Source organism: Charadrius vociferus, unplaced genomic scaffold (genome assembly GCF_000708025.1).
Source record: "Charadrius vociferus isolate BGI_N301 unplaced genomic scaffold, ASM70802v2 scaffold436, whole genome shotgun sequence".
NCBI classification, from domain to species: Eukaryota; Metazoa; Chordata; class Aves; order Charadriiformes; family Charadriidae; genus Charadrius; species Charadrius vociferus.
Window position 1 is genome coordinate 5,626,912 of NW_009649187.1, and position 58,843 is coordinate 5,685,754.

The 58,843-nt window shown below is 39.0% G+C and overlaps 1 protein-coding gene across 1 annotated transcript; it reads left to right on the top strand.

Moving 5' to 3' along the window:
* The first annotated feature begins 8,783 nt into the window (after positions 1 to 8,783).
* TM9SF3 (transmembrane 9 superfamily member 3) lies at positions 8,784 to 48,281 on the top strand. Its single transcript, XM_009888750.1, has 14 exons — positions 8,784 to 8,973; positions 16,616 to 16,738; positions 21,182 to 21,342; positions 24,173 to 24,250; positions 25,189 to 25,320; positions 25,852 to 26,018; positions 28,744 to 28,838; positions 30,853 to 30,983; positions 39,695 to 39,834; positions 41,425 to 41,493; positions 41,588 to 41,734; positions 42,168 to 42,251; positions 42,375 to 42,451; positions 46,933 to 48,281. Exons 1-14 carry the CDS (start codon positions 8,808 to 8,810, stop codon positions 46,998 to 47,000), a joined length of 1,638 nt encoding a protein of 545 aa, XP_009887052.1. The 5' UTR covers positions 8,784 to 8,807; the 3' UTR covers positions 47,001 to 48,281.
* The last annotated feature ends 10,562 nt before the right edge of the window (positions 48,282 to 58,843 follow it).

Here is a 58,843-nt window from a genome sequence, read left to right on the forward strand (position 1 = left end):
GGTGTGTTAGCGGGACGCTGGGGTGCTTGGGGAAGGGCCACCGGAGTTTTCTGATCCGGTTTGCACATCCGTGTGGCAGCCGAGCGCTGCAGCGCTGAGGTGGCTGCCCTGGGTCCCACCTTTTCCTGGAGCAGATAAACGCCCGGGGAGGTGTGCGGGCCTTGTTTAACGAGGGCCGCCTTGCTGTTTGACTGCCCCTCTGCGGGAGCAGTCGTTTGTTCCGGGAGGATGTTTGCGTTTGCTTCAAGAACAAAAGTCCAAGCCGGAGCGCGGTTCTGCGCCGCCTGCGCGGTGACAGCCCCGTGGGGACAGGTCGCTTGTGGGAGGAGGGAGGGGTAGCGTGGGTCTAGGCTGAGGAGTAGGAGCGGGACTTGGAACGCTGACATGGACCCCTAAGGGAAACGGGTGCGTAAAATACCGCTGGCTTGAGCGTTCAACCTATTGGCGTGAGGATAGTTTTACTAAAGCGCTCACAATATCACCCGAAAGAATCTCTAGGACGTAAGTACCAGCGCTTCATCAGTTTCTGATTTTGGAGCGTGGAAGTCCGTGTGATGAGCTGAGATGTGATTTTGGAACGAGGCTTTGCCGAAGATCATCCCGTTCCCTCACAAGCAGAGTGGATTAGAGTGTGGCTGTGATTGAACGCTGTGTCTGTCGGTCAGAACTCTCGTGCTCTTGAGCAGCCTGGCTGGTGGACGCTTGCACAGTTTCTTAGCATAGCTTTCTCTGGGTGTGGTATGGTAAACTTAATAAGTGCTTTTTATAAAACAGATAAATAGCATTGATAGTTGTTGTATAACCAATACTTAATTAGTTGGCTAATTCCATGAGACTTGAAAACTGTTTAGGATTGTCTTTATTTTTTTAAAAGCTAATGGGATTTATCAGTGCTGCAATTAATGACAGAAAAGCTAATACCGAGTACTTTCAAGGAGTAGATATTCTTTGAACTAGCTTAGGTCCTAGTTTTGTTGCTGAACCTGTGTTTTAGGGTTAGGTTTCTGCTGAGGTGAGATGCTTTGCAGCATAGCGCTGTGTTTATTTTAAAGGGTATGTGCCTTGAGGGATTCCTCATTCATTTAGTATTGGTAGTCGGGGGAAAAAAGGATTTCATAAAACTGTCATCGAATTTTTTTTTTTTTTCACTTCAAAAGTGAATTCTGTTATTTTTTAGGTCTTCTGAATAATTACTTAATTACCAATGGAAATAAAAAATTCTTTTTGAAGGCTTGTCATTTTTTCATCTGAATTACTCAACTCTTCAAGATTGTAACTCTGTCTCTTGGTTTAGTATTCTTGTTCATGTGGTGTCTAGCTTAGTAACATCACGTGATGGGTTAGAAATAGTTGATGTAGGAAGACAGTTACCTTTTTTTGGAAGGCTGTCTCCTTGCTCAGATATTTTGATACTTTGATATTGTGCAGGAGATTGGAGTGAAAGCATTAATAGTATGAACGAAATATGAACAGGGTTTTGTAGCAGTACACTGATTTTGAGATTAAGAACCTGAAGGAAATGTTCTTTAAATACTGCATTTTAATGAACTTCAGTTTTGAATATGATTGCAGTTGGAAGATTAATCTTTCTATAACCAAAATACCTTATTACATTTTGGAGGCTCACCTCTCTTTTGGCAAAGTAGAGGGGAAATAGTGTTACAATGATTCAGGACTTTAACTTCAAAATATAAATTTTCACTAACTTGAAGACTTGACTCCTATGAGTAGGAATACACACCATTATGCACTGGCGTTTCCTTATTAATGCTTTAGTGTGCAGCCTCGTGGGCCCAAGCACTTGGTCATACCTGGGTGAAGGTGTGTCATTACATCTTGCCACAGTTTACTTTTAACTGCCGATGTACAGGGCCTTATCTGTATTGAGCATGCTGAACATTTAGAACTGCTGACTTAAGTGTTTAATGCTCTGTGTTAGCAGGTTAGTTTTTTAATTCCTGTACTGCTGCTATGATACATAAGAGTATACAATATTTATAAAATAATACACATGTGCAGTAAGCTATTTAATTTTATATATGCCCTTTATTTTATAACTGTAGGACTGCATAAGCTAATATAGACGGTAATTGTGAGAGGATTCTGAATGAAGTTCTAGGACTGTAAGTAGTAGTGTTTCTGGATATATTAGGTACGGATAGCTTCATTGGATCAACAGCTAAACCCTTTATCTTAAATTTGAATTAATCTTTAAAAACAGTGTCTGCATTTCTTTAGGGGAAGAATAGTATAAATACAATTATAAGATAAAGACTTGGGTATTTAAAAATGATAGTAAGTGAAGAGAAGGTGTGATTTGATGCAGCATTTAAAATCTCCATTATCAAAAGGCAGCGTAGCAGTGTAACTTCAGACAGCAACAGAAAAATTTATCAGAAACTAACTGAAAACTTGTCTCCTGTCTTTATTTTCATGCTTCAGAGTGTGTCATGTACCTGTTTCTTGCCTGTATTCTGATAATTGTAGCATTTTTTGACAGCCTTTTACTTGTGGAAGGGATAGTATAGATGAAATATTGGTGGCCTTATCACAATATATGCTGATCCTGCAGAAGCAGGGTTGGTGGGCTTCTGCCCACATGTTCACTTGCTAGACTTGTTGGAGTTGACAATAAAATAGACAAACCATAGAAATCTTCTGAAATATCCTTTTTTTTTTTTTTTCATTGGGGAGCGGTCTGGGGAGTAGGTAGCATTTTAATTTTAATGTTGTTTCAATTTAATTATCAGTGCTCCATAAGCATGGAAATACATGACAGATATTGAAAAGGAATAAAACCCAGCCTGTACTGCATAGCAAAATTCCTAAATTATAATGATTGAGAAAAGCATTTTTGTTTGACTTTTAGCCTGATGAAGTATGTTAAAAACCTGAGCCTGTAAAGCTTCCTTAAAATTAATACAGAAAATTATGAAGTTTGTATAGTATCTGTAAATTGTCAGTTAGAGAAACACCGTAGAAGTTATTTCAGTGCATGTACGAAGTTGTGTGCAGATGAGCAGCCTGATTCCTTTTTGAAGTTCTCGTGGTTCCATTTTGAAGAGGTGAAATAAATGTCACAGAAGCAGGACGTGGTGTGCTTCTGCAACCTCGTGCATCTCGGAAGTGTACCAGTGAAAGGACTGCTTGTACAGTAGTTCAGACTGTGCTGCCTGTACAGTTCTAGCTGCATTTGGGTACAGTTCTAGCCTACAGTTCAGAGAGAAATGAAAAGGTGTTACAAGAAATAACCTGCTTTATCTGAAGGAAAGCATGAGGCTGAAATTCACAGTTTAATAGACTATGGATGTGAGCTGCAAACATTGAGTATAATCACAGTGCTTGACAGATAGGATATCTGTAAGATCCTGGGGACTAGAAGCCTGGGAGTTACTCGCCGGTTGCATCTTACTTGCTGCTTCTCTTACTTCCTGTCCTGCTTCTGCAGCTTTGCTCTGCCAGTAATAGGTAATGTTGGTCCTTTTTCCCCTGAAAGATGTGCTGGTGTTCGAGGAACTGCACAGTGGAAAGCCTCACTCCAAGCATCAACTTCAGAAAAGCAGGAAAATTGCATACTTTCTGGAAGAAGCTATCTTGGGTTGAATTTATTTTGCTGAATCATCACATAAGATGTGGTAGTTGTAATCTTCTCTGTGCCTCCATCATTTTTTGCAAAGTGTTTCCATGGTTTAAAAAAGAATATCAGCAACTTGCCAGTCTCATAGCCTTTTCTACAGCCTTTCACATACTGACTTAATTGTGTTATAGAATAAATAGTCTATTTCTAGGGCTACCTTGATAATGTCTATGTTTACTCCAAGAGAACATTAAGTTGCTTTCCACGTCACTAGTGCTCTATTGAGTAACAGGAAAGAAAGATGCATGTACTGTGCTGAAGGTAGTCTCAGTATTGCTCTGAATAGTTTTTAAACAATACAGATGTATGGAAATTTTATTAAGCCTCAAAGTGTCTCACACACCCGAGTGTTCAGTAGTTGTATTGCCATGGAAGAAGTCCACACTTGGCCAGGTCAAACTGCGCAAGCTTCATGCCAGTTTAATATTCTGCAGGGGACTAGAATGGTAGTGTTGCCTTGTTACCAGTATAGATGGATTTAACGTGATGTTTAGCTTGCACATGCACATCTCTAGCCCGGTGCTCTGAACAGGCAGTGTGACCATATTGTGCTGCTTTGGAACAGATGTCCCCAGCTGTGATGCGGGTTGTAGCTGATACATGATTGCATTTGAGGTGCAGATTGGTCCTCCACCACCTGGGTGGCAATTATGGAAAAAAGTTTCTGAAGGTTTACCTCGCATTAATCAGATTGTACCAGCGTATGGTAGGTAACTTGTGTTGATGCTGAGACTTGTTCAGGCTGCCCCAGTGGTTTGGCACAGTTGAAATAGATCATTATATACCCCATATAGTTACTGAAATTACTGAGCTGATATTAAGTTTAGTGCAGAAAAAGATCCAAAGCCAAACTTGCTATGCTTACAGAGCAAGTACTACATTTTTTTGTAAATTACAGTAGGTAAAAGGTATTTAAAATTGTGTTTTGTAGTCTTCTCTCATATTTGGAAGTAGTGAACTCTATGAATTCTGGCAGTGTTACCAAGTTGTTAAATACTTGTGTCTGTGAATTAATTAGGATCTCTGAGCTATGTGCTGTATATTGTCCCTTCATATGAACCAAAACCGGAAGAGCTTGCTGAGATATACCAGGGATTTCAGCATCTTATTTGTTGACTTTTTTTTTGCCTTGTCAGTTACTATGTTCTTAATAGGACACTGGTGTCCATCTTCTGGCATGTGAAAAGCTGCCTTTCCACCATCTAATTCTGTGCTAACAAGTCAGGAAAGAGAATGAAGAACTGAAAAGCATTTCTGAAATGGGAATACTTCAGTATAGCAAAATAAGCCCTTCATGTTAGGAAGATGTTTGGCACTTGTTTTTGTAGTGGATGAAGATAAAATTGCATTGACGCATAAGTGTAACTCTAGATATTAGATTTATGTCACTCAAATTATCTGGAGTCTACTCTGCGGATCGTTAATTTTACTTCAAATTATTTTACCGCTTGACATTTTATTTCGTTACTACTTGCCCCTGTTGCAAGCCTCAGTAGTTTAGGTACAGCTGTAATAGGAGTATGTTTGTTTCTTTTCCAAAAGTCCAAAAGCAGTGATAGGTCAAATACTGACTCAGAACCCTTAACATATGTGGAAGAAGAGCAAGAATTTTTTATTTAGATCTCTTACGATGACAGCTATTCTTGATGAATTTAACTTGTTGAATGTGTGACGTGGATGTTCTTGCACATTGTAGCTGACTTCCTCTTTCAGTTGTTCTGTACATGTATTGATAGAGAGTTTTTCATGCTTTTTTCATGTTTTCTGGGATCTAGCAGAATCCCAATGAGTCAAAGTAGTTTGCTTGTTGATTGTGTAGCAGGAGATAAAGGAACTATCACTCTTATATTTATATTGCTGTATAACAATTTTTGAAAGAGACCATTGGACTCTTCATATCCTGTCTTACTCTGTGTTGGTTTTGACTGTGAGTTATTGCTGACATGCGGGCTAAGGTTAAAAAAGGCAATAGCATTTTGATTTGTTCTGTTGCATTCGGACCTCAGAGCGTACAGTTGAACGGTTGCTCATCAGCCAATATCAGAACAGTAAAAATAAGAATTCGGGGTTCTTCTGTTTTGTCATTTTGTCCAGTGTGTCTAAGGCTGATCAGTTCCTGATGAAACGGGATTAGTTTCTTCAGTGTGTTCTTTCTGCCTAGAATGAAAGGTGGTGCTATGGAGCTGAAATTTTCTTCCCATTTTCTATGACTCCAAGTTCTCCACAGTTTGCAGGAGACTCCACGTATACTGAAAGATTTAAGAGTATGACAGTAGTTGAAACTACTGCAAGACTAACAATGAATGTGCTGACCAAAATCTGACTGGTACTGCAGTGTGGTGTATTTGCTGGAAGGTATGTTGCACGTTAACCTTCTCTGAACCTAAAAGTCCTCATATAGAGGAGACAGTCCTACAAAATACTCTAGTTCTGTCTCTTACCTAAATAGGCATTGTTTTCCTCTAGATGTGTTGACACTGTTATTTGTTGTTGATGCTTTGATATTGTGAAGGCAGTAATGAAAAATAAAAAAATAAACACAAAAAAACCCCAAACCACCACAAACTTGAACTCTTTAATAGCACTGAGTTCCTGCCACCAAATTAAGATTATAAGGATGAGATATGTCATGACAGAGAAATGTATTTAAACGTGAAAGTTCATCTTTACAATTGAGAATGAGAAAATCTGTTTAAGTTTCTACTAAACGCCTCCACCACTACCCCAAATTCAGGCTGAAGTTACTTAAGCTGTGTTTCTCACTGCAGCCCTCTTAATTTTGGGAGGGCACTGCGAGCACCTGATACATTGCAAATTGTAGATATTGTAATTACAATGTAGCTACATTATTGGATCAGAAAATGTAACAAGATTTTGAATAATATGTTCTGAAGAGGTTGATTTCTGTCACGTGAAGGTGATTTGCTGTAGTTCCAAAAATGCAGAGGTCTCAACTCAGTATGAAGAAAGTCAGAACCAAGACGCTAAGTAAAGTGGTGGTCAATGCTTTCTTCATTCGGGCACTGTCAAAGATGATAAATTCACAGACCTCGGGATGTTGTCATATTCTATTACTGAAGGTTGAACGGAGGCATAGCTCGGTTCACGTGTAAGCTGTTGCATTACAAGGAGTAATGCTAAAGTGGGCTCTTGACGAGTTAAGACGGTTTTGAGAAAGGGCTGAAAATATGTTCTGCAGCTGTTAGAGGAAGAAACAGAAGACGTGCTAGGCATAACAGACTAGAAAGCGAGATGGACCGACTTGTCCCTTGCTACATTGGCAAGAGCTAGAGACGGTATCGTAGTGCAGATTCCACTATCTGCTTCTGCTGCTGAGGGGGCTGGAACTGTGATTTTTCTTTCTCCCTTCCTTCTTTCCCAACTTTCTTTGAAGTTGGCTAACTGTGTTGCACTGGTATAAACTTTTTGGTTGCTGGCAGAGAGGAGGAATGTCTGCTTTCTCTTGCTGTGTTGTTTACTCTTCTTTGCTCCTTCACTGACATTCTTTACCTGTCAAAAGTGTTCCAAAGTGTGTGCTCTGCAAACAGGCAGGTTTGTGAAACTGATAAGTGTTTGGTCTCTGCTGCAGCTCAGAATGAAATTAGTAAGATATTTAAAGTTTCCTCGTGGAGATCACTTGCATAGGAGGCTGGAATGACCTCTGTGCATCTTTGTAAACAAAAAAAGATGAGGCTTGTAATTGAGATGATGTGTTAGTATAAAGGGATTATATTATTTCCCAAAGCATGTTTGTTTAAATCCTTGAGTTTAACTTTTAAACACCTCATCTGAAGAATTTATTGCATTGCATGTGTAGCTAATTATTTCTGAGTTAGTCTGTCAGCGTGAGCGTGGTTATTCAGAATGAATGGAGTTCTAGAACCTTTGTTCATTTGTTAAAAAGGGAGATGCAGAACTGTATTCAGTATTTCAGCTGTGTGCTATGAAGTAGTTACAGCTAATTAACATTTGACTTCCTTTTCCTCTCCAGTGTGTTCTGTGTTTGCGTATTTGTCTTAAAATAGTACTTTATTCTTCTGTACTTAAAAAAAATCAGGATCTATTTGGTGATTGTGCTTGCAGGTGCGTACAGTTAGAAGTAGGGGGTTTTCTGCCTTAAAAGTTAGATCACTGTCCCTCCTAATCTGTTGAAATTACAGTAGGTGAAGAAGTTCTGTTGGGTGAGAGGCTTTGTAGTGAGCAGCAAACCTGGTACCTCATCCAGATGCATTCAGATATAGTGCAAGTAAGGGCTTCAGATTAATTCACTTAATTCTTCTGAGTTCATGCAGTATTTGAATACTGATAGGTGAATGACTTTAAGGACTTTTTGGTTGAAAAGTTATAAGGGCTTGAAAAAAATTACTGGCTTCCAGCCAAGGATTAAGTTTTCCTGGCTAACAGTAGCTGTGGAAAGCGAAGGGTGGATGTTCCCAGAAAGAATTTTATGGCAGTCACCAGACTCTGCTGTTCTGTTTTTTTCACTGTGAGAATGTTGGAAATGCATCAAAATACAGCCCTTCTGTCTGACTTTTTTGTCGCTCGACTACTGTAGGTATGCCACAGTTTAATTTTAGCGCTTCCTGTGAGGCGTTGTGCTCTTTTGGGAATTTTGAATGTAATTTATACCATTACAAAAATGAAAAGGAGCTGCATTTTAGGAAAATCCAGTATACCTGTCACCATGGGTAGATTGCTTGATTTATTTGTTAGGGTCTTATTTAACAAGATGTTAGTCTGATATTTCATTTCAGTCAGCAGAGATAAGTTGAGTTTTGCTTTTAACTGATGCGTGTTTCCACAAAATTTGTAAAAGCTTATTTATTTTTGAGGCTTCTGCTGTCTGTGCCTTCTGCTTCTCTATTAAATTTGTGTGAATCTACCTCTTCTGATACTTCAGTGATAGGCTCTAAGAAACTGTACGATCAACTAAGCTTTTTTTTCTTTGTAGGAAAGCAGGCTGAAAATCTTGTCCTAGAATCCCTGCCACCCAAAAGACAAAAATACTCTACTTTCTTTAAATGTAACTGTTGCCTGTGATTGAGCAATCCTGCCTTGCTAGTTAATATGAATGAGAGAGTTTCTTGAATATTTTTATTCTGCTGGGCTTCTCATCTAATTCAATAACTTTATCTTTCAGTACCAAGATAAAGAGGAAGTTGTTTTATGGATGAATACAGTAGGACCCTACCACAATCGCCAAGAAACATACAAGTACTTCTCTCTTCCTTTCTGTGTGGGATCAAAAAAAAGCATCAGCCATTACCATGAAACCCTAGGAGAAGCACTTCAAGGAGTTGAATTGGAATTTAGTGGTCTTGACATCAAATTTAAAGGTAAGCAATTGAAAGTGCATTTGGTCTCTTAAAAAAAACCACAGACCCATAAAACGTGATTTTTGAATTAGAAGAAGTGAAAGTTTGCTGTTGCTAGCAACTGAGTGTATTTTGTATCGTTGCTTGAAACACCCTGCAAGGTTGTCTGCTACCATTGGCTTTTCAGTTTACAGTAAAGTTTCCATCTGCGTGCCCTTTAAGGAAGATGCTTGCAGTTGCTTCTGAAGTAACGGATTACATTTTATAAAGTAAAATTAAGTCTTCTGCGTATGAATGATTAAAAGTATATTTATATTAATATTCTGGAATTATCAATTCTGAAGATGTAATTTTTTCCTATGATGTTGAATACTTGCAGACTCTCTGCTGTTGGAAAGGAGTAGCAAGAGCTCAACATCTCAAAGTTCTACCTTAACACAAAGTTAATTATTGTATCCTTCTGGTTACTGTCTAGTTTAAACTACCTTTGACAAATTCCTTTATGTTATCGGCTCTAACTCATCGTATGCCAGTCAGGATGGAGCTGGTCTGTTATTTTTGTGTTGTTTCCTGCCCTCCTCCTCTTTCCATACTGTTCCAGAGATGACATTCACTTCTTTTGCAAATGAATTTCTTGGTGTTAGGGGCTGAGTCTTCTATTGCATAATTTCTCTGTGTGTGTTCTTTGGTACCGAGTCCTTTCAGATATCTGTAGCTGGTAGTTGCAGAGCTTCAAGTAATAACTGATTATTTTTGTCTGTATTTAATTTTGACATTTATATATTTAATTCAATTTGGGTTTCTGTGTCTATGTATTTTTTTCCCTAGAGGGCTACACTTCATTGCATCACCAGTGCTTAACTGGATGGAGAACTTAAGCGTAGTGTCTCTTGTCTGAGCATTTGCAATCAGATGGGACTTAGTTTCTGTAAGTTATGAAAGTTTTATCCAAAACTGGACATCTGAAAAATAAGAGTCTTGATGATGTTTTTGTTATAAGTTAGATACGTGGAATATAAGATTAAATGTTTGTTAAAACCATAAATTCTTCATAAATTTTTAAGTTGCATAGGAGATAGCATCTCTGTATTAAGGGAATTCGGAGTTAAATCTTTCCTTTTAGGAAAGGAACTGTATATGCACAAGCACTGGAAAACAGTCCTATTACTGGTTTACCAGACATGTACCCTGCTGAAAATTTTATTCAGTATGGGAGAAATTGTTTTCCTTTCCAACCTCATAGAATATGCTCAGAAACGCAAAATGGAAAGAATAGAGAAGGAAACTGGCAGCAGTTCAGTGTGGTTGTGAACATTAAGTAAAGCTTCTACTGTCGGAATATGATAAATATTTATTTTTACAGCCAGTTATAGGGGTAATTTTTACTTCCTTTAATCGCCCCATCTTTACAAAGACATTGTGTTATTCCAGTGACAGTTGTACTCTGTAGATGCATCACCAAATTGAAAAGACTGGAGGGTTTGTGAGTTAATGTTTACTGTTTTGAAGTGTCCTATTCCTGGATTTATTTTCTGAAGATTATGTGTATTTAATTAATTCCCCTACCATATCAAATTTTTGCAAGATCAAGTCTTTCATTTTGTGACTGGGAGTACTGAGCAGATTGTGCTGTTCTGTAGTTCACTCTTCAGCACTTCCGTCCTGTACCTGCCCTTTTCCTTATTGCCCTGGAGGTAGTAATTTAGTAATCTGTTTTTATAGTGGAAGTGTTGAGATGATATCAAGGGAAGGAAATGGACTGGCTCAACATCAGGAACTGTCTGAAATGCTTGAAAAGTTTTCTTCTTCAGGTGTCCAAAAAAGCTAGAGCTTCTGTTGTACAAGTAGTACATGTAGTAATCAGGCTGATTTAGATTTGTAAAGGATGTTCGTCTTTTTCATATATCTCATCTGTTATTTTAGGAAACTTTCAGTTTATCTTTTGTCTCCTATTGTGACCACTGTATTGTCTGTGGTCAGATGTAGGTTACCTTTCCAGAGTATTTTCTGCCATTTCTGAGGGAAATATGCTGAAGGAGAGCACTCTGAATACACTCTTAAATTCTTCTGTAAAATACTGTAACAATGGAGAAATGAATGAGTTTCTGTTTCATTAATTCTTTAACACTTGGAAAAAAAATATTTAACATCTGTTTTCTTAAACAAAAATAAGTACAACTTGGGTAATAGTGAACCTGCAGCCCTCAATACATCGGAATCGATACCATTTCCATTTTGTTAAGAGGTCTTTTGGAATTCAGAAGTACAGGGAACCAAAATCATCCTGGACTGACATGAATCCAGAATGGTGGAAAAGTGCTGTGGTTTTTGTAATTTGTGCTTGTTTTGGTTTTGATTATGTCCCTGCCATATTAGTTTATCTATTGTCTTCTGTAGTTTTTTACAACAGGTAAACCTGTTTTCCTTAAGTCTTATTATGCTTTCAGGTTGGGAGTTTCAGATTCTGATTAACAGCTGCTTATGCTGATGTTTTGACACAGAAAGATTTAGATTTTCTCTTTTAAGTATTATATATTGTGAAAAACTGAGTGTAATTTCTTCAGGGTTTAAGGTCTGGTCTTCCACTCATACTATTTTTTTTTCTGGTGCCTTTTTGCACTTCTGATTGCTTTACCAGTACGTATCAGGTGTGTAGTTGCTATATTGGGGTATATTTTTCCAGTCACACTCAGCATGGTGTCGTTCAAAACAGGCTTTGAATGGGTATGGAAGAGCAGAGATTTCAAAAAGAACCAGGTGTTTATAGCTTGCAAGTTTAAGTGATTGATGTGCTCCTACATTTCCCAGCAGGTGGGGAATTCCTCTTCATCCATGTCCTTTGTTGCTTTTTAAAAATGTATTTATTATTATTACTATTAACACATTGGTGCTCTGTATAGAATGATAATCTGTATTGGACCTGCAGGGAACTTAAGTCCTAACCAAAGTAGCTGCAGGTCAGATGTTTTTTATAAAGCAGATGGTACATGGTAGCTGGTTGATGACTAAGTATGTGCACAAGATCTGGGAAGCTGTCCATGTGCACTTCTAGTTTTTTCCCATACAATCTATGTCCTCTGGATAAAAGATGAAGACACCAATCTCTTTGCTGTTAGCTGGAATCCAGCAGCTTCTTCATCAGGAGGTGCTTAAGTATTTCTAGCAGTGGGTCCATGAAGTGAAATCTGAATGGGAGTCAACTCTGTTTTACTATCTTTAATCTGCTATTAAAAGTTTTAAAATATCCTTTTTTCCAAATTTCAGAGTAACAAGTATAAATGAATTGTAGCAGTATTTATTTAGTACTTATTTAATATAAAATTATGTAAAATTTGTTGCAATCCAAATCTCCTTGATATTCAGGTTTGAAAGTAAAAACCAAACAAAGGATTGTTATCTGAGATTCATTTTTACAGGCTTAAAAGCTGTCATAAAGCCAGTACAATTTATATCCAATGCACGTAGGAAAATTTAAATTTCATAGAGCGGCCCTTAAAATTGAGCATTTGTATAAAGAATTCTTTTCCAATTTGGTTACTGAAATGTAATGGTAGCTCAGGTTTTTTTGGTGACTCTTTAATGGTAATCTTGTTCTTGGCTGAAGTGGTGTTCTCTTTTTAAAAAAAAAAAAAATGTAACTGGATTATATCAGTGAAATAGATTTTTTCTTTTTTTTTTTTTTTTTTTTTAATGCATAAATTTTACCTCATTGTGATTGATCCATACTCCCACCTCTGCACCAGTGGTCCGGTAGTTGCTGCAATGAAATTGAAACAGAGTTGTTGGGGATTTGTGGTTTGTTTGGTTTTTTTCTGTAACAAATAGAAGCTTATGTTTTGGCATGGATAGATTCATACCTTCTTAAGGAAAAGGTATGGCTTCAAGGAGCGTTGCATATCTAACATCTACAGCTGAAATAATTAAGAGCTGTTCAAATACCTTTTAATAATCATTTAGATGCTTGAATATGAGTTAAAATACCTAACAATAGGGACCTGCTTTTCAAAATGTTGGCATGACTGTCTGGAAGACTCATACAGATTTTCTTCATGAATATGTGAATCAGATCTATGTTTGGAGTTAACAGGTAATTGTGTTTTTCCTCATGTGTATTTGGGATTATGGCAAGACTGATAATTACAGGTATTTTTCATCTTTAAATGGATGTCATAAGAGTTTGAAAAATTAAATTAGATTTGGATTTTATACTTTTAGATTTTTATCCTCTGGAGTGAGTAAAGGGGAATTAGAATTGTTCTAATAAATTAGTTTCTGCAATAAAACCCAGTTCCCTTCTCAACATAGTTTGACTGGGCAGCAGTATCAGGTAAGTGTGAAACTGCGTGTTGTTCGTCATATTCGAAGAATTGTTTAAGCTGCAGCTGTCAGTAACTGAAGTACCATAGACTGCATCAGTACAAGTCAGTTGAATCAGTGGACCTTGCCTGTATTTTTGAAATAGAGTAAGAAAATTATGGCTCTGCAGAAGTGTATTCAGCTGAGAGTGGAGGTTTGCACTTGAATGCTCATAGTGGTGACTGGTGGGGCTGATCTACAGTGTATTTAAGAATCCATGAAGTAGTGTTTCTTTTTGCAATTAAAAATGCATCATGTGAAAGGATACCTGTGACCATACAGGATAACTGGATTTCCCTTCTGTTACAAATTTGAACAATGTTGTTCTTATGTCATAGAGCTCAAACCTGTATAAATATCTTTGTGAAGAAAGTAATAAATTATTAACGTGTACTTATATTACAGTGTAACTAAGTTTTCAGTTGGCTTGATTCTCTTGTCAAGCTAAATCTAGAGGAATAGTGCTTTTTATGTCATATGTCAAGTTCTTCATTCAAGCATTTGAATTGACATCCTCCTGAATTGATGTTACACTGAGACCTAGTGAATTATTAAATGTATTGAACATTGGGTTCACAGTGACTTCAATTAAAAAATTAATTTTTTACATTGCCATACAATACCAATTGGAGAAGGTGAATTAAAGGGTAAAAGGATTTTTTAACATACTTGAATTTTGCACTTATTTAGAGATGTTATTAAATGACCATAGTGAGAACTCCCTGCCCAAGACTTCCTTGTGCAACACATCTAGAAAATGACAGCCATTCAGGATGATATTCAGTTTTGTGCTAGGAGATGGACAGATATACTGAGGTTTGATATGGTTTATATGCTTGAATAAAACTCAATTGATCTGACTGTTCATAGGAAATTTGAAATCTGACCTAAGTGCACCAGCTTTTGTAATGAGTCTTGCTTTCATGCTCTTTTGAAATTTGCTTAATGTGCTACTGACGTTACTGAAGCTGTATTATATAGCAGATGTTACCTCTTTGACGTCCCTGATGTAGGCACAACACAGAACTTCACACTCCTCTTGGATACACACACAACCATAACTTGGATAAGAACTATCTAACATACGCGAAACTTCAGTTCTGGTAAAGCTGTAATGAAGTAAACTTCAGCGTCCCCAGCCACTGATGCCGTCCTAAGCTACTTTAATTTAATCATTTAACACAGTGGATTTAAGCTTAACCGTCTAATCACGTCCTGTAACTAAACAACAGCTTCAGCATTCTCGGTTCCTGGAGAAAGGAGCACTTGTCTTCATTCCTCTTGCCTTTATTCAGCTGTTTAAGGGCAGGTGAGAGGAACTGGACTGTGTAATATGGCTGAGGGTGGAATCATACACCATATGTAAAGTCATACCTATGTTTTGCAAGAACTGAACGAGGTTGTTTCTACTGATTCTGCTGGGTTTTTGTGTGTGTAACTCGTAATGTAGTTGATCTACAGTTGATTGCAATCTCTCTGTGATGTCTTTTGGTATTCTGAATACTGGGAGTAAAATCCATAAAAATGGATGGACACAGTTTGTTGGTGGCATGCTGCTATCTGCAGCCTGGTCAGGTGTCTGTGCAGTCGTTTCACTTCAAACGATATTTCCAAGTCTGTTTAACAGCAGCAAAAGCCACTGTTTACATCCTAGAACATTAGATGCAGAATGGCTTGTTTCAGTTAGTAAAAAAAAAAAAAAAAACAAAAACAAAAAAACCCCCCAAACCCCCCCAAAAAACCCACACCATACTGTGGCAAATTCCAGGGATGTGAAAGCCTATGGAGTAACTTGGTATTAGATTGCAATCTAATACTCAATTTGTCTTGGTTAATAACTGCAAACAAAGGCTTCTGTATTCAGGCTACAGAAAATGAAAGGTCTCTAAAAAGAGCACTTGTAGTTCACGTGATTTTTATTTCAGTAGTAGCGCTTGCTCCTATCCCCGTGTTGTCCTTCAGTTGTGCTGGTACCGCTGGGGGTGGGGGGGTGGTGGTGAACCGGTCAGGAGAGAGCCACCGAAAAGCAGCCTGGCCCCCGTAGCACTTCCCCAGATCAGGCTTCTGCGCTAGGTAATGCTTCATTTAACAGCCTCTACCAGTTTCTCCTTTTACCCTTGTTTTAATTCACAGTATATTTTCATTTGACTTCTCTGTGTTGGACAGTCCTTTGTGAGTTAAAAAAATTAACGTTAGAAAGATGATATCCTTTATTTGAGTATAGTATGAAACTGCTAGAGAGTGAGAATAAAGTGCCAAGTATTTTGGAAAGAATTAATCCCTACTTAGCAACAAATCCAGAAGACAGAGATTTTTAAGATTCTGATATTTTTTTTTCTTTTAATTAATGTCAAGATGACTCAAAAAATCTGTTAAAGTGAAAAAATGCCAAGCAGAGGCATTTTGGGGGGGAAACATAGTCCAAAAACTATAGGATCCAGCTCAGTAGAGACATAAATGCAAACTGAGGCCTAGATTTGTGTTTCAGCTGTGATACCAACTTTAATGGTTTTCCTCTCCTGAATTCACCCGTATGTGTCCTGAAAATGTAATCCATGGACTAAAAGTCGTCTTGGGATATTTGTTGACCTGAATGGTTTTGTTATTCTCTTTTTTTCCCCAACAAAAGTTTTACCGTCTAGTAAGTCAATCTGAAAAATGATAAATTTTTTAAAGTGAAAAAATTGAAGCTTAGCGTGCATTTGTTAGGTCTTGGAAGACACAAAACCAGAAAATACTAAAGTTTTCATAAGCAGTAGGAGAAAGAGATGCATCCAGCCCAGAATAGCTGGGTGCACTATTTTCTCCAGGGCTATAGGAAGTCACTGGGACTATGCAGATCAACTGTTAGCTGGTTTCTTACTGTCTTGTTTCACCAGGCTTTGCTTCCGTTTTGCTTGACTGTGTATATTTCATTTTGACAAATTGTCATTATCGGAGAAATAATGTTTTGTGTTGGAAATATTATACTTGCTGGTGCTTTTTCTGTGCAGGTGATTGGATTTTCTTTTCAAGCTTTGTATTGCATGCAGTTAGTGTACAGGAGAAAGTAAGCTGAATTTTGATACAGATTAGAGCTGTACTTGGGGCACAAATTAAGTCTGTCTACTAGAAATGGGTCCTCAGTTCCACTGATGGCAAAAAGAGGGGGGGGGCTGGGATTATTTATGTTCACTTTGTTTCCTACTTGAGGATAGCCAAGAGAGGTTAAAGACTCCAACAAAGTCCATTCCTCCATTTGCTTGGTTTGCCTTCGCTTTGAGCCAGCTCATTAATAAATCGTTAACTGTGCTGTGATTTTTTGCAGAGGATGTAATGCAGACCACTTACTGTGAAATTGACTTGGACAAAGGAAGAAGAGATGCATTTGTGTATGCTATCAAAAATCACTATTGGTACCAGATGTATATTGATGACTTGCCAATATGGGGTGAGTGATATTATGCATAAACAACGTGATTACAACTCCAGGAGTCGTGTGCTAGTGGGTTTCAGGGAGTCATTTAATTGCCAAACTTCAAGACTACAAGAATCTCACAAGTATGTAGAATTTATGTAACCAAATAATACAAATAAATTGAAGGATTATTGCAGTGAAGGAACAATAGGATGGCTTGTACTAGTGAGTTACAAAAACAGTGAAAAGCTGTTTCGTTTCTCAACCACTGATTTAGTAATACCAGGTTCTTAGGCTTAAATTCTTCTAAATGTTAAAGTGAGTTGATAATAAGATAGGTCAGATATAAGGTTCATGTTAATGTGTTCATAGATAACAACTTCCGTAAAACTCTTTCAATTTTTAAACTTTCTTTTGCTAGCTCCTGTGTTTATTACTAATGCAAGAGCTGTTTGATTTACTTATGGTAATTTTGTGGCTTTTAAGTTTGTGCAGTCTGTGGTATATGAAGGAATCTTATTTTACCTGTTCTTACACAGTTCTTAAAATTGCTCTTGCTGAGTATTATTAATCTGGGCCTAGAAGTGCTTGTGTCTTGAATAAAAATTTATGTGTCCTTATGCTATTGTCTCCTAAGTTCTCTGGTTTTTGTTACTGCCTTGTAACCTCTGATCACATACGTAGTAAAGAGTGCTCTGCAGATTGCAGTTTGCACTGATAGCAATCAACCAAACCTCCCAAACCCTAATCTCCCTGTTGTAGATACAAACTTGAAGGGAAATGAAAAGCACCACAAAACGCTTTGTTCAGGCAAGGTCTTTGCTGCCTGTCTTCCGTGAAAGAGGTAAAACTGCCGTAAATAAACAAAATCTCACACCACCTACAAAAATACAGTTCAAGCCACATGACAAAAGTCCTTTGATAGGTAGTATGCTGAATAATACTTCTGCTGAATAATACTTCCCATCATTCATTCATTCTGACAGAGGGTGGGTTTTTTAGCTCTTTCTTATAATTTTAGTTGGTTTTAGAAAGTAGCTATCTGATGAACAAGAGCCCCAGCCAGAAATGGTAGTGCTTTCTATTTATTGATTTATTTATTATATATCTGTTGGTCAGGAAGGTTCTTGCTCTTTTTTTTATATATGTCTGTTTTTAAGAGATAACATTATAATGCCTGACAGAAGTACTCATGTATTGTGTTTGTTCCTTTCAGCTGATTTGCTTAGTGTGTGTAACAGCTCTGTGGCAGGGCTTGGAGTAGACCCTAATTAATCTGTGTGACCTTCACTATAATTCCTGCACAATTGCTGGTGGGCTTTTTAAAAGCATGCATGAGTGACAGTTGTTGCTACAATATTTTTTATGCTTTTGGCCTTTCATCAAAAGATGAATGGACGATCTTCCCAGAGTAGTGGCAGCTCCATAGGCTTTAGACTGCCCAAGGATGATGGATGCTAAGCTGGCTTCTTTGGAATCCGGTGTGGCTAGTGAGTCTTGGAGGCTTTCTTTTTTAGGACTGATTTTTCTGATCTTATTTGGGAACATTTTTTTCTCACCTCGAATACCAAAGAAAAAATGTACTTACTGAATCTTCTACACACTGACTAAATTTTGTGCTCTCAGCTGAAAAATCTGTTTTGCTGCGATTCCAGTGTTTTGAATGTTCTTTGATAGTATGTTTTGTATGCACAAGATGTCATTCCTAATGCTACAGCTAATAAACATGTGGAATCTAGGTATCATCTTCATATGATAGTAAGAAGCTGGTTTTGATAGTTGTTTGGAACCAGGACCTCAAGTTGTGATACTTAATAAGTGACTCGGCATTGTAAATACTGGTAATATTATGCAAGGATATAATCTGGCATCAGCTGTGAAAGCAAGCGGTGCTGAAGGTTTTTGTCTATGTCTCTTGAGCGCTAGGTAAAACTAGCAGGACTGCAGCTTGGTCAGTCAATATTAGCCTGGTTTTTATTTAAAAAAAAAAATAAATGGTTCTTGATGGAGGGCTGAGAAAGTAGTAGATGCACCTGAACTCATCAGAAATGTTTATCTGCAAGTCTGAACAAGTGTCTCTGACCTTGTGTTCCAAGTACAGTTTAGAAAACTGCGAATATAGCTCACCTGCATTAATTCTGGTTTTGCTGGCTCTCTGTTCAACAGTAAGAATATTTCAGGCTCTGAGTGCTGCCTAAAACTTAAAGGTCTGAGGCTTGCTGCTCACTGAACAGTTTTTATTATAAATATTTCTTTTAGAAATATGGCATGAGTGATACCATACACACAGCTCCTCCAGCTTGTTAGTGCCTTCGACTGTGTTGTATAGACTTGTCTAGTACAGTGTAATGGGGTGGTAGAGATACTAAGGAAAACTAGTATCTTTTGCTTGATTGAGTGTCATCTCATAGCTGTTAATCTCAGTAACTGTAATGAAAAACATTAGGACTGCTTAAAATGGGAGTCAGAACTTTAGTAATTATGATGGCATCTCTGAAACACTCTGAATACTGAGAAGTCTTTTTTGTTTTATTAAGACAGTGTCCAGAACTGGTACCCTCAGCTTGCATTAAAAATGTTTTGTGCTGAAATGGCTTTTTTGTTACTATGTGAAGGCTGTCATGTTGGTCCACTTCATTTAGATTGTCTTTCCTGAGAACCCTACTAGCCAGCATGTGTTGTATGTACAGTATCGCCCAATCCACTATTTTTTTCATTGTTGATTTGTGTCTTGTAGCCAACCAAACCAAAATTTTGTTCCCTAATTGTAAATTGCTAAAGTCCTTTTTTTTTGTGCTACCAAAAGAAAATAAGTATTCTTTGAAGAGTTAAAAAAAAAAAAAATATGAAAAAATTCGCTCACTTCTCTGGGCTCAACCAGACGAATTTGTGGCACTCCTCCTGTCTCCTGGCAAGCTTTAGTTCATGCTTTATGTTCTTCATGGTTTCCACCTTGATAAGGCTTACTGATGTCAAATTCATATGCACAACCATTAATATTTGAAAGTCTCCTTAGGAAGTCCTCAAAATATCCAGTAAGGAGAACACTATTTTCAGTAAAGACTAGGCATAAAATAACTTTTCTTAACTGCTTACCTAAAGGTAATGACTTCAAACTGCTGTTTAAGGTCGTTGGAAGGTTTACGCTTTATTTTATGACCTGAAAAGGCAACCAGATCTTTTTAAGTGGATTCAGATAAAATTATTCCATTTTCTGTTTTACCCTGACTCTGTCCCACAGTGGGGTGGCTAGGCTTGACTGTCTTTGTTTCGGGACGTGTCCCTAAGTATATGGAGCACTGTGTTAGCTCACTCCTTCAGGTAACGATTGATCAGAATGTCCTTTAAGTAGTTTAGAGGTCTGTATTGTCATGGTTTTGGATACTACCATGGGAACAGATGGTATGCCAGGCGCTAGGTGGTATGGCATAGGCACAAACTGGCATGTGTTTCATGTGGATGGCATATAGAAGGCAATCCTGACAGATGAGCATGAGTAAAAAACATGACAGAAAAATACCACCTTGAAAATTAAAAAGCACAGGTAATGCACAAGTGCCATTCCCTTATATACCTGCTGCTTCGTGATAACCGGTTCCATATCCTTCACCTATTTGTTCTCCCACTTCGCCCACCTTTGCAGATTGTGGCTTTCCATCTTGTATGTGATCTTTGGTATGATGGTCTTGACGTTACAGGTGATGCTTGCAGCCTGTGAACTTGGTGACTGCTAGACTTGACTACTTTTTTTCCTCAGCGTAGTACATTCTCTGGAATTTTTCTGTAGTAGATTAGACATTTTGCAGTAATTTACTGAAAAGTAAGAACTTAAGCATGGCTAATAATGAGTTCGGTTGAGTTCTGATGTTCCAGGAGCATCTGAGCAGCTTTCCATGTTGGAGGTAATAAAAATCTTCATGTAAATGATAACTTTCTGAATTTTTCAACGAAAGTAACAGAGAGAGGGGTCAAAACCTATCATTCTCTGCAAGCATTGGAAGCTTGTGTGCACATGAGAGCACGAAGTATGTGTTGGGGATTCAACTAATGAGAAATACAGAATGAAAGTAAATTTGTTTAGGAGGAAAAATGAGTAAAGACATAGGCAGGAGTTGTGAAAATAAAGAGGTCTTGGCTAAATTCTGGAAATTAAATCTGTATTCAGCTAGTTGTTTATGTGGTAAGTATGAGAAACTGTAGTTGTGTCTTCTGTTTCTTCTGCAGCGTTTGTAGCTGCATGCTTTTTTCTTTTAATGCCATTACAAAATGCTTCTTGCCGGATACCTGTGGATGGAAGGTGTAATCCAGGTATATGAGTTGAAAAGAAGAGCTTAAGGTCTGCTGTGTTCCCTTTACTGTAGTGATCCTGCTTTTTTTTAGCTGGCAAAACTTTTGTAAGGCATATTTTAAAAAAATAATTACAGAATATTTGAAAAGCATACCTGTAATAGATGCGTACACTTGTTTCCTATGCAGGTATTGTTGGAGAAGCAGATGAAAATGGAGAAGATTATTACCTTTGGACTTACAAAAAACTTGAAATCGGTTACAATGGAAACAGAATTGTAGATGTCAATCTGACCAGTGAAGGAAAGGTGAAATTGGTACCAAACACAAAAATCCAGATGTCCTATTCAGTAAGTATTAGGTGATGCATCTGTAATAAGAAATTCTGTGTGGTGAAATAGCTCAACAATAGGTGGTTGTATACCTACAACTATGTATTGATAGGTCAGGCTTTATTTGAAGTAGCAAATATGCACCTTCCTCTAATATTTTTTTTCATTACTGAAAAACCTTGATAGGTTTATTAAGAATAAATGTGAAATGATGATTTTTGAAACATTACCAACAAACTAAAGCTTCTATAATCTGCAGAAAAGTGTTTTGGTGGGAAAGAAAGATGTTTCAAAAGGTATGGAGACTAGAAGTATAGAGGACCCTGCAGTAGGTACACATTTTCTTGATGTTTGGAGCTCTGATACTTGCATCGCAGATTTGGACTGGATTTTGAGCTAGGACCAAAACCCACTGTAAGCCTTCATACTTCGCAAGCAGTTAGTATCAAAGCTTATTTTGTTTTTGCAATTCCAGTAGAAATCGATCTTATTTATATAACTGTATTAGTAAGGTTTTCTCTGAAGCCCTCTGCTATTATATTGCATTGCTGTGATAAAAGGTAAGGAATAAACAATGTTTGCTGATCTGAGATAACGAATTGAATTTTTCACTTTTCTTCCATATTTATTTGATGTTACTTAAATGTGTAATGGTTTACTTCTCATGTTCACCACGTTTGTATACTGAAACTAGTTCTTAACACATTGCTTTTCTACAGTGTGTTAGCAGTAGGTGTCAGCATAAGATTTTATTTCAGAGGGTATTCTTGCCACTATTACATTTGTCGTGCGCTGGCTGAATAATTTGTACAGTTTGAAGTGGAGATAATTGTGTTTTATATGTGCTTTCTAGAATTTTGTTTACACTAATCTCCCTATTTCTACTGCAAAATTAGTAGAAATAGTAGAATTTTTGAAATTTTCTATTACAAATTCTACCAGCATTATGAAGTCCGTTTGCTCTTTGAATTTTGAGGTGGATAGCACTGAGTAGCTGCCAGTGATGAAAATAACATTAGATGTTCCCTTAAAATACTTTTCGTGTACAGAGCTCAAGACTTACCTGCCCAGTTCTCTTGGCACCGCTGGGCAATCGCTGGACTAGTGAGTCTGTGGTGTTTAATTCACAGATTGTCTCTGGTGGATTTGTTCTAAGCAGTGCTTTTTAGTGGCAAATTCTCTAATGAGAAATGTATCGGCTTAAAACAATGTTGAAAGTTATTAATGTTTTGAGCTACTAATCTTGAACAAGGTTGTAATTAGAACTGAAGAACAGTAACATACCTCAAGGTGAGTAATACTTGAGTTTGGGGTTTTTAATCTGTCTCAGGACTGTGGTGAGTGATAGGGCTATTCAATCTACATTTATATGCTTTCTTCTATACTGAATAAGAGAACATCTGTTGGAAAGGATAGTTCCTTGCCATGTATTTTAAAAACATATGCACAAGGGGGCTGCATTTGTTTCAAGATTACTGAAAATTCTGATGTTTCCTAATCTTGGCATACTTTTGAAAAAAGTTTAGTGTAGATTTTCTTAATTTCTGAAATTGCATTTAAAAATTAAAATGAAAAAATCTGGCAAAAATTCTGAAAAATACTTTGTGCTACTGTATTAGCACCATATAGTTCATTAGTACAATTAAATCTTCAAAACCCAGAGCAGTCCTCTGGGCAGTTAGTGAAGTAACTGATAGCAGCAATATGCCATTACGCTGTGACAGCATGGCCATAAACACATACCTTTCCAGCTGGTTTCAGAGTTATTTTTTGGCAATCAAAGTGTCTAGATTGCAGAATCTTGTGGTCTTACAGATTTTTAGGCTGCAGCTTTTAGCTTGTAGCTTTTAAAATTTTTAATGTGTATCTTTTAGGGTCCAGCTTAATCCCTTTTATCCAGTTCCCTTCCAGCCAGCTTGTATCTCAGTTGATGCCCTTTTCTTTCCTATTGGCGTCTGTTTTAAATCTGCTCTTATATCTTCTAATTTCCCTCATTTCTGCTAGATTGCATCTTTTTTCTTGGGCGCTGTACTCAAAGAGTTTAGGTACAGATGATTTCACTGAATACTGGTCTCAGTGCATGGCAGCAAAACATCTCAGCTGCTGTTGGGGGAGCAGAAGTAGATGGTGTTGTCATCACTCAATGAACACTGGTAATGTTCTCCACGAGCCTCTTTTCATGCAATGCAGCACGTGGAAATGTTGAGAAAAGGGAGCGTGCTGTCAGCAAAATAAAATCTTTGGAAAAATTCCACTGCTTTCTAGCATGTTCATTCTTGAATATATTTAAACATGCTTTCTTTCTCTAACATTTCTGAAATCTTGGGCAAATTTCGGCAAACTTTTGAAAGGTATTGCGTCATCGTTTTACAAGTATCTACTGTGGGGAAAAAAAACATAATCTTTGAAATATTAGTTTTACAAAACTGCAAAATAGGGTTCTTTGATGGATTTTTTTGTTTTGGCATCTTCAGTATGAGTATCTTTGTGAGCTCCTTCTATAATCATGAAAAGGGTTTGTTGTATTTGGCAAATAGAAGTTTGCATATTTGGTTAGCCTCGCAGAGGCAGTGAGAGCTCAGGCAGGGCAACTCTGATTCTTTCTTGTTCTTAACATAAGCATAGAAAAGATTAGATCCACAAGCCAAGGTGGATGATTTTCATTCTGGCTGACCTGTAGATATCAGTCTTCAGGAACATCAGTCCACTGTTTTTGCCAAAACCTAGATTTGTATTGAAGAAAACATCTGAAGTGGATGGTTTTTAAAATGTGTTTTGGGTTTCTGCATGTGAGTATAGCTGAACATGTGATAATGAGCTTTTCAAGTGCAAATTTTTCTCTTTTTAGGTGAAATGGAAGAAATCGGATGTGAAGTTTGAAGACCGATTTGACAAGTATCTTGACCCATCTTTCTTTCAGCACAGGGTATGTATTGTTCTAAGGCAACCATACAAAATATCCCTTCAAAATGGTTCCTTTAGTTCAGAAGATGTCATGGATTTTTTGGATGACATCTTTGAATTTTTGGATGTCCCAGATGTTCCAGGACAATGAAACAGGCAGGTCTAGGACTGTAGGTTGCTCAAATAGGATGGCTCCGGTTTTTCAGAGTGCTTCAGTAAATGTGCAGGCAAGCTTCAAGCCTGCAGCAAATACAAGGCAATTCCAGAAAATATATTCATGTGATTGGAAGCAGTGAAGTTTCAGGGACACTGAATGACTTACTAGCTGAATAACTGCAATTGGTCATAGGTATGCTTTTTACTGAAGTAAATGCAAAGCAAAAAGCATTAGCCTAAACCAATTGGTAATAACAGCTGTGATGGTTTAAACCTGTGATGGTAATCTCCTTAAGGGTAGTAGACTGAGCTATACTACTTTCTGAAATCAGACATTTTGGATTCTCTTTGGAGCTCGGTGAAAGCCAGATATGCTTGTCAGAGGCAAAATAACGCTCCTGTATGTTTTGATCCTGTGTAAATCAATGGTTCCTTGGGCTTTTTGTCTGTGAGCATCTCTTTCACTGCTTAAACCTTTTCTCTAGGAAGGCAGCAGTACATCGTGTTGCCTTTTCTTTACCGAGGGAGCATGTGCAGCCAGATTTTTGAACTTTGCGGATGCTTCACTAAGCTGTGATAACTTCGCCATGAGCAAGCTTGACTGTTGAAATGTTTTATGTATGGTCTTTCCCAGGCCAGTTTTAGTGGGACTTTCTACAAATGTAGTGTTACTTACAATACGGGTTTATTGTTACTTAGCTAGTGCTGACAAGTTGTCCTGCTAGGCAACGATTTATCCTTATTGGAACGAATTTGAAACACATTTACATTTCTAAACCTTAGGGATGTGTTTTCTTTTTGTAGATTCACTGGTTTTCAATTTTCAATTCTTTTATGATGGTGATCTTTCTGGTTGGCCTAGTGTCTATGATATTAATGCGAACTTTGCGAAAAGATTATGCAAGATACAGCAAGGAGGAAGAAATGGATGATATGGTAAGATCTGCATTCATGCTTTTTAAAACCTTTTTTTAAGGCTTATTGTTTTCTCTTCGTACATTCATTGTGTTAGCAGTTCTGAATGGCTTTCTTCAATTGGACAGAAAACTGCCATATGTGTATCTTCAAAGTGTTACTGGTTTTCCTTATAATATGGTCCTAGGTTGCAACCCAGAATTCTGTCTGTAGTCACTGTGGTAATGTTCATATCCACACTTAGGTTGAACAAGGTCCATTCTAAGTGTGTAATAGAAGCTTGTGTATAATCCTAAGCACTTCAGAGGATTTTAGGGACAGGGAGGGAATCTGATACGTTTTACTGCATCATACATTCAGACAGTAATTTTTGTTGTTTTTATAAGCATCTGAAAAGTAAACTTTCCTTCAAGATTTGATGCATTCAGGAGGGAAGACATACTTGCACTTGAAGTTGCTTTAATAAATCAAACCTTTAATTTATGCCTAGCATGTGTGTTTGTCATTAATTGTCATGCCTAGATTCAAAATCTTTTTTGTTGTTTTTCCTAGGACAGAGATCTAGGTGATGAATATGGGTGGAAGCAGGTCCATGGAGATGTTTTTAGACCATCCAGTCATCCTCTGATATTTTCATCACTTATTGGTTCTGGTTGTCAAATTTTTGCTGTGTCTCTTATAGTCATTGTTGTTGCAATGATAGAAGATTTATACACAGAGTAAGTATAATTGTGCCATGCCTTCTGCATATAAATGCTTAGCTAAACAAAATAATTACAAAAATGAGCATTCTAAGTGGCCTGGAAGAAAGCGCTTGAGAGCCTTTAGTCTTTATCCTCGAGATCAGATGTAGTATTCAGAAGGGCTCTTTTAAGTTGTAATGAAACTTTGTCCTACTCTTATCCTGTGAGTTGGTCTCGTTAATTTTACTCTTTTAATGCTTGCTTATTACGTGATTTGTTATGAACCTAGTTTGTTCTGCAGCATCGCGGATAGGTTATATGGGAAATAAATATTAAAAGGTAAGTATGTAACTCCTGGTTTCATCTGGACTGACAAGATACCACTATATTTCTTAATCTTTTCCCCGCCATGTCCTGTAAAGACTGAAGTAGGAGTGTGCTGTGTTGTGAATAGTCCTGTTTACTGTTGACAATGCATTAAGCTGGTCTTCTCCATGAGTCTTCTCAGGAATGGAGATTTAATTTCCCAAGTTCTTTCAAACAGATACGGCTCAGCCTGTGTTGCATGTAAAACTTCCAGCAATAGGTGGGCTGTAGTCCTGACTGGAGAGAACTCATTTAGAAGAAGCAAGCAGTACTCAAGTTTAAATTTAACACACCACTTGCGGTTTACCTAGTTCTCTACCTTTTATCTTATTGAGATTTTTGCTGTCCTGGATGGACTTTATCTGTTTCTGTAGTAATCGTACTTTGAATTCTGGGAGGATTTTTTTGTTTGTTTGTGGGCAAGTGCTTTGTTTTAAACAATGACTACAACTTCAAATCTCTGTTTTATTTTCCCTTTAGTATCACCTGTTGATTTTAACAAGTTGTAATACTTCTAATGTACCACTAGAGAGAACTCTTGTTTTTGAATTTAGCTGCCTTTTAACGGTGTGTCTAAAAAGCCACTCTGTAGTACCAGTGTCTTGGCATATTTTCATTTTTCATATGGTGCTATTCCCCCCTTGTGCCCCATGGTTACGTATCTGGCTAGACTTACATGCACATTTTTAATTGTACAGCATGTCAGCGCTTTAAGGGAGGGAATGAAACCATTTCAGAATGTTTGTGCACTGTAGGAAAGCTGTAAGTTCATAATGGCAATTGTAGAATGTGCCAGAACGGTAGTTTTTAAAAATATATGTGGACTTTCTCTTTTTTTGCAGTAGGCCTTTATATCACTTTCAAAGCGAGTTTAGTTCGGGTTGTGTAATGGAACAATTGACAAAATCTGGTGCAGACAGTTCTTACGTTTAGGAAAACAGTGATGTGAGTGAAAAAGGCTGTAAACCATAATTACGCGAATGATTGCCTGTCAGTGTTCTTCAGGTCTGTTAAAACTCTTAAGGATCATGCAGCTGATGCCAACTAAAAGTCTCTCAGTGAAATTTGGTTGTGGTAGCTCTTAATTTATTAATACTGGTTTGTGTTTTTGAGAAGCTTTTCCAGTAGAATATTTGAAACAAGCAATATTTGAAGCAAGTAAGCTTGAGAATAGGAAATTTTGAGATAATTTTATATGAATATCTGGTCATTTTACAGGTAGCCTGGGTTAACATGTGTCACTTCAGACTGTGCATGGTCTTCTGGGGTTTTTTGCATGTGTTTTTAAATTGTCTTAAGTTAGGATAAGGTAAAATTGGTTTCTGTCTAACTGGTAGCTTTCTAAAATGGAACTATTGCTTATTTTTTTTATGAAGCGTATGTTAGCATAACACTCCTTTAGGGTTTGTGGCCAGCAGGTATATTTGCTTAGTTCAATCCATGCAGTCATGGAAGCGGGTTGTACTAAAGATTACTTCTTTGCGTAGAGCAGGCATCCAGTAATGGTTCATCAAAAGTCAAAATGCCGATGGTCTGGAATCTCTCAGAACAACTAATTTGAGGAAAGTACAGGAAGCTGGCTGAAGACTTTCTACAGCTTTTTGCTATCGAAGAGTAGCAGAGGGACATGGGGAAGCAGCTCTGTTCATGAATAACATTTATATCTTGCTATTCTTAGACATGATTTTTAAAAATGTATTTGGAGATGGCTTTTGTGATTTAAAATTATTAGCTTTGTCTGTAAAATTTCAGAAAAATTATGCCAAAGTGAATACTCCACCATTTAATGAGATGATAATTTCAAAATGACTAAACTCTTCCGAGTGGACTACTCCATGCTGATTTGTGGCTTCATTATAGTATTTATAGTTTCTAAATCAAGTTTTCTAATTTTCTGTAAGATGAATACTTTCGATCTTAAAAGTTAATTTCTGAGGGATGGCAGAAACATCATTCACAATCACAGTATATTTTTGTTAATACTGGCCTTTATGTTAAGTAAAGAGGACCTTTTATCGGCAGGAGTTGAATCTTACACTTAATGTATGTCATATAAATAGTTCATTTCTTTATACACAGGGTACACACATCCAAATGTCAGAGTATTTTGATCAGAGGTGAGATTTTGTACTCCAGTGAAAAAAAAATTCATGTTAGAAAAGAATGTAGTATGTCAGAACTCTTTTCACAGATTGAATTTGACTTGGCCATAAGCTTTGGATACACACAGTTCTCATTCTTATGCAGACATTACAATTTAAGCACTTGTAAATTTTTGCATTACCTAAAAATATTAAATAACTTATTCTGCTAAATATACATATTTTATTGTAATCTTTTGTTCTAATACTGTTTGTTTTTCTATTTCATTTCCCAAAACAATCACTTCTTGTAGGAGAGGATCAATGCTTAGTACAGCTATATTTGTTTATGCTGCAACATCACCAGTGAATGGATATTTTGGAGGAAGCCTTTATGCTAGACAAGGAGGTAAATTGTTTTGGTGTTTCAGCATTTTCATTACATTGTTAAATGGAGAAGTTACTATTTTCTGGTTTGCAGCAACATAGAGGTGTCCTCATGGAGTCAGGTCATTCAGATGGAATCCATTAAATTCTTAATAAACAGAAAATATCTTGAGTATATTTAACTTTCATATTATTTCCTATTCAGTATCGGCTGCATTTTGTAACTAAAGATAGCTGAAGTCTTTGGTTAATTTAAAAGTAATAAGAGCTAAAGAACTGTTAATAGCTGTGTCTTGTGAATTGCTTGTTATACTCTTGTATGTAATTGTTTGGCTCATGACATCCAGAGGGTGTAATAGTCTCTCCCTCTGTAACGTGCTGTTAAACAGTTCATGTCATCTTCTCCAGATGACTCCTACATAGCCCTCCTCCATAGGTACTGGGGGGAGGTTATGTTTACTAATGTGGAAAGGATGAAGTATACAGTACTTGCGAAACGATTAAGTGTGGATGGGGAAAACTGTTTATAGCATCTTCAAAAGGTTATTCTACTTTCCAGTACGTGCTCTGCTTTATACTTAGCAACTTCAAAATATCAGTAGAGAGCAGAAGCCCGATAAAATTGACATAACAGATTTGGACAGGCTGTCTTCAAGTGCTCTCCACTATGCTTCTGAATTATGACCAATTAACATCCTTGCAGTCCGCTAGCTTCATCCATTCCCTATGCTGCAATAAAAGAGTAGTCAATATCTATAATCTTCTACAGTGCTTTAGAAAAAGTAATTCCGGTAAGTTTGCAAAAGAAAATTTGTATCTTTTTAGCATGACATACTTGTTAGTAGTCAGTCTCAGCTGCACTCTAATCCACTCTGAGTTTGGACGTTAGGTGTTTCTTTTCATGTGGCTTGTATAAACCTAGTGATTTGTAGAAAAACAGATCTAGGTAAAACAGGGTTGCTCTTCTAAAATGTACTATGCTGGAGAGTTCAGCCAGATTTGTATTTTTTTTTCTACAGATCAAACGTGTCAAACTGAAATGCTGATTATGTTGGCTCATCATGGTGAAAATACGTATTAGTGGTCTTGAAAAGCATATGCTAATTTTGTGCCTTTTTTATTTAGTACATATTACAGATGCATCTATTGTGTATAGAATTTAAATATAGACAATATTTAAGAGCATAGAAAGTAAAGGGAATACAGACAGAGAAAATTCTTATGGTATTGCCCAAGAGGGGTTTTTTGAGCTCCTCAGGGAGCTCTGAACTTAGTAATAACTGCTAACAAGTGTTGCTGTTCTCTTTATGCCTGGAGTTTAGAAATCCCTTTCCTTCCACCCTTTCTGCTGTTGAAGATGTCTGAGTTCAATTTTGCTGTATATTAAATTTGCTGTATATTAAATCGCTTTCCTTCCACCATTTCTGCTGTTGAAGAGGTCTGAGTTCAATTTTGCTGTATATTAAATGCTGTGGCATTTTGCTTTATAACAGGGATAGCCAGTTCCTTGAATGCATCCTGAATGTATGAAACCAGCTTAGCTGGGTCAAGACAACCCGGAGCAGGTGCTGCCTAAAAGCAGCCGTAGTGTTGAGCTGTGCCAGGAGCAGTGCTGAGCAGCTCTCATCTGCTCTCAGGGTGTGAGCAGGTTCTGCACAGGGCCAGCACTGCTATTGCTGTCTCTATTAATCTGCAGCTTACATATACACCTATTTTTCGTACCCTGGTTTCTTTGGCCAGCTTAGTCAGCATATGCTGTTCTTCAGCCGAAATGTTCTCACGCTGTATCCCTTTTCCTGTCTTTTCACCTGGCCTAATAAATTGATTAATGTGCTGCGTCTTGTGGGTTGCCAGGAGTCATATGAAACTATTAGTTACTCTTGGCTCTTGTATCGATGTAGTATGTTGTTACTTATTTCTTTCACCTTTTTGGGGGAGAAGTTGTCAAACCCCTAAATTCTGGAGAGCTTGTTGATAACTATTTAAACAAAATACACTGTATCTCACTAGTCCCACTGGAATGTCCCTTCTTACAGGAAGGCGATGGATAAAGCAGATGTTCATCGGAGCCTTCCTTATTCCAGCAATGGTGTGTGGAACTGCCTTCTTCATTAACTTCATTGCCATCTATTATCATGCTTCAAGAGCTATACCCTTTGGAACCATGGTGAGTCTTTTACTGGAGAATTTAAACACCACTGTAGACACAGGAAAGCTACATTTTAGTCTAAATACAATTGTGAGTCAATAGCTTCCTAGTTAGAAAGGTGCTTCAAGTATAACTCGTTTTAATCACAATAGCAACAGCTACTGGATGCCAACAAGTCTTCTCTCTGCTTAAATGGCACTTCTGCTTTATATTTAAGCTTAGTGTTAGAACAACATGGGACGTTAGCAACTCAGATTTTCTTCTGGATGGCCAATGCAAACTAATTATAAGCTAAAATGCAATACAGGATTCCAAGTAAAAGCTACTTCCAAATCATTGCAGTCAAGCAGAAAAAAAATAAAAATAAAAAATCAGCCAACAATATGAGATGAGAAGTCCTGACAAGGTCTGGCTTTACGAAAATGAGTCACTGTTTTCACTTTGTGAAGTGGTAGTTAGTATCCAGTTATGGTCTTGTGTCTGTGTATTAACCATGTCACTTGAAAACAATCCTGGTTGGATTACTTTCTCATTTAATCATGATGACTTCTCTTGCTTCACATGGCTTTTGTCGGGTTTTTGTTTGTTGTCATGGCCCTTCCAAGTAACCTCAAATAACCCTGTGAATACAATGCAGGAAATAATCACTTCGCACTTTGGCAGAATTTCTGTTTGCATTGTTTGAGAGCAGAATTTTTTTGAAATATGCATCATAAAATTGTTTTTTCTAATTTTATGCATTAGCACTGTTAACTCCAAAAATATCTTAGTTCAGGAAGACTTGTTTTCTTGACTTGAGATTTAACCTTTTTTTATAGCTACCTTCTTTGCATATCAGGGGTTTTTGATATGTTAAATTGTTCAGTCTATTCAGAGACATTTGAGTAGCCTTGGATTTCTTCCTAGTTTAAATCTACCACAAAATGAAGCTTAGTATCACAAGTTCTGACTTACAAGTTGTGTTACTTGAGGTATAATTAAATTCAGTATATGACTGAAAATACTTCTTAAGAACGCATTGTTAATGAATGAATGTGGTAGAAATCATAAATGGTAATAAAAAGAGAGGCAATTCTCAGTTTCAGGAAAAGGCTTTCAATAATTTTTCTGTTGATGGAGGAGTCTTTACATGTACATTGCTGGTTCTAGTTGCTTCCTTATTAGTAGTATTTTCAATGAATGCCTAAATACCAACATTTTACATTTAAGTCATTGTTATAAAACCACTAAATAAAATATCAAGCTAATCATGTTTATAAACTTTTATTTTTCTGGGTTTCTTCTTCAAGAAATTAGACTAAAATTCTATCTCTGGATATGTTTGTATTAGTCAGTCAGTGCCCCAAAGGAATATTGTATTGGTTTTTCTTTCCTAAGCCAGTAGCCATGTACAATACTGTCAGAAAAGTTTACAACATTGATCTTTGATATGTGTAAAGAGGCTCTGTTTTACTGCTGAGCAAGTATTTATGATATCACATTTCTCACTTGTATTGCCATTTGGAGGTCAGGAGTGCTGAGGGAAGGGAATTCTACCTGTGCTGAAGTTTGTCTTGTAAATCTGTTCAACTGATTTGTATTAAGATCATGGAAACATGTACATGCAAAAGCAAATGGGAATATAAATCTTCAGGGGTCACTTAATCAGGATGTTAGGACTCTTTATACACAGTGATTTTAATGATCTCAAGATTTTATGAACATGTTTGAATCGTTATGACTGTGGCAATAAAACTTCAGTGGAGTTAGCAGACTTTTAGTGGGAGCAGGTTATGAATTGGAAACTTCATCAGAATAAGCAACGCTCTAATGACTTCAAATCAGCTAATGAAGCTGGTTTGCAGAAGGAAATGAAAATTGTTTGAAATGACCGTGTATGCTTCAGGTTGAAGTCCCCGGGAAGCCCTCTGGCTTTATAGATAAGATACCTTTGTGTCTTTCCACCTTTGTTTTCAATGTAGAGAAACTTCCAGAATTCTCTAGTGCAAACGTGCTGCTGCTTTCCTGGGGAAATAAAACGTCTGCCATCTAAATGTACTAGAACGCAGAAACTACTTACTTTACTCTGGCATGTCTTGAAACCACCCTCCTTGATTTAAATTGCTGGCAAGAATTACCACCTCTTCTTGACTACTGTAAATCTGGAGAAAGCAGAAACTTGAGTTGCTGAAAAAAAGTCTGTGAGCGAAAAGGTTGCTAAGAGACTATGCTTAAATATGACATCCTGTGCTTTGCCCGTTTCGGGTTGCCACTTCCCAGTGAACTGCTAGGTAGTTTTCTCTCTGTGACTTAGTTCCTCCCTCCAGACAGATTTTTCTATGGAGTGCAGGTAAGGGCAGCTGATAGTGTGAAATCCAAGACATCCAACCTAATGCACAGTTGCTGCGTCTTTGATGTACCTGGTATCTGCTCTTCCATGCTTTGTCTTAAAATGCTCAAATTGATTGGGCTCTTCAGGACCTTCATACATCTCACTGTCATCGCAGTCTGTTTGGAACTTCAAAGCTTTGTTCACCTTGTATATCTCATTCCCGATGTCTGGGATCTTCTTGAAGATGAGGCAGGGACTGGGAAGATCCAAAGCTTGTTTCTGAAATCATTCTTCAGTCTTGGGACTCTGCCTTTAGCCCTTTTGGTTATACATGCAGGCTGTCTACCCACACTGTGACAAACCTTCTGTAGTGACATACACCATGACACTGACCAAAGGCTTAGTCTTTTCCCTGGGATATCTTTCAGCTGCCCTTCCCTTCAAAATGCAATAAAGAATGAGACAGATTTTATTCAATTATGAGAGCTTTTTAAAACTTAATGGTTTAAAGCTTTCAACTCCCTAAGCATATGAAGGGGATATGAAAGTCTGGATCTTTTCTCTCATCTCTTCACCTTTATAGAAATGCAGTGGGTACTGTTTAATTCTTTCTTCTTTTGGAGCCCAAATTTGATTTTTTTTTTTAAGGGTGTTTTATTTATTATATCCTGTTACTGGTGAACATAGAGCTCCTCTGAAAGTGGTGTACACCTTGACTTACCTTCTCTTGATTTTTTGTCAGTCTTTTCAGTGTATTTATCAATCGTCTTTCTATTTTGTTGTGTTTGAAGTATATGGAGCATGGAACAATTCAAACCAATTTAAAATAATGGCAAATGAAGTGACCTCTCCATACGCCTTTATGAGGAGTGTGGTGGTAGTTCTATGCAGAAATACTTGTAAGTAATGCAGAATTTCTAGAGGGTACAGCATGATTGAATTTGAAGGGACCATCTTAATTTTGGCATTTTGTAAGTTGTGACTGCTTACATTGTTCTGTGTGTGATACATAATTTAAAGATTTCCATTAAGGCTGCTATGACTAATGTAATATTCTGACTGCAGAATCTGTGCAGCTTCTATTAAACTGTTTAAAATGTACCATTTTTGTTTTGTTTGAGCAGTAGGTTCCTGTGTGGCTAATGTTTCCAGTATGCATTTTTAATGATTTAATTAAATAAGGTTACGCACACTGAATTTCTCTTGGGATCGAGATCCTAGTGTTTGCATCTTTTATACCTTGTTTAAACTAGAAAAAAAAAAGTGTTCTCTCCAACAGATAGCTTAATCCAGGCTGCAGCCATCCCTGACAGCTTTAAGTTGATATGAGTGTTGTCTGCTGCTGAAAAGGGAGGACCAGGTATCGCCAAAGATTTTCATGCCTTGAGCCAGATAAGGAAATACATCTGGCTAAAAATAGAAAAAAAAAAGTGTTCTCTCCAACAGATAGCTTAATCCAGGCTGCAGCCATCCCTGACAGCTTTAAGTTGATATGAGTGTTGTCTGCTGCTGAAAAGGGAGGACCAGGTATCGCCAAAGATTTTCATGCCTTGAGCCAGATAAGGAAATACATCTGGCTAAAAATAGAAAAAAAATGTAATCATATACATTCAACAGGGTGCTTCCTCAGATTGCTTGAAAGTGACTGTGGAACCTGTGGTCAGAAAACTCATTTTTTGCTGAAAGTAGATGCAGCTTAATGGTTCTGCCTAAATTTTCAACAGTTCAATTTATTACCTAAAGCAGCACCCTAGATTAACAACTTAGTTGTGATAAAATTAATAATGCTTTATTTTGAAGCCTTCTATTCTTATTCTGTATAATGTTTGGGCAGATGATGTGCAGAAAGCTGCTCCATTGCACAGATTCAGTAACCTCTATATGAGGGGAGAGTCTCATGACTGAGAGCGCAGTTTTGGTATCTGACAGGAAAGATCAAGCTGCTGCTTTGACAGTTAATTTTTATTGCTTTTCTCCCTTGTGCATTAAGCAGTCAAGGCACCATAGCTTGCCAGTAGCTGTTTAATATTAGATATGCTCATAAAAATTTTAATTATCACCTTTGAATGAAGTTTAATCTACAGTTGTCAGAAAATATGAAACACATGGCACTAGAACATAAATTATATCCCTCTTGACAATGTTTCCTTTCAAATAAGGAAAACCGAATCCTGCACGTTCAGTCAAGGGCAGTAGAATATTCTTTCCCCATCAAAACAAAACAAAAAGGGATTAGAAAGAATGCAGGTTTGGTGAGGTGTACGATCTTTTCTATGGCAACTAAAACCCACAAACTAAATCAGATGCTTGTGTATAAATGAGATAATTTGTGCAACAAAAATGCAACAGTTAAAATGAAATAGGTATGTTTTAATGTACTGGCTTGGTAGAAAAACTCATGTAATTTGTCTTCAGTAGTATGGATTATGGAGAACTTGTGCTTGTTTGCTTGATGGAAAACTGGGTTTGTAGATGTAGTAGATTTGCCTGTTCGCATAATTTGTGTTTCTGAATTGGTAGTTAAAACTGTTCTCTTAATTTGGCTGATGTTACAGCAATACTTGTCTTAAACGGCACGCTAAGACCTAACTTTCTCATCTCTGCCTGTCATGCAACAGCTGTTATTGGGGGTTTGGTTTTTTGAGTATGTTAGCTGTGACCTCTGTAGGGAGGTGGTTCTGCGGGAGTGCAGAGCACGTCTGTGTGTTGGTCCTGCCTTCATTTCCTCTTACCATTTGTGATGGTGAAATGGAGGCCAGTAAGTACCTGAGCTGCTTTTGCCTTTGTAATCTCATTCTCCAAAACTTTTTGAGGCAGAAATCTCATAACTTCCTCTCTTTTTTCAGTTAAGGCACTTGTGTGCCCTAGTGCCCTCTGTTTGCTTCAGTTTGTATTTAAACTCTCTAGGTTTTGGCATTGCCCAGGCCGTATCATCACTGCCCTTGCCATCAGTGGCAACAGGCAGTACCTGTTCAGTTTGGGAGGGAGCGGTGTCTTCACCTCAGATCTGAAATGAAGAGGAACATGCCTGAAAACTCAGAAGCTAGAAAAGCTAGTTGTCTCCAGTCATCTCTCGCATCCAGATAAGACTATTACTACCAAGAATGAAGAAAGCAATTTTCAGCATCAATCTGAGCAGGTCGACTATCTTGGAGTCAGACAGAGTTGAAAGCATAAAAAAAGATGTTAGTGAGGTCAGCGCAGATTGTGCCGGTTGTAACTAGCATTGGTTGCATTGGTCAACCTACTAAGACCAGCAGGTTGCTGACACCAAGGTGGAGTTATCTCAGAAGACAGAAGATTCACGTTTTGATCAGCTTGGACAGCTTAGCAGAATTCCTGAGCCTGCACTATGGTCTCTGCTTGCTTGCTTAGTTGGGCTTCCTTTACACTGCAAAATCATCTCAGATAATTTTTAGACTCCTGAATGGCGCCAGGAAAAAAAGGAAAAAATGCACTTCAGTTCCAGCTGTCCTCAGAACATAGCATAGCATTAAGACAGGCAGTTCATTGTTTAACAAAACACTGACTTTACCTAATGCTGTGTACTAGATTTCACTGAAGATGCTAGCTGTTCTGTCTGAAATCAGTTCATTTTTCAGCCAAATGGTTAATAGAATGTTACACCATTATCAGTCGTGCTTTGACTGATATGATAATGAAACCACAAGCACTCAGGTTTTCTGATGGATGCCAATTATAAGCATACTGGGGACAGATTGGCAGTACTTACTGAAGCCATTATTCAAGGAACCTTGGTCTGTCTCAGCTTGTTTTATGCAGATAAACACTTTAGATTTCAAAGCTGCTGCTGAGTCAGTCTCCCGGACCACACAACAGCCATGCCCTGCGGGAGCCAGTTGGGCCTACTCCTTGCCCACCTGATTTGAAGCCATTGAGCTCTGCAGTTGGTGTCACTAGAATGAGATGCTATCAACTGCCTTTCCTTATCTAGGAGTTTGCCAGCTTATCAGTAATTCGGCCTGGATGGTCCTTGCTTGGTTCCATCTCTGAGGTTATATTCTTTCAGTGGGGATTGCCTATGGGAGATGGGTTTTGCAAGATGGACAGTTACAAGCTACGAAGTTTTGTTCCAGGTGAGCTTGGAACCCAAGGCTGTTCCTGGACAGTTTCTTTCTGCAGTAAAGCAGTGGATTCACTTTCTACCGCTGTCTCCAATCAGGGGTAATTTCTGAAATCAAGAAACGAAGCTACAGACACCTTGATAACTGCACTGTTGTGCAGTTGTGGCTGGATGAGCAGTTCAGATGCCCTTTCATGGTGCCTGTGTCTGAGCTTCCTGCCACAGCCAGGTTTGAAACCTACCTGCTGGGGCACCAGGGAGCACCATGGACAGGAGCCACCCGCCGTGGCTGCAGGTCCTTGCCAGGCAGGAAGCTGAGCAAGCTCTTCTTGCCGATGGTTTCAGTATGGTCAGCTCGGAAATCCTTTGGATCCTGTCCAGGCCGTAATTCTTGAATGTCTCATTTACCCACTGCACTTCAAACGAGCTGGGACTTTTTAGTCAGGTTTTTAGTCAATGTAGGACTCAAGATGTTCTTCTTTGATGTTTCTGATACTTTTTGATGTTTTTCTCTGAAAATTCTCATCTGCTCATTCTTTTAGACTGAGCAATTTTCAAGTGCAGAACCTGCATCCATTAAGTGAGTGAGTTGTAATTACAGTCTCCTGTAATTTATTCTTAGGCAACCTCAGTGTCCTACGTAAGACACTATGCTTGATTACCTGTGCTTTTTTCCAGTAACAGAAGAAGATAAATGGGAGATACCAAAGATGTATCAATTGTGTAAAATCTGTTTTGTTATTGGCAAGTATAAATACTACTTAGCTTTTCCTTATTTACCACTGAAGCGTCATATTTTAGTGGCTCATGATGTAGTTCTTTAGTAGCCTCTCCTCAAAGATATACAGAGCAGTTTGGATAGTGCTTCCACTTGTTGACCACCCGTTTGGTGTACCCTTCTGTGAAGCGTGAAGGCTTGCTCCATCCAACCCCCGGCAATGTTCTCCATGCATATCTGGCCCAGGCTAGGAATGATAAGCCAGTAATAGAGGAATAACCCACAGACTTTTGTCAGGTGTTGTTTTAATCTGGTGTGATTGACTTAATGCTAAGTTTGTATTGAGCTAATGTAGCGCAGGTCCTCATCTCATGAAGCCTAGTGGTTCTTGCATTGAGCTGCTTGCGGTAGATTTCTGTAGGTATAACATAAGTGAACAGCCTTTATTTATCCTGGAGTAACTGCTTCTTAAACAAGTCAGTGTGTGGCTCTTGGACCTGGTCCTCCCTCCATTGTTTTGGATTAATCTGCTGCCATGGACTTTGTGTTCTGATGGAGTCAAAGAGGAATATAGCTTCTTCTCTCAGGAGGCACCAGGGTGTACACAGAGCCTCAGGCAATAGTGCTTTTAAAAGGCAGTATTTTCATATGTTTGCATAGAGAAGGTCGCAGGGTCAGTATTCAGAACTATGGTTATTGCATTACAGACAACTGTTCTGTCTTTAGTTATCAATATCAAGAAGTCAACAAACTGCCTAACGCGAATTCATTTTGTGCTGATGAGTTATGAGTAGAGAATGTCTTGCTGAACACTTCAAATTTTCCTGTTTTGGAAGATAAAAAATATGTTGCCTTCAAGGAATAGCAAAAGTAGAGCTACATATGTATACTGGAAAAAAGATGATTCATGGTAAAATTTTAGGGAGGCTGTTCTACTGGAAAGAGCTGGAACATTGGCTTGACTTTGCTGCATTGTGTGTAAACCTAACTACTATATGTAAGTAGGGCCATTGTGCTTCTAAATTGTGTACCCGTGTGTACCAGTGTCTTTGTGCATACTTGTGTCTTTGTGTTCTTAATTACCCAGTTGGTTGATAGTGGAGAAAATTGACTCCAAAATTTGGACTGGTAGCATTCTGACATGGCTTTGCAATTCTTGTTTGGGTTTCTTTTTTGGATTGGATTAAAAATTTTGCACCCAGCAGTTGTGGGTTTGTATGCAGCTGCCTAACTGCTAAATGTTAACTCCCAGGGAAAGCATACTCTGCAAAAGTTTGACAAAGTTTTCTGTGATGAAGTACCATGAAGACTTCCATGTCATTCCTTTGCAATGTATTGAGTATAATGATTAGATGAAAACAGTAAAAAAATCTGTTATGGTTCTGTTCTCTCAATTGATGCAAGAAAACATACTTAATAATGTTTATTAGGAAGTTTCTCAGGAAAAAATACTTCCATTTGATAAAACAGATGTATATTGACTAAAGCTTTGGAAGTAGGAGTATGATTCTACAGCAACAACTACTAAGGACTAATATATACAGAGTGGATTGGTTATCTTCTTTTGTCATCTTATACCTGGGTTTTTTTTGTTTATTTTTTTTGTTTGTTTACAGGTGGCAGTGTGCTGCATTTGTTTCTTTGTCATTCTTCCATTGAACCTCGTTGGTACGATTCTTGGCCGAAATCTGTCAGGACAGCCTAATTTTCCATGTCGTGTCAATGCAGTGCCTCGTCCCATACCAGAGAAAAAATGGTAAAGACAAGCATGCACGTTAACTAGATGTATTCACTTCATTAAATTCAAAATGACTTTTCAGATGTGATCATTAAAAGTTTTTCTAGAATAAATTCGTTACTTAAATTGAGTTGTGTCTAGAAGAACACCTCTACTGACGCTTCTTTAATACGATTTTTCTGTTGAATAAAAACACCAAGTGCAGTTAATGGTTAGTAGTTGTAGCAGATTTTACAGTCCCGAATCACTGATGCACATTTGGCCTGAAATGCTCTTCAGTCTCTTCTGTAAAAAGGATGGTCCCAACCCAGTTCTCGTATGGGTATCTTGAAACTAAACCTTTTTGCTTTAGTTAATGCCTCTAACAGATTTAGGATTGCATGTGCCTCGGAGGCAGAACTGTTCTGTTTAATGGTGTCCGTGTACAAGCTGAGTCATATTTGCAGGGTGATGGTGGGGAGAGGTTTGCAATGCTGTTCCCAATTCTGCACTTTTGTTGACGGCACAGAGCCTAAAATACTCCAGGTGTATGGTTTGAATTGTGAATAAGCCTTTATTATTTTTAAAGTGAATATAAAGGGGTGGGGGCCTAGTCTCAAAAAGTAGACTTGGGTTTTTGGAAAATCATGAATGCAGTCACTTTTTCCTATTAATTTAATTCTGAGATGGAAGCAGCAAGCTATGGAAAGGAGAATCTCCTTAGAGGATTTTTTAATAGATTTTTCTTGCTTTCCCTGTTCAGAGGAATGGAACAGACAAAGTTGAAGGAGGCACTGAAACGTGTACACCCGCGATATCCAGGAAGTGCGGCACACTTAGTCTCGTTAGTGCCGGGTTGTGCAGCTCAGATGCTAGGATTTGATTTATATTGTGACCTGTATCTTGGGAATCTGATGGATTTTTTTTGGATCAGCATGACAGATAAAAAGAAATAAGATACTTCTGTTGAAGATGATGAAATTGCACACCGTCAACTTAGACAAGTCTCCCTATAAATAATAAAAGAAACTGCGAATTAAATCACTGGTTACTAGCTAGATTCAGCATCATCACAAGTACTACACAGAGGTCATCTTTAGTAATTGGCAGTATCAGCTACAGGTAGCTGAGCATTCATTTTCGGCCATAGGCTCGTGACTCAGTATAGCATTAAAAATAAACACTGGTCCTTAATTTTATAACCATTACCCGGAGGAATTTTCTTTGTGCTTTTTGCTGTATTTGAAGCTATCAACAGCTTTGAGTTTTCACTGCCTTCGTTCAAGGCTGCTGGATGTAATGGGGCTTGATGGCTTAGGCCCTTTTTGGGCAAGAGAGATTCTTTCTGTAGCCTTCAAGGCTGGTTATATGCCTAACCTTTTGCCCATAGGTGGTAGGCATGAGGCGTATGTTTTGTTTCAGCTTGCCCCAAGAAAAACTCCTTCTTTCCATACACATGACATTTTGGGGGGAATCTTCTTCTAATATGCTAGTATGAGACAGAAATGTTATTGTTAATATGCCATTTAAATAATTCTCTGTGCTGTATTAATTATCTGGTTATATGTCTTAATATGTTTGTAAATGAAAGATTAAAATTGTCCCTGCACTAATCTTAATATCTTTCAGGTTCATGGAGCCAGCTGTTATTGTTTGTTTAGGTGGAATCCTCCCTTTTGGATCAATTTTTATTGAAATGTAAGTATGTCAGCTATTCGCCAATTTGATTAAAAATTATAAAAATCTAAGTTCAATTACAATATCATCTGCATATTCTGTTTGCTCTTTTCAGGTATTTCATTTTTACTTCATTCTGGGCTTACAAGATCTACTATGTTTATGGCTTTATGATGTTGGTTCTGGTTATCCTCTGCATTGTGACAGTTTGTGTGACTATCGTTTGTACGTATTTCCTGCTAAACGCAGAGGATTACAGGTGGTAAGTATTGCATTATCTGCGTAGTTAACCAGATTGTGAGAGTTTTATAGAAACGTGATGTTCTTCAGTCTAGATGGGTCTCTTCAAAGTGTCCTGTGTCCAGATTTTAGCTGTAGGGAATAAAAGCAGTTATTGGATCCTTTCTGTACAGGAGCTTTCTGTGTGCATGTGCGTCTGTGTGTGCATGTATGTAAGTATAAAAAAAAAATACGCCAAGGCACACGGGAATATGAAGAAGGATCATCGGTTGGTCTCAGTGGTAGCTGTTGCTGTAGAAGCTTTTGTCACTTACAGCAGACAATGTGTAGATAATTGTTAAATAAGTCTGTAGAACCAGTACACTTTATTTTCAGATGAGGTTTTAGTGCGTTGTTGCATCTTCTTGGGAAGCCTTTTGGTTAGATATATGATGGACATGCGTGTTTACTTTCAGGCAATGGACAAGCTTTCTTTCTGCGGCTTCAACTGCGATTTATGTTTACATGTACTCCTTTTACTACTACTTTTTCAAGACAAAGTAAGTGGTAGTTTTCGTGCTTGAATATCAGATTACTGATTATCAGATTACAGATTATCAAATAAGTTTGTTGAGAAAAACTAGGGAAAATACCTAGTATAAATTCCTATCTTTCTTTTTCAGGATGTATGGCTTGTTTCAAACATCATTTTACTTTGGTTATATGGCAGTATTTAGCACAGCTTTGGGAATAATGTGTGGTAAGTTTCAAATATATTGACAGCTTTCTATCAGAATTTTTCAGACTGTCATGTTTCCAATTTTAGCTCTGTCGTTTTGGTGGTGCAGTGTGTACGTCTGCAAGATGTGCTCAAAAAAGCTTACAATCTTTAAAAAGAATCTTAGACTTCTCTGCTTATACTTGTTTTCTGCCTAATATAGGAGATTTCTCTGGATTGCATCTTTTGATAGGAAGATAATTATGCACTGTGCAGAGAACTTCACCCTTAGTTACAGCTTGAAAGACTCAATATTTGGCAAGAAATTCTGTGAAATAAATTCCAGATTAATTGGAGTCCACACTAGCATTTTGTTTCGGAGTTTTTACTGTTGCTCCAAGACAGGGAGCTAGGTATACCCATTGAGGCATCAATGGTATTGCAATACTGATGACAGTACCATCTGTATCTTGTGGCATGTATATGTGAGGGTGACCAGAACGGGAAGGACTGACACTTCAGGATAGCATTTGAGAAATAAGTATTGGAATATTCACAGGTAGCGGGAGGTAAATGCTCCTGTGTGCAACTGGATTTCATTGCTTCTTAAGATCTGTTTTGGCAGATGTTTAGAAAAGAAAAGTTCTCGGCATGGAGGTAATCTGATAAAGTCAAATCTACTTGCTCACCTGTTAGCTCTATTTTTGTCCTTTGCTGTATAACTTTCAGAAAGTGCTACTCGGTTCTTTTGCACTTTCCTATGCTGTTATTTGCTTTTTATGTGTGAACCTTATTTGATACTTTCCTTCTTAGTAGTGAATGAATAGTCCTATAGGTTCTCATGGAAGGCTTTCTTTGAGTTAGATATTTGAGACACGATGCCTTACAGGAACGTACTTTCTGTAAAATATACATTTCTTGATATCACAAGAGGGTGGGTAACTTCACAATGCTTTATAAAAAGGTGAGGGAACTCACCTCTTTAACTGCTGAGTACCTGTTCCCCTTTTCTCTCATACAATCTAATCTTGCTTCATCAGGTTCTTGGCACATTACAAGACTTCCCCGCTGTTCTGGTAGTCTTGCAGCCATTTTTTTCTTTAATAGGCTTATACTTTCAGCTCTAATCTTTTCTTTTTAAAGTGCTCAGGCTGGTATTGATTAAAATGTCTATGATGCAGAAGCCAAGATTGCCCACCAGTTTTTGTAATTAAAATGTTTTTTTAAACGTGGAAAAGGAAGATTGTCGAATGCTTTCTTGTCGTGGTAGGGCACTACTTGATGGAATATTAGAGTAAAATCCAAATTTACTCAAAATCAGAAAATACTTTAACATACTAAACTTTATTTCCACAGTTCTATTGAGATTTCTTTTTGTCTTTTTAAGTGTGCTGGAAGAGAAGCTGTGAGATTCCTTTTTACTAAGAACTCCCATTTCCAGCACGTGGAGGGAAGAAAAAAAAAAAAATCCCCTGTCAAAAAGCATTTGTCTAGGGAACTTGCTGCCATTGAGGTCTAACAAAGACATTTGTATTAGAGAATTGTGCAGTGTGCGTGCTACTGACTGTACGTCTCCTGTGAAAAGTGTGTAGAGCTGTGCTTTGGAGGCTCACCCGAATGGGCGTGTTCAGTATCACACAGTTGGATATGAGATGAACTAGTTGGGATCCAAGGCAGCCACAGGGAAACTCTGTGTAGGCTTGTATCATCCAACTCTGGTTTTAGTGCCCCTAACAATGCCTAGTGAACTCAAATCCCACATGTGATGGGATGCTTTGATCCACAAAGTCTGCTGCCCTCTGCAGAGCATTTAAGTTCTGGGACTGGACAGTAGGGAGCCCATGAGAACTTCCAAACCTTTTGAGCTCCTCGTGCTTTCCTTCTTAATGACAGAAAAGAAAAAACTTATTCCCCAGCTCAGTGGATGGCTTAGGGGCTAGGTAGTATAGAAAGGCCTCTTGCAATACCACACTTCAGCATCCGGATAAATGCTATGATTGAAGGGCTTTTTAAAGAAAATCTGTGCTTACAAAGTCACAACTGTAGCAAGTGTTAATTGGTTTGAAGATATAGATGGGAATTAAATCTTTTTCTGTTTCGTGGTTGCTCTTCCTCACTATCTGGATTTTTCTCTTTATTTAAAAGCTGCTTATTCTGCTGAAACACGCTTACAATCTATTTCTGCTAAACCGATATAGGCCATAACCAAGTTAAAGACCTTATCAGATGGTGTTTATAATAAATAAATAAAATTTTTCCTTTTACTATGGATTTTTTATTCAAATGAGCCAACTGTCCTGCATTTGTTTCAGGAGGACATTCTTTAGTTGTCATTGTCTAGGGTTTCCCTATCCCCACCCCATGTTTTATTCAATGGCTGTAAAGTAGCCTTGAGGCTTAACCCCTGCCTTGGGTATTGGCCATTAGTGGCCTTCATGGGTAAGGCTCCTGTGATTCAGAATAGGTTATGATTTGTTTATAGGGTTGAGAGCTTGTGGTCTCATGTGACTGCTACTTTCTCCTCCTCCCCCTCACTTCCATCTCATGCACACATTCTCTAGATCCCAAATGAAACACAATTCGTGCTTTGTTCTCCCAAATCTCTGTGATATCTGGCATCACATCACCGGAGAAACCCTCAAAGAACAAGTTCTGGAATGTATCTGAGTTTAGCAACTAAAATGGGCATTGGATCTATTGGCAGTGTCTGCTTTAACAGGCAAAACATGACGAGTCTTAAAAACAGGAGTCCACGGCCATTATTTTGTCTATTTACTGCATAAGACAGACAATGAGTTTCTTAACAGGCTCCAGAAGAATCTGTGTGTGCTCCTGTATGACTCCGAGCTCGCATCGCCTCCTCTGAACAGCCCAAGCTTGGGTCTGTCAGAAGGCTGCACTGGTCTCTGCTTGAACTGCCAGTCCTCTCTGCTGTGCCCTCAGCACACTTAACGCTTGCAGGCAGCAACCTGATCTCGCGTGTGCTGCGTTTGTTTTAATCCAACTCTGCTTTGTCCAAGCTAGCAATGCAAATCCCTCATTTGCTGGCCAGTGGGATGGTTGACATGATACTTATATAGCTTGATATGCTGTGCAACACAGGCTGACTCTACTGGCTCTTTACTACTCTGATAGCATTGGAACAATGCCTCAGGTTTGCCTGGTGCAGATTTCCTGATTAGATATAAATGTTGCTTTTCAGACCCCCAAAAGCCCAAAATACTGTGTGAGTTTAATGGCTGACCTCACAAATTATCTGAGCAGTCCCCAGGATTTAAAGAGTTCTCCAGGTCAGCAATGCTAACTGCAGATCTGTGTCGCCTTCATTTCTAAAAGCAAAAAAACTTTATATTTTTATTGAAAAATGAAGTTTTGGCAGAATTTTTTTAGCATTGATTAGGCTTTTGTATTTAACACATCTTATGCAAGTCTGGTGCATCCCAGATCACTGAAAATACTGTTTCATGCTTTGTTCTGGGCTTTTCTTTATTGCTTTGGGGAAGCAAAAGTAATCTGTTTAGAATCCATTCTTTACTGAGCATCCAAGTGTTTGATGTTAGGAGTTCTCTTATCTGTACTGAGTTATAGGCCCGCAGTTCTCTCTAATTCTTGCTTGATTTTTCAAATTCACTTGTAACCTGAGAGTTGGCCAAACTGACTTCCACAAGGCTGATTTACTCTCATTTTGCTTGGAAGAGATTAAGAAGCAGCACTGGGGTATTCCCTGCGGATTTCCTAAGGCAACAGTATTTACTGAGCCTGGCAAACCTGAGGTTCTGGGTTTGACCAGGTAGGTCGCTGAATCTCCTTCTCCAAGAAGTCTCGGTCCAGTGCATTTCTTTCATTTTTCTAGGTGTTCTTAGTCCAACAGTATTTTGGGTTTAGCATGAACTGTTGCCCCTATCAGAAACGCAGTGACCTGTTCTTTTATTACTGCTGTGACAATGCATACTCTGCTCATGACTCTTACTGATTTGAAAACCACAGGTTGCAATTTCCTTTAACTACTAACTGCTACTAGTTTAATCTCTTTGTACAGACCTCCTTGGAGTTCTAAGACTCCTGGGATGGGGATCTATTATTATTTGTGCCTTGTGGGAAGGAAAAAGCCATCTGCCAATAAAACACTCATCCAGAAGGCATGTACCTTATAATAAAAACCCGCCCTCCCTTCCACCTTCCCTGCAGAGTGGGTGATTGTATGTTTTTTACCCTCTGTTCAGAAAAAGGGACCCGGTTATTGGCAGCAGTAGGGGGGCTGCTATATTTATCGAGGCCAAGTGAGCATGGCCTCTTGGTAAGATGGCTTAATGGATTTAGATTGCTAGATGAGGGGAGTTCTTGCCAGACGTTCACTGGGAGCATGGATAATTAGAGTTTGAGAACAAGTATTGCAGGTAATTTTCTGTGTGCAGAGTGCATGCTTTACGTGACTTCCTCTGTTTAAGTGCCCGTGTCTTATATAGCTGGCTTATTTTGATGATCGGCTCTAACATATTCAATATTTTCGGTTTATTTTGCAGGAGCTATTGGTTACATGGGAACAAGTGCCTTTGTTCGTAAAATCTACACTAATGTGAAAATTGACTAAGGAAAAGAGAAAATTGAACTATGGATCAGCTCCTGTTTTCATGGAGATGAACTTGCACAACAAAAAGCGCGAGAAGAGATTTGGGTTTTAACACTGGGCACTATATGGGTCTCCATTTTGTGGATGGCTTAAAGTAACATCTATTTCATTGATCCTAGGTTCTTACTGACTGCTTTCTCCAACTGTTCACAGCAAATGCTTGGATTATATGCAGTAGGCATTACTACAGTACGTGGCTAATCTTCCCAAAAAAAACAAAAAACAAAAAACCTAGCTCATTAAAGATGAATAGACTAGCTCTCTTCAGTGAAGAGGACAAACGGTTTATTTAAAGCATTTGTTCCATTCAATAAAAAGAGGGAAACTTGGCTGCTAAAACTACTTGATTAGTAGTCTTCCTGGTACTTAACATTTCTAAATTATGTAAAAATGCCGTTCCAGAAAGATTACTCTTCTGATTTTTACTGCCATTGCCAGGATAGGAGGTATGTTTTATATTTTGACTCCAGGTGCTTTTTGGTTTATTTGCGATATCAAATATACCCTACATTCATTTGTTTAAAAAATAATTTAAAAATATATAAAAAACCCATATGCATGTAATATATCAGCTATTGTTCTAGTTGGACCAACTTCCCTTTATTTATCTTTAAAGTAATATCCAGCTACATCTTAAATCCATCCAAAGAAAATACAGTTTGAAGACGGGATTTGTTCTCTGCAATGCAATTTACTGTACAGTTAGAAAGCAAAATGTTAAATGAAGAGGATTGTTTGTTTTTTTTAATAAACACTTCGAGGTCTAGATTAAAACAGAACCAACATTTTAACTGAATGTCTAAAGTGATTCTCCTTTTTTCCAAGTTAGTCTTGCATTATTTTTTTTGGTTTGGGTTTGAATGAAGATTTTCCTTTAGACATTATACAAGGGGTAATAAGTGTATATAACATTAAATAATGTAACTTAGGTGTAGATCCCAAATGTATTTGGATGTACAGATTTACTACAGAGTACTTTTCTGATGATTCGGTGTAAAAATGTGTGAATTTGGGTGGCTTTTTACATCTTGCCTGCCATTGCATGAAAAGTTGGGGTTTCTTCACAATGTGTGTATGTCATGCTTTTCTGTTCTATCTCCTTTCTCAAACTCTTACAGGAATTAAATTTGTAATTTAGAACATTTTAATTTTTGTTAATCCTATCTGGACACTTGTGTAACATCAAAAGCACAGTTGCTTTAGAGTGTTCAGAAAACAAAAATAAACTTTTCAGACAAAAAATGTTCCGATTGTGAAAATAGATGAGTTTGCAGTTGAAAATGTTTGAAAAGGCAATACTGCTGAATGCCAGTTTTGTTATACCATGTTAGTGTGGTTTTCAAATACCAAAAACCCCATGCTTTGAATTTAGAATTTGCTTACAACTGTATTGTACAATACAGCTCCAAAGTGGATGACCAGCCCAAAAAGGTGGTTCTTGGCCAAACTGTTTGTGGAGAAAGCTGTTTTGTGATCCAGCTAGTGTACTGAGAAAAGTGGGGGTAAGCGCGGTCTGAAATAAATGGGCAAATAAAGGTTAAGTCTTTCTAAGATGACTGTTAATTATGCACTGTATTTAGCTAGAAACATCTTGAATGTGTTTGTGACAGATTTGAGAGCCGGTCGCCTTGATTTTGTTGGGGTTTTTTTAGGCATCTGCCACATAGGGATGTTTTCGTCAGTGTGGCTGTCTGAAATAGAGCACCTGCCACGGCGAAGGCAAACTTCCTGAATTTCAAAAGTGAGCAAAGTATTTGTATTGATTAGCACTGTATTGTCTCTCTATAAAAAGTACTGATAATGCAGTAGCCACAATGAGAAACGACCGTGCTTCGGGTTGGAGGTTGGGGGAACTGAACTGATGGGTAGTAGTGAGAAGGAATGCATCATGCTGTATGTAGCTTCTGAAAAGTATTTGAGCTTTCAGCTCTGATTTCCCTGGCCAGTTTTAACCAGTCTGTCAGAAAATAATTAATTTTTGCTTCAAGTGAATGGTCAGTGCCTGTACCTGAACACTCCGCTGTTTAACGGAAGGTAATTCTTTTTTTTTTTTTTTTTAAAGTACAGGCTGATTTTGAAATGAGCTTATAAACTGGGTCAACAGTTAGTTTTCCTTTGTTCCAAAACATGGAGACTTAAAGCAAAGAATGGGTTTTGTACTAGTTCTTGCTAGTGCATACAGCTGTGGGAAGCCCTCTTTTCATCCATGTTCTTCTAAATCTGAAGTGAGAAGCCATTATCTCCACACAATAAATACATTAAGTACTCCGACGAGATACAAGTTTTTTAAAGGGAATATTTTGATAATGGGTCTGTTTCTCTATTTAGAGCACTGCTATGTGATTAGTCTATCAGAAATGTCACTAAACCGTTTGTGAATTTCATTTAATCGCATTTTAATGCCACAGAATGGTGGGCTGCCTACTTGCTTTCTCTATCCTCTGGCATTATTAGCTTTTGCATATCCAGACAGGATTGTATAGCTTTTAAAGTGACATTGAAAAGATACTGCACAGGCGTTGCTTTTGTTTCTGCAAGCACGTTCATCTGGAGAAGTACTGTGTTTAAATAATTGACATTTTTATACTTCTGCCCTAGCACATGAGTAAGTTGGGGGGTTGCTTTGTTTTTCCCCCTTCCTTTTGGTTTCTGAAGGAGTACAAAATGTGACCAGTTTTCAACAGCTTGTCTTTATGGTTGTTGTTTGGGGCAAGGTTATTAATTTGCCTCAAAAAAACTGTGGATATAGCTTGAACCATCTTGCTTAATAGAATTCGGAAGCTCTCTGCTTAGATGATGTAGTCCTTCCTTTTTTCTGGAAGAAATAAAGATCTTACAGCCAACACTCCTCTTTCCATGGTTGTTTCTTAGGAGTTTCCGGTTCTTGCATTGAAGCTTTTTTGATAACTCTTCAGTTGGCCGCTCAGCGCTGGTCTTCCCACGTCTGGTACAGTGGCCAGAGAATGGAGTAAATAGTTGTGTAGCAATGGCCAATCTTGATCAAATGCTTTAGAGAAATACAATTGTGAAGCTTTTCAGTTGAGGCAGAGTGCATATAGAAAGCACCTCTGGTACTTCAGGTATGAAAAGTGGTGAACGCTGGATTGGAGATAATGGAGACTGCAAATAAAACGTTACATTGTGCTCTTTTTTTTGATGTCTGAATGTTTCAAAGGAACAGTGTCTATTAATTCCTCTCCAGAACTACATTCCAAAGTGTGTAAAGGATGCATAATTAAATTGTTTTCTGTATGATAGTCTAGGTGTATTTCTTTTAACAAGTTCCAGGTTAAACAAGAAAAGAACAAAAAACCCTCCCTACAACCCCACAAAAACCTAATACTGTTGAATTTTACACTTTTGGTATTAAAACTGGGTAAAATTGCTAGCACATTCTTATTACTGCAGAGGTAACGCAATTGAGAAAGTCCACATTTTGCTCTTGCTTCAGCATCACCGGCATCTAGCCGAATTTGCCCAATGAAATATATGTACACGGCTTCACTGAAGACAGCAAAATTGTAGAACTGTGAGTGCATCAGCAATTTCTCCACTGGAATGTGTCCGAAAAGCGTAAGCTTAGGAAAAAAACAAGCCTCCTACCCAGGCTGCGGACTGCAGGCAAGTCAACTGAATAGCTGGAGCTGGAGTTGTGGGGTCCTCTTATCTTGAATTGATTGTTAAACTGTGCAGCTTGTCCTGTCGGTTGGTCCCTTGGATCTTTCCTAGCTAAATGCACTATGGCAGTGGCGGTCTTGCAAGGGCCGTTGGCGCTGCCGCTCCGTGAGGAGAGCCAGCAGCCCAAAATACATCACCTCTTACCAGGAATAGCCCTGCTATTGTTGGGCGGCTGTTGGAATAAAGCCACACTTTTAAAATTTTGAAGCAGTGCATTTATGGCTTTTGTTTTTTAGGAGCAGCTTTTTTTCAAAAAAAAAAAAAAAAAAAAGTGTTTTGATGCTGTTTGTTTTCCAAAGGCAGAAGTATAGAAATGAGCCTTGCAAAGAACATTTGGTTTTTGCTAAATAGCTTCAGTGAGCGAATTCTCCTAATTTTCTGAGGAGACGTCTGCATGCGAGTTCTGCAAGTAGTTCTTTGCATCTCACAGTTTGATCCCGGAGGTGCTTTTTCAGTTAAGGGAAGGGGCTGTTACAGTGTTTGCTTTTATGACTAGTTACCTGGTGCTCAAATTTTTCTTCAATTCTTGGGTTATGGCATACGGAACAAAAAAAAAAAGGGGGGAGGGGGGGTGAGAACCCATGAAATCTGTAAGGCTCTGTAAGGCTCCCAGGAAATACGAGCAGTTCTTGGAGAGAAACGCTTTAAAGGGCAGAAACTCAATTGGGAAGAGGCTAAGAAAAAGTTGTTTTATCTGGTGGACCAACCCGTTTGAAAGGCAAGCCTCTGGAGACAAATTTGCAGTCAGGGTGTCGTTTGCCCCCAGCCCTGTACCAGTTACGGTCTTTTTGTTTCCATCAGCGTATTCGCCACGGTGCGAGGCTTTTGCAGTAAACTGAAGGGTTCGTCTGTCCTGAGTAAAGGGGATGTTATTGGTTGTTACAAGTGTTTTTGGCTCGTTGATGGGTTCATTTTCTTGCCAGCTCTTAGTAATGCACTACAGAGCAACATGCTGCGTGTCTCTGGAGGTTCCACCATGCTGAGGCTTCATTTCTTGCGGAAAACAAACCCATAGGAACTTTCCTTACATTCTGGCTGGAAGATCTCCTTCAAGACCTCGGGCTTGGAGCATTCCAAAACATAACTATACCAGTTCATACTTATCCTTCAGCTGGCATCGCATGACTACAGCATTCCAGAAAATGCATGCATTTTTTAGAATTGGGAGTTTATGTGTAGTAAACAAAATACTTAATTTTACATAACTGTTATTTTGGGTGGGGGTGGGGGTGTTTTATTACAAAATAGTCCTAACTTAGAAACAAACTCTTAATATTGTGAGACGTGCTTACCAATATGACTCACTAGGTACCTTGATAGATTCCAGTTCACCAAAGCATAGACTTAAGCCCTATAAAATTGAAAGGCTATGCTGTGTCTGGCCCAAAAAGTCTAGTCTCTAGTAGTTCTGTTTGACAAGCTGGTGAGCTTAGGCAAACATGCTACTGTTAGGCACCACGCTGTGATTTTATTTATTTTTTTCTCTGAAAGGAGTGTGTCGCAAGCTTTCCCTTGGTTTCTGAAAAGTTTTGAGAGCCGTAGTAACTGCTTCTGAGAAGCTTCCAAACATGGCTGAGAACATCGCGCAATACTGAACTCAAGGAAACTTTTGGGGCTGCTCGTCCTCATTTCCCAAAGGTTTGTCTCAGAAATTTCAGAGCTGTGTGATGTACTAAAGCACCAGACAAGGCGTGGTGGTTTTCTGGGCTACTAGAGACGTAATACTCCCTTTGAGTACATTTTATGCTGCTTTTTCTTTCTGAATCACTATAGTCGTGGTTTAGCTGTATCACTTTATTGCGCGGAGAAAAATGGTATACCCTACCCATTGGATTATGTTATTAGCTTAGCGTGAGGCTTTTCTTGCTTTGCTACAGAGGAGTAGCTACAAGAATGGGATGGAAACTTTCTCATTTCCCTTCTAATGCCTGGCCAGAAGTTGGCAGGTGAATCAGTGAGCATTACCTACTCTTTGTTTTAAAGAGAGATCTGATGGTTTTGCAGAAACAGACACCCATTTACCAGCAAGAATTGGTGGGTTTTAGAATAAAATGTCAAAGAGATGCTATTAGGTTACTTAAGTTCTGCATTTTTGACTCTGCTAAATCATTTTTAGTAATTTGGGTTGCTTAGCCGAAAGTTGATTTTTGTTGAGAACTTTGTTTATCGCGCTATCAGAAAGTGATCAAACACCCATCTTTGTCTGAATCTGAAATGTACCACATTTTTGTATGATGCATAGCAAAATTAATAACAAAAAAGGAAATCACTATTCCTGGTTTTAGCGATCTAAAGAGTGACATGTAAGACAAACCTGATTTAAAGTATTGCTTGCCTCATGAAGGGAAATACCCACACGTTCTGTGCAGCAGCCAGGTGTGTGATTTGGGTGAAGATGTTACTACAGATAAATCTGTGTACAGGAATCCTGTGCAGAAGCTGTAATTGGGAAACTTCTCTAAGGTAATTCTCCACGAAGCAGCATCTCTGCTGTTTTGACAGATTCATTAAATTCTACCCACTGTTGTAAAACAGCCTAAACTGGTAGCGCATGCTCAGCCTCTGAAGGATGCCTGCAAGTAAACAGGTAAATGCAACTATCCCAACTTTGTCTCATAGTGATTTTACTTTCCCAGATCCATCCCTTTGGGGAAAGAGAAAAAAAATTACTGAAGACAGATTTTTTTTTTTCCCCCTATGGCAAAAAATTCTTTGGAAAGATCAAAGGATTCACCTTTCAGAATTTTGAACTCAAGAGATGTCTTTTCCAAAGGTGTTCCCGTGCCCCCCTGCTTAACCGTGGGGCAGAGATCACCAACACCACCAGCTTTGCTGAATGCTTTCCAAGCACAACCGACTCCTGCAGGAACCCTGAAAACAGACTTCAAGTAAATTAATGAAACATCAGTTTCACATGCCTCAGTTTGGGAGCCAGTTGTCAAGCCAAAATTCATACTTTCAGATAAGACACATTTCTCCCCCTGCCTCCCACAGCTTCTCTGACTACAACTTGAACATATCCAGAAGTAGCTTGTGTTTCCTCACGTAGTTTAAGGACTGCAGCAATGGTGGGAAATTGGTGCTTTTTGAGATGGGATGACTTAAAATCCTGTCTGCTGCCACTTTGGTGAACAAAAAGGTGTTTTCCAATCATCAGTTACGTATTCCTAGCTTCCCGAAGCATCACTGCTTGTGTATAACAGGGCTGCGTGCTGAGTTGTTAACGCAGGTGTGCCTGTGACTGCAGCGAGCTCTCCGTACAGCGCATTTCAGAACCTCGGAACACGTTTAAGCACGTACATGTCAGCAGCTTTAAAAATTCCTTTTGGGTACTGAATCATTTAACCTTAAGTGAGGTATTTCCTAGGTGGCAGTGCAATAAACTTGATAAAACTTGATAAAAATGAATGCCCTACCTCCAGCCTACTGCAGGAGAGACTAAAATGGGTGCTGGAAGGAAGAGAGAGCAGGGATCAATATTCATTTTATTACTTGGATTTGTGAATGATAGCGGTCAAGCTGGTGAAGAAAGGATGTCCTAAGAGGGGTCAGCTCTAGGAGTGATAAGGGGAGTCGAGCAACAGGCTGCTAGAGGAAAACAGATCGAGGAAATGGGCAAGAGGAGATGGGGAAAGTAAATGGGCTTCGTCAGGGTGGGAAGCCTGTAACGGTGCTAACAGAGTAAACGAGCCTGTGATACAGTGTTGTGAAGCAGAGGGAGGGTGATGATGGTTCTGCAGAGCGCCCAGTGGTGCCTGTAGGAAATGATGCACGGCACATTGGCTTACACCTGCAGCAGGGATTGTTTCCTAACAAAAAGGAAACAGTGAAATAAGCAGAAGTGCGGGGTCCTGGAAATGAAGGGGAGTGAGAATGCTTTGGGCTGAGAGATGTGCTCCAGCTCTCCAGGGCTCCGTCCGCCCCTTTAGCGGTGATGTACATGGAGGAAAAAATATCTTTGCGTGTTTGGGGAGCTCAGACCAGGAAGGGAAATCTCTGCTTGTAAACCTGGAGACAGCTGCGGAATCGGCAGCGGGACAGGCTCCAAGGGCTGGTGCCTCAGCCACTTTGTTAGAAGATTTGATGGACCCAAGTGTTGTCAAGAGGGAAGAAGCAGGTCTTGTGGAAAAACTAACAAATTTGTATGTGCGTTTTGGCCTCGGGACATGTTGTGTGCAGGAATATTCCATCAGCACTAAGTAGCTCCCACATAGCTTTGCTCATGGATGCTGTTCAGAAAGAGCTGTGTGCATTCTTGCTCAGCGAGGCTTGAAAAGACGGTGGATTTTGTTTGCGTGTGTTGAGCAGGAGGGGATTCTGCAAAGGAAAAGGCTGCCTTTCACAGCCATGGGTGTAGGTTGTTTTGTTTTCAGGTAGTTAACTGTTGGTGTCATGAGTTGCACTGGTGGTGTGAAACTTCATCTGAGCCTGTAAAACAGTCAATGAAAAAGATACATTCATGGGGCTTTTTATGTTCCTTATGTGCACCGGTGAGGCACCGGCCAATCGAGACACCGTGAACTGGTCTTCTAAACCCCGAGAAACAGTCGTTACTCTGCATGCGCTGCTTTGGCTGCTGGTTGCAAAATGCCATGATTGTTACTGAGAGCCATTTCCAGAAGGGTCAAGCAGCTCTCGTGTTAGGGAATGGACATCCAGAAAGAGTCTGCTGTAGTGGGGGAACTTTTCTGTTTGTGTGTGGATAACAGTAACGGACTCCTTTGAACTCCCCCATGGGCTCATTCTAATTGCACAATTAAAGAACCACAATTTATTTTGCTCCCTTCTTCCTTCAAAGCCGTGAGATTTTCTCTTGTATGCCCATACGAGTCTGTAATAGAGCTTATATATGCAGAAGAGGTTGGGCTCCCCAGCGTAGGTTGCCATGCTGGAAGAGGTTAGCAATCGGTTTCCATGCGGTCAAAAGACTTTGTTCTTAGTGGGTGGCAGTCCAAATCATCCACACTGCTGACAAGGGCAGCGCTTGCTCTGCTCATCCGTGATGCTGGTCAGGGAAGCTGTTCACCCACCCTTGCAAGCGTTCAAGCTTTTATTTTTCAGCCTTCCGTACCCTCAGAAGTAACACTGCCCGGACCTTCTCTACGGAGAAGAGAGAAAGGAACGTCTAGTGCTCTTATCTCATAGCTGTTGGGAGTTCTTCTGGTGCACAGTTGGGGATCAGCCTTTCCTTTTAACATAACCATCAGGCTCTGGTCTTTGTCTGACAAAATCATAGAAAGTAGCGACCTAACGCATAGAAAGTAAAAGTTGTTAGCGTTAGTGGATATTTGTCTACATTCTTCTTAAAAAGATGACAGTGATGGAAATGCCCTTCATTCTTCATGGCAATCTGCTCTCAGGCTTCCTTGTTTTACTGCTAGGAAGCTTGCCTGAAACCTAAATCTTCCTTGGTGCAGCTGATGCTTATTCTTCCTTTACATATTTGAGGACAGCTACTGTCTTTTCATCTGTCCTCTGTGCAGGTCTCAGCTCAGGTCTTCCAGAGTTCTACCTAAAGCCCCTGGCAATCTTCTGCCAAGATGGTGAGAGCAAGATGCTTCTATGCACATGAGGCCTTGAGTGCTAGACTGGTTTCCAAAATTACCATTCCTTTCATTGTTTCTGTTCAGGACACTCATCAGTGGATGGGTCAACTGCATTTCAAATCTTCACAAGTTTGGTGAGAACATTACTCATTTAGGGCTCCTGTTCAAAGTGCCCATATTCTCCAGGCTTGATCTCAACAGGTAGATTTGGTGTTACAGCCCGTTTGATGACCATCAGCGAGGAGTGAAGGGCAGAGAGTTTGGAATGAGCATCTTCAGGGAAAGCAAAGGTCCAGGCAGCTGCTTTGCTATCCAGCATTAGCAGTAAGTCTTAGTCGCAACCTTGACTTGTCCACTGGAATGTGTTCTTGCTATTCTTGTTTTCACCTCATTTTGCCAAGACTGGTACACCAAAGGGTGTTTCACTCTTCCAGTGAAAATCCGAGACCTTTCCCACGCATGTTTTCTCTGCCTGTCCTGTGAGTGATGGCTCCTGGAGCAGCCTGGGACTTCCCCTGATGGGTTGCTCAGACTCCCGCACCTGCTGATCCCTGTCCTTCAGGTTTCTCCTCTGAGACCTGCCTGGAAGCACGAAGTGGAGGAAACGTAGTGTGTCTTCTGCTCAGCTATTGCCAGAAGTGCTGACGTTAAGGGCTGAATGCAGATCTTGGGCCTTGGCATGGACCAGCTGCTGCGTTTGTTTGGGCCACAGAAGCAAATGGCCAGCTTGCTCTGTCTCATCTCACAGTTCAAAAGACATCGAGAAAGGTTCTGAGGTGTTGGTGGATACCTGACTGTCACCACCTTGATTATAGCCCCCAGAAAATGCAGATTAGACAGAAAAACATTGGTGTTAGGAGTTTTCCTCAGGGTGTTTCTTGTGCAGAGGGTAGGATCACATCCATCACATGCACAAAAATGTCTCATGCTATAAAGATTTTGAGAGTGTCCTTACTGTAATGTCTCGTACCTTGCTGGTAGCTGATTACATGACATCTGGTTTTTGTCTTTCCTTACGTCTCCCCCCGGGCAGCTATGGGCTGTGTCTCCTCAGTGCTGTGTGTTACAGAAGACAGGTGGAGAACCTGATGCTTGGGGTGGAAAGTGGGCAACTCGTGCCAGCCTCCCCTTCCCGTGGGAGGGAGTCTCCTCCACGCTCCCCAGCCAGCCGATTGTCCTCACCTGATGGGCTTTGCACCAGCTGTAGAAAACTCTAGCACGTTCGATCGGCAGAGCTTTTGACCGTGGTCTTCATGCCAGGGTTTGATGCAGCCTTTTTGGCCTCTGTGAAGGTTTGGAGAGGATATTAATTTCCTGACTTTATCTTTTCTGGGAAGCCAATATTAAACGGGCGGTGGGGGGAGAGGCAGGAACGATTTGCCTGCGTTGCTGCTGAGGAGACGCCTGAATCACGTTGTGCTGTTTTATGCTCGGGTATCATTCACTGCTGTAGACTAGAAGAGAAGTGACAAATTTATGGATAGCTGATGGCAAGCCATCATCTGTCTGATGGAAGGCAGGGTTTGGAGCTGGCGCTGTAACGGGAAACACTGCTTGAAGATCCTGCCGTGGGAGCTTGGAAGTACTCAGTTGATGAAGCAAAGAGTTGTGGCACTGGGAGACTGTGGTATGCACGTTCACCCCCAGAGCCCCGCACCGAGCTTGTATGCCTGTCAGCCCTCCTCTGCTCACCAGTAGAGCATCTGTAACGTCTTTGCCTGATGCTGCGTCTGTTGAGCAGCATGAGGATGGGTGAGCGACCTGTAACTATTGCTGCAGCCTCAGACTGTAATGTCTCATCTGAGCGGCGACTGAAGCTCCCGGCCCTTGTGAGGTGACCCTTTAGACTCTTCAGCCTTCAGGGAGGTGGCTGGGCTTTGGGGATCTGCCATTTCTCTACGGGGTCACTGTTTAAATAGCAGAGACATCCCACCTGTGCGGACTACCTCCACCACAAGCCAGCAGCCCTGAAGTAGGACATTTTCCAACGTGCTCTGCTGTTGAAGATACCTGAGATACCGTACAACCTTGGGCAGATGGGGTCCACCAGCTCAGATACCATGATGTGATACTTTGATACACCTGAGCACCTCACGCACGATCCATCTGCCTGATTTCCCGAACCTCTCTGTACACGGATCACCCCAAAGCCCAAATTTCCAGTAAAACAGCCCAGTTGCCCCCTGAAAGCTGCTGTAACGCCCTCAAAAAGAGGGTGAGAGAGACAGCCGCACATCCTCACGTTTTCTCCCACCTTTCTTAATTTCTCCCACCCTTTAGGGTGGGGGTGGGAGAAGGTTTACCAAATCTTTCTCCATCCGTGGTCTGGCAGCCGTGGATTTTGAGGCTGCGAAGCGAAATATTGTTTCTCCCGGCAGCGGACGAGCTGTTTCTCTTCGGCTGCCCCTGAAGAGATGATTATTTTAAGGGGGGGGGGAATAATTAAAAGCCAAGAATAATAATTAAAAAACAATGATGATAATAATAAATGATTAAAAAGAATAATGATTGGTATTACATCCGAGCTTTTGCTGCTCAAGTGGGCAACCGGGAGAGGGTTGCCCGCCCCCGACGGACCCC

What these genes read in the sequence shown, in the direction of transcription:
- TM9SF3 (XM_009888750.1), top strand. Translation starts at nt 8,808, where the DNA reads ATGAATACAGTAGGACCCTACCACAATCGCCAAGAAACATACAAGTAC. An exon ending in AGGAAGAAATGGATGATATG is followed by an intron (nt 25,321 to 25,851) that starts GTAAGATCTGCA and finishes TGTTTTTCCTAG; the next exon opens with GACAGAGATCTAGGTGATGA. An exon ending in TACTACTTTTTCAAGACAAA is followed by an intron (nt 42,252 to 42,374) that starts GTAAGTGGTAGT and finishes TTTCTTTTTCAG; the next exon opens with GATGTATGGCTTGTTTCAAA.